The sequence below is a fragment of the Telopea speciosissima genome, chromosome 9 (assembly GCF_018873765.1).
Source record: "Telopea speciosissima isolate NSW1024214 ecotype Mountain lineage chromosome 9, Tspe_v1, whole genome shotgun sequence".
Lineage (NCBI taxonomy): Eukaryota > Viridiplantae > Streptophyta > Magnoliopsida > Proteales > Proteaceae > Telopea > Telopea speciosissima.
In genome coordinates, this window is record NC_057924.1 from 33,489,562 (window position 1) to 33,561,650 (window position 72,089).

The following is a 72,089-nucleotide window of genomic DNA, read 5'->3' on the forward strand; positions in this document are numbered from 1 at the left end:
CTTGCTGCTGAGGGGACGCTTCCCTGACAGATGACCGTCTGTCCTCCGTTGGTGACCGGTCTTTAAATAGTCGCCTACAATGAGTGTAGACTCCCCACTAGAAGCCGTGGGCCTCCTTTTGTGATGGGCGAGGGGGGCCGCTGCTCCACTCTTTGAACGGGCTGAATGGCTCTGGCTGTGGGGCACCTTTGTCTCCACCTGTTAGTTGATCCTCCTTCTCGCACTCAGTGGGCCACCTGCCTTGCCTGGACCATTTATTAGCTATTCGAAGTACCCCCATTGTTGGCTTGTGCCCCCCGGCCGCCTTTGCGGCTTCTTCCAGAGCTGACGTGACTGGGATAGGAAATGGGTCAACCAGGAAAGGCATAACTCGTGGGCTGAGGCTGCTTCCTTGGACCATCTTCACTTGTGTCGCGGGCCCCGATTCTTTCGTTCTAGTGGGGCTTGCCAACACTTCGCTTGCAGGCCTGGCCATTTTGGACAGATCAGCGCTCAACATGTTGACAGGAAAAGGGTTTTCGTCGATCAGCATCACCCCTTTCTCCCTTTCAAGAAACTTGATTCAACCTTCTGTGATAGCCTTCTGCAAAGCATTACACAAAACAACATAGTTAATCATCATATGCGTACGAGTATTGTGCCACTTACAATATTTTTGGTCTTTCAAGTCTGCACTCACTAGGATCTGGTGTCCCGGTGGCAGTTTGATCTACTTGTCCTTTAGAACAAAAATAAGCTCGGCCTTCGAAATGTCGAAGGAATACTTTACCCCGGCGTCGAAAGTCCACTGGGGGGCCGATTTAGTTTGTTCGGTCTGTTGGTCATTTCTGACCTGCTTTGCTAAGGCCTTGCAGACGTAGGGTTTCCCCTCACCTATTTCTACCACATCAACCTCATAATCCAAGAAGCTAACTGCTTTGGGCTCCCCATCCCCTAGGAACGGGTAGCTGCTCGAGGCGGCATCCTTGTAATAAGTCCCAATGGAGGACAATTTGCGTTGCTCCTCCTCCTTTAGCAGGGCCTCGTAAGGCGCCGCCTGGACTACTAACTGGCCAAGATCCACGAAGTTCTGACTGGCGAACCTTTTCCTGAGCTCGAGGTTCAGTCCGCCAAGGGCCATTTTTGCGTATTTGCCCTAATGTAAGAGGGTCGGGCACTTATACTTGGCCAGCTTGATACGGTTGAAAAATTTGTCCACTGTTTCTCCTGGTTCTTGGCGCATTCGTGCCAAGTCCCCAATGGTGATCTCGGGCTCGATCTTATAGAACTGCATATGGAACTGCTCCTCCATTTCCTGCCAATTCTGCACCAAATTGGCCGGCAGGTGAAAGTACGATGTGAAAGCCGATCCAGTCAACGAGTTAGGGAAGAGCCTAAATTTTATGGCATCATTTGCCCCCAAGTTCCCACACTGTACGATAAACCGGGCAATGTGCTCGATGGTAGACACGTTGTCTTCTCCTGAGAACTTGGTGAACTCGGGTATCTTCCAATTTCTCCCTAGATCAATATTATCCACGTAATCCGGATATGGTTTTTGGTAGACCGGCTGAGCGACCGATCTGTAAGCAGGGTCTATACTATTTTGTATCAGGCGCGCCAGCTCCTCATAATCGAGCACTAGCCTGTTCCCCATGATCAATTCTGGGTTTAAGGCCGGTCTGGGTCCTACTGCCCATGGACCTGCTGTAGGCCACACCGTGGCGTATCCTGCCCCTCTCCCATCTGGCACTCCTGCCGAAGTCCGGTATTGGTACCCTCCGACGGGAATGGCATTCGCCCCTGTTGCCACAGGGGACGGTCGTGCGTTTGCCCCTAAGGGACCGGCGTCAGCCTTGAGGCCTGGCTGTATCCCTATGGTTCCACACGACTCCACAGCCTCCAGGGAGGCCACGTTGTTTACTGGACCAGTAAAGGCTGCAGGCCGATAGGCGGTGCTTACCCCTGGCAAGGCCATATAGGCCAATCCGACCAGGGTTCCATTCGTAGTTGTGGGGTTGGAGAATGAGAAGGTAGGGCCAACGACCGTCCCAATCCCTACTTGGTAAAGTGGATTCCCATAAGTCACGGGCTGGTCCCCCGACACAAGCACCTGGCTGGAGCTCCCCACGAACGTTGATTGCTACTTGCGCCCTGCTTTACCTGTGTCCAATTCAGGCCCGACGGTTTGGGATGTCGCAGCCTCTGGCAAGGCAAACCCTAATGGCTAGACCAATCCTGGCTGTGCGGTCTGCCTTTGAGTAGTCAGGACCGTGATAAGCTAGTCAAGATGGGAATCCTAACCGCTGATAAAGCAATCAAAGCGGGCCTGCTGGCTCTCAGCGGCCTGGTTCTGTGTTTGGATCAAATTATGGATATCTTCAGCAATCGGTCTGATAGCGGTCACCAAGTGTCTCATATCCGCGATCATGGGCTCGGAGTGCATAGCCACCGTAAATTGGTGCAACAACTCCTCGCTGTTGCCCGTGTCATGAGAGTCAGAGCCCTCGGTCTCTTGGCCGTCTCTTGCGGCCAAAGGGTTAACCATGTCGTCAACCACCTCTCTCCTATTGTGGGACTTGGTTGCTTTCTTCTTTGGTCCCATTGCGAATCCTAAGTTGGTGAGGAAACGTCCAACACTCTCACAAAATGGCTTGGGCTGAGATGGATGCAGGGCGTGCCAGAACCTTTGACGCAGGTTCAAACGGACTAGGGTTGCGGCCCATCTGACTGCCAACCAGGGAGTATAGGGTTCCCTCGTGCCTGAGTTATCTCTAAGGACCTTTAGGTTAGACTTTATGGATAACGGTCTCAATGGGGTCTACCAAAAGCGTGTAAGACTGATCAAGAAGGAAATTGACTCACATGTAAGATAAAATGACTAAATTAATAATTAAAAAAGTACACCAACCGATTACAAGTAAGACCAAACCTCTGGGGCGAGCAAACTTCCTGATTCTCTCTCCCAATGATTAGCCTACTGATGTGGCAAGTATACCCTCCCAAGAAACTGAGAAATAAACTAAAGTACGGATCTAGCAAACAAAACAAAAACTTTAAAGATAAATGCCAAGAGTTGAGATTGTGTGTGTTCCTCTTTTCTAAGACAGTTCCTGGTCCTTTTATAATAGTCCTTATCTGGGTAGTAGCGGCTACACCTCTTTGTAGTGACCTTCAAACCCTACTCCCTATCTCCCACGTGGCCCCCTCTTACAGCAGATTCTGTTATTCCTTCTTGGGCCCACGCTGAGGTGGTGGTGGTGGCCTCCATTTCCTCCTCCTTGGAAGCAGGAGACGCTACCTTTATAGGAGTGATTTTCTCAACAACCCTTGACGGGGTCCACCTTATCCCCTTCAAGGCTACTGATGTGGCCCTTCACGCAACGGTCCCTCTAACGGCGCATGGTCCCACTAATGACATGGGACCCACCAAAAAAAGGCTCTAACAATACTGTGATAGCACGGCAGCGCTTGCATTTGCAAAGGACCCCATGTTCCATGGTAGAGCCAAGCACATTGACATACGGTATCATTACATTCGAGACATGGTAGCGCGAGGTGAAGTGGTTCTGCAGCATATCTCCACTGGCAATATGTTGGCTGATCCATTGACTAAGTCCATTGCCAGAGATGTTTTCCTAGTTCACGTTAGGAACTTGGGACTCAGACGGATCTGATATGTATTTGCTTTGGGAACACTTTGTTTGTGATGGACATTTATCTGTATTGCTCTTACATTTATTGATGAGCATATATTTATTTGAGTAACCTTGTGTGTATACATTCATTGTTTGTAAAGATGTCACCAGGCTTAGGATCGACCCACTCACACGGATGATTCGCCTCGACGCTGGGGTGTAGCGAGCGAGATGAGCCCATGAGCATGTGTGCTCTATGGCGCCTTAGTTAGAGCTAAGATGAGACCCTTACTTGGTCCAACGTGGAAGACACCACACTTCCATGTAGCCTGTTAGAAGCCAGATGTGAGGTTCTAGGCAGAAACCATGAGGGTGACTACGCTAGAGACTCAGGTTAGGCGCTTAGAGTAGCGACTAGACTAAGATCTGTATGGCGTTTATTTATTGTGAGTGACATGCCCACCCTAGTGAGAGTTACGCCATAGCATGCATATCATACTGCATGTGCTCATGACGATCGATTGTGAGAGTGACCGAATGGATCCCTGCTTCGTCACTATGTGAGCCACGTGGATTATATTAATCCCACAATACCCTTATTACCTGAGACAATGTCATGAAAAAGACACCCAATGACGCTACTTTGACGTTCTCCTTAGGACCATGGATGATGCGGTCTAACGAGAAGCGATTGCGAAAGCTGTTGGGGATATTTGGATTGACATGAGGGGCTCAAGGAAAACCATTGGACGTTACACCTTTGTTATGTGACTCATTGCCAGGGTGACATGTCGTATTTTTGATCGATGCAGTCATGAGTACATTGTATACCAAGGATTAACACTACTCATCATAAGGGAACGAGAGTGTTAGATCGGGTGTATGTAGATCGGTTGGGGTATTCCGAGGCTTCTGAGAGTGATGCACTATGTTGGCTAGATGGAAGTTTGATATAGTACTCCTACCTTGTATCATCTCGACAGGTCGCACGCCCCATTACCTGTATGGAGGATAACGCGGAATGAGAGAAACTTAAATGCATAATGTATGCGCCTTGTGTGGACTAGTGGGAGATGTAAATCGTTAATGGGTCTGAGGCCCAGCTGGTCCGCCCACATGGGGCAAGCCGGCTGAGCCGAAAATGAGAGAGAGAGAGGAACGGTCACTTAAGTGACCGATCCTTCCTTTGGCTGGCTAGGTGTAGCCTATAAATATACTTATTAGGCTTAACCCTAAATAAGGATTAATTGATTAGATCTTTCCCTCTTTCAAGTCCTGTGTTATCCTAGGGTTTCCATTCAGCCGCCTAGGATTTTGTGGTGTGGAGTTCTCTGAGAAAAACCTGTAGAGATCGCGTAGTGCTCGTAACTGCAAGCCACATTCGATCATCCCTTCTGCTGCAATTCCATTTGGTTTAGGTAATCCCTAAATCTCTATGATTAATGGAATGCTAATATCCTAACAATCAATTAAGAACCGTTGGAAAAATGTTGAAAGAGACCCAGTGGTAAGCTTAATCATACATAACTCAAGATTTGTAGAGAAAGATCAAAAAAAGGTGAATTGGGAAGAGAAGTTGCTTTATAGATCAAGAGCCAAAGAGGTGATAATTATGCGAAGATAAGTCTCGTGTTTGCTTTACCAAAAAATTTGCGACGACTGTTTTTTGGGACTATTCTCTAACATTAAATGAGAAAAAGAAAAATCAAGATTTGGCTATTGAGGGCTCAAGGTGCTAATTTAAATATTTCAGAACTAAGCTTTAACAAAAATCACCTCATTGAACCTAAAATTTGAAGCTTCCGTCTTAAGAGCTGTTTGGAAGCCAAGAAAACAAAACATCGATTTTGAGGGGAGATGGACCCGAAAATCAATGATTCTGTCATCAAATTTTAAACATGACCTTAAACTGTGACGGTCCGTCCATACTATACTTCTGAAGCGCTATGTTGTCTGTAAAATCTATATAATCCATGATTGTAGTACACAACCATGGGATTATGGAAAGAATTAAGAATCGCCTGAATCGGATCGGTAGAGGGTGATCTCGATTATTGGCCAATACCATACTTATGAATCGGTCCAACCCAGGATTAAGCAAATTCGCAGAATACCCAGAGAAATTAATTAGTCATTCAAACCATTGAGCAGATTGAAACCGAAAACCACAGATTTCAATCGTCCACCACTTTCCTCGGAAGATCGAGTCCGTACTACACCTAATGCACGATTTAGCCTTACCTAGCTCTGTTCTCGATCGCTCCCGATTTTGCAGTTAAGGTTTATAGGAGAATTAGTTTTGCAGTTAGGATTTATAAGAGAATATGAGGAAGAGGGAAAAATTAGAACGATTTTAACAAGAAACAAATATTACAGCTTCCTAATACAGAAAATAAAAAAAAGGGAAACACGAACATAGTTAAAAACAAAGCCATGAAAATATATTAACTTGAGAACCCATTTACACCAAGAAGAAGAAACCCAAAATTTCAACAACAACCCTAACCCCCAAATCCATAGAGAGTCCTGCCTTGTCTCTTGAGAGCATAAACCACATCCATGGCAGTCACCGTCTTCCTCCGAGCATGCTCAGTGTAGGTAACCGCATCACGAATAACGTTTTCAAGGAAGATCTTGAGAACACCTCGTGTCTCTTCATAGATCAAGCCACTAATACGTTTGACACCTCCACGCCTCGCGAGACGACGAATTGCAGGCTTCGTGATACCTTGAATGTTATCTCTCAGCACTTTACGATGCCTCTTCGCTCCACCTTTTCCCAATCCCTTTCCTCCCTTGCCTCTTCCTGACATTTTCTCCCCCTTCGAACCGTAACCCTTGAAGCTTGGATAGCTTTCTCTTCTTCGGACCTACCCTGCGACTCAAATTTTTTTTGGTTTTGGTTTCCAAGTTCGATAAGTTTTGGATTTTTATAGATGAGTCAGTAATGTTGTGACCGTTGGATTAGTAAGCGATCTTTGTGTTCAATTCGTTTTGGTGTTTTAACCGTTGGATATGAATGTATGAGTTTTGATTGGTTGAAATAAAGTTGTTGGGATCGAGGGAATGAGGCGAGCTTCGCCGTAATGGATTGAGAAATAACAAATACACATCCATCAAGGCTAAGGCTCTTTTTAGTATAGTTTTTATTTTTAATTTTTGTCGATTTATCATAAATCATTAACGAAAATCATTTTTGATTAAAACATAAAATTGGTTTGATAACCAACAGACATAAAATGGATTTTGTGAAGAAATGGGTTTGATATCCCTATGTGCAAAATGGTTTTTTGAAAAAATGGATTAAGAGATGTTTTCTTCATCCACCTTCCTTATTACTCTCTCAGCTCTCCTTAAAATCAAGAAGATCTTAAAGTAAAATCAGGAAGTGGAATCCTAGGATTTCCCTTTTACTTAAGGCGAGATTTTCTTTTTCAACAGCAAAGCAAATCAGAGTAGAGTCCACTTGAAATTTTGAATTACATTTTTTATTCACTTTCAAATTTCAAATGTTCTTTGTTTGTTCTTGTTTGCAAGCTTTAATGGAGAAAAGAATCTACAAATTTTGTCTTTAAACAATTAATCTTTGTATCCAGAGGACGTAAATTTCAAAACCCAATTAAAAATCCGAAAGAAATGGTAAAGAACAGAAGAAGATAAATTAACCGTGATCTGAAATTCCGATCAGCACTAAACTTACAACTAAACACAGGTTGTCTTATATTCCCCTGGATCTGAAACATTATAGGGCTGCATTTGGGTTCGCCGCCGAATTGGAAGATGAATCGTGGATCTGGTTCTGCCTTGACCACCAAGAACAACCGAGCCGATGGCTTGTCCGGCTCTTTGCCTAGTTTCAACCAACCGTTCTGGAACACAGAAGCTCTAAATTCAGTCCCTTTCATGTCGATACAGGCGAACTCGGGTGGGGTCGCATGAAGAAGATGAAGAAGAGGAGGAAATGCGGGTGGGGTCATGAAGAAGAAGATGAAGGGGCGGGTGGAGTGCAGGAAAAATAAGATGAAGGGTAAGTGGCGGATGGTGTTGCAACAGGAGGAGGAAGAAGAAGGAACAAAAAAAATGAGGGTCGATCTTCTAATTAAATGAGAACTGACATTCTTACCCTTTGATTTTTAGATTTATGAGGGCATACTTTTTAAAGTCCTTGAAAAAATGATCAAAAGTGATTTTTTGCCAAAACACATAAATGGGTCAGGACTTTACCAAAAAAAAAAAATAAATGGGTCAGGACCTATTTTTGGTTTTTGATTTTTTTCAATTTTTTTCTTAATAGAAACAGGCTCCATAAATATTACCAAACACAACCAAAAATGTTTTTTAAGGAAAAAAAAAAAACCATATCAAAGATGGCCTAAGGAAGTACCGGGTAACAGAAACGTGCTACTTATTGTGGGATTAAAATTTGTCACGTGTATCTTATATACAGGGACCCACATTGAGAGAAATATGAGTTATAATTTCTAATCTCAACCGTTAGATTTGTTGACAGGATACATCCAATGGAATTCATGATTTGAGAATGGATAAAATTTATTTCAAATGAACCTCAAGGGGCAGCGCAGTTGGCAAGGGACAAGGCCTAAGGGAGCTGAAAGTCTTGAGTTCGACTCCACCTCCCCCCTTGGGGCCACCTGCCTGAGAGGAAACTCCCTGGTGAACATGGGGGCCCCAATGTCCCTATCTTAGCTTCAAATCCCAATTCTCTAAGGGTTGTTTTGGATTGATTTCTATTTCAATTTCAAGGGGTGATGTCTATTTCAAAATTGTTTGGTTTGATTTTTGAATCTTATTTTAGTGAAATAGAAATCCGTTGGAATAGAAATCCTGAAATAGGAGACGAGTTCTTTCAATTTCAAAATTAAAATCACATTTCAGCCTGTTTTGCGCTGCTCTTTAATGAGCACATGGTAAAGAACCATTATTTTATGGGCAAAGTAGTCATTTCCATAAACTTTATAAAACAACGGTGTAAATAAGGGTCTTTTACTCTCTCGCTCTCTCTAATTATAACCAAGGTTCTACAACTCGGGTTTCGACTAGGTTTCGACCAGCCAGAAAATGAGTTCATCTCGATTTCAACCATATCTCCGTCGAAACTTGGGACTTTCTCCAGGCTAACTCGAACCTTGGTTTCGAGGTGCCCTGATTCTTGTTGTGCTGCCTATTTTTGACATTTTAAATTCAATCCATGCATTAGTTTCACATAGAGAACACTAAAAATATTACTTGTGGTTTTTATCCAAGTTTGGTACCTTATATTATTCTTGGACATGGTATCAAATAAGGTACGTTTGACCGTGTTAGCATCGCAAGTGCGATCCATGCGGAAGCGAAAATAAGATCACAATATCGATGGAGAAGTCATTCAATAACTGAACGAAGTAGGGACCGATTATTACCTAAGTCTCACAGATGCAAGACCCCCAATCGATGATAGCCCTTTCTCAATAGTTCCACGCACTACGCAAGCTTTGCGTTCCCCACACGGTCAAACTGTATATCTCCTCCACACCACCAAGGAACACACCACCTTGGATTTCTTCTAGGATCAAAACACCAAAGAAGAGAGAGGGAGAGAACGGTTTTTGGAGGGAGAGGTAGAGCTCCATGGTTTTGGGGTTTTGTGTATCTTGTGTGTGATTTTGCAATCCCACTAATATTATATATTAGCATCTCACACAATCCCAAAGGCTAGCTCACATGGGTGTGATATATTGAGTTTCCAATTATGACTCAATTATGTACCCGTTCAATCTTTTTCAATAAGAAAAGATCTGCATTGCTAGAGGAATCCAATACTGAGTGGAATATCCAATATTCCCCCAATAAGTTTCCTTTTCTAACAATCTCCTCCATCCTACTTTAAGATCCAATCTTACAAGAGGATCATCAAAATGAAGCCATGATCAACCATTACAGCATAAATGAATGGAACTGAAAGGAAGGGATAGGATCGCAATGGGATTCCACTCAGCTTCTAAGATGTGCAACATCGAAGATGCTAAGCAGATGTAATAACCAACACCCAAGGTAAGTAGTTAAAATACGCATCAGTCCCCCCACAAAACAATGTTGCATGGTTCAATATAAGGCATGTGTATGAGACTGTCAAACCTCAATGAACCAATACATCGATCGAGAGATTCAATTACCTTGATTGGACCGAGAGAAAACATTTCAACCAAAAATGTTCAAGAAAATAAATAATGCTTTATATATATATATTCAAAAACATTTCAAAAATATTTTGAAAAATGCTATCTAAACCGGATTTGTGTCCAATCCTGTATAGAATACTCTCCTCAACATACTCCCAACGTATGGGTTGTGGGTTCCATGTTGGGCATCTCTTTCGAATACAGTCAGACATTGAGAATCCAGTGCACCGATATATAATCAGAGAGAGATATCAACCGTTGGTACACCAAAACTCTCAACATATGAATGCATCGAGAAGGACCCCTCAGGTCAAGGAACCAATCGTGAACTACTTAAGAGAGTATCATTTTCTTTATAAACTGGCAGTACACCACATGTGAAATTCTCAAGTGATCCAGTCCAATGTACACACCAAATGTTCACTCACATTTGTGTCATTGGAAAAATATCCTCCCTAAGCACATACAATGTGACCACCATACCGGATGAGATGTCCAGTCCCATCCCCAGTGGTGAACAGTTTTAGGTATGAGTACCTATGAACAACAATTGAGCTTAATAACTGATTGTGCTAATCAAAATCAAAATTTATTAATTCAAAAAGAAGGAGTTTTGTACATCAGTGCCAATTACCCATGGACTTCACCCCCATATTTCCAACATGTTTATCAAAAACACCAGGAGACAATGCCTTAGTCATGGGGTCAGATAAGTTATCTGCAGTGTCAATTTTAGCTATGGCTATGTCACCACGCTGAATAATCTCACGAATCAAGTGATATTTTTGCTCCACATGTTTGTTCCTCTGATGAGCTCTTGGTTCCTTCGCTTATGCTATAGCTCCCCTGTTGTCACAAAATAATTATATGGGTCGCTCCACTAGCTCAAGTACCACCCCTAGGTCTGTCAAGAATTTCTTGAGCCAAACACCTTCCTTGGCTGCTTCACTGACTGCCAAGTACTCAGCTTCTATTGTGGAATCAGCTGTTGACTTCTGTTTGGCACTCCTCCAAATCACTATACCCCCACCAATCATAAAGGCCATCCCTGAGGTAAATTTTCTATCATCCTTGTCAGTTTGGAAATCGAAATCCGTATATCCAACTACTGACAACTGATCACAACCGTATACAAGGTAGTAATCTTTGGTCCTCCTTAGATACTTGAGGATCCCCTTGACAGCTGTCCAATGTTCTTGTTCTGGATTGGATTGATATCGACTTACAATCCCTACAGCATGATAAATATCTTGTCTGATACACAACATGGCATACATCAGACTTCCTACTGCTGAAGCATAAGGAACTCTCTTCATAGTCTCAATTTCCTCATGAATTTGAGGACATTGTGACTTGGATAAACCGATTCCATGTCTGAGAGGCACATTACCTCTCTTCGAATCCTATATGTTGAATCTCTTAAGCACTTTGTCAATGTAGGTGGATTGTGACAATCCCAACATCCTCTTCTTGCGATCTCTCACAAGCTTAATTCCTAGGATGTAGCTGGCTTCACCCAGATCTTTCATTGAGAATGTTTTGGATAACCACATCTTTATCGATGAAAGCAACTCTACATCATTCCCAATGAGTAGTATATCATCCACATATAGGACAAGAAAACAAACGGCACCCCCATAAATTTTCTTATACACACATGGTTCATCAATGTTTTGTTCAAACTCAAATTCCTGTTCCATGATTTGGAAGCTTGTTTTAGTCCATAAATAGACCTCAACAACCTGCTTACCTTGTTTTCCTCCTCTGGGAAAACAAAACCCTCTGGCTGATTCATGTATATGACCTCATCAAGATAACCATTAAGGAAAGCAATCTATACATCCATCTGCCAAATCTCGTAATCATGGTATGCAACAATCGAAAATGGAATCCGAATGGATTTAATCATCGCTACTGGTGAGCAGGTTTCATCATAGTCAATACCCTCTTTCTGAGTGTATCCCTTCGCCACCAGTCTTACCTTGAAACGTTCCACCTTTCCATCCACACCTCTTTTCCTCTTATAGATCCATTTACAGCCAATGGGTTTTACCCCTTGTGGCAGATCTTCAAGAGTCCAGACATGGTTAGAATCCATGGAATCTATTTCACTGCACATAGCTTCCTGCCATTTCACTGAGTCAATATCCTTAAGAGCCTCAGCGTAAGTATAAGGATCTGTGTCTGAACAATCAGACACCATGTGGAATTCTTCCACCTTTTGATCCTCCTCAATGAGAAGGTTCAAATGAGTTGGTGGTCTGATAGACCTCCCACTCCTCCTAGGCTCTTGAGGTTGTTGCTCAACTGTGGGTACATCAATTGAAATTTTTGTCGGCGCAGAGGGTACTTGGTCATTAATTATTTCTTCAATGACAACTGGATCTGATCTTGGTGAGATCATGTCATCCTCAAGAAATGTTGCATGCTTACTAACTATGACTTTCTGATTAATAGGGTCATAGAAGTAGTAGCCTATTGTAGTCTTAGGGTATCCCAAGAAATAGCATCTATCTTTTCGGGGTTCCAACTTATCTGTCTGTTGTTTCCTTACATGTGTTATGCAATCCCACACCTTAAGATGTTGAAGACTAGGCTTACGCCGATACCACAACTCAAAAGGTGTTTTGGTCACAGACTTTGTTGGTACCCTGTTCAGTATATAGATGGTAGTTTCAGTGCAAAACCCCAAAAACTCAATGGCAGTTCTGAATAACTTAACATTAACCGAACCATGTCCAACAAGGTTCGGTTCCTCCTTTCTAAAACTCCGTTCTGTTGAGGTGTTCCTGGGGCAGTCAACTGAGTTATAATCCCAGTTTCCTTCAGATAGTCCCTGAACTCATCTGATAAGTACTCTCCTCCTCGATCAGATCGGAGGCACTTGATGCTATTACCCAACTATTTTTCAACTTCTGCTCGAAATTCCTTGAATTTGTCAAAGGTTTTCGATTTGCGGTGCATCAAGTATATATAACCATAGCGAGAGTAGTCATCAGTGAAGATTACGAAGTATTCATAATCATACCTCGCCTGAACGTTGATGGGTCCACACACATCAGAGTGTATTAATCCGAACACAGCTTCGGCTCTTCTTCCCTTGTTAGAGAAGGGTTTCTTGGTCATCTTTCCTTGTAGACACGACTCACAGGTTGGATAAGGTTCTACCTTCAATGATTCCAAAGATCCGTCCTTCACCAACCTGTTTATCTTTTCTACTCCAATATGACCTAACCTTAAGTGCCAAAGATATGTTGAATTATCTTGGGCTGATTTTCTTTTTAAAGAATTATTGGAGATTTCATTTACCTCTAGTACCAGTTTTAAGAGATATAATCCGTTATCCAATAGGCCAGAAGCAATAAAAGAATTATTAAACCGAATAGTTAACTTATTACCAAAAAGGAAAGTGTAACCATCCTTAACAAGCCTACTAACAGAAACAATGTTCATCCTAAAATGAGGAACATTAAAACAATCTCTTAAAATTAAAGTACTATTATAAAAAACTAAAGTGAAATCTCCAACGGCCTCAGCAATGGTCTCAGCACCCGTACCTATTCTCAAACAAACTTCATCCTTACTCAGTCTTCTTGTCAGCTTGAACCCCTGCAACAAGTTACAAATATGGGCGATAGACCCCGAGTCCACCAACCATGTGTTAATAGGTTCCTCTGACAAATTAGACTCATAAAGGACCAAGGTTTCAGAAATACCTTCTTCCTGTTTCTCCTGCTTCTTTTTCTGAGCAGCCAGGAAAGCACGACATTCCTTCTTCCAATGTCCATCCTTCTTACAATAGAAATAAGTCACCTTGCCTTTATTCTTCTGAATTCCCTTGTTGCCAACCTTAAGGTTTTTGCCCTTGCCGGAAGAAGACTTGTCCTCTGTAGTCAAGACCTCCAATTTCTGCTTCTTGGATGCAGCTTCCACTTCTTGCAACATGTTGTCTAGCTCAGGGAGTTCCACGAAGAGTTTGTTCATGTTATAATTAACAATAAATGATCCGTAGATCTCCTGAGGCAAAGAGTAGAAGATGACATCCGTCTTATAATTCAACTTGAAGGATGTCCCAAGGTTCTCCAGTTCTTGGAACAAGTTTCGCATTTTCATGACATGATCAATAACCGAAGTACCTTGAGCAGTCTTTGTGCTATGGAGGAGTGTCACCAGTTGATGATGGGCATGTCTTTCTTCTCTCCCATACATCGCCTTCAACTCCTCCATCATGTCCTTGGTCAAGTATAGATCCTTGACCAAATCAGCGATGGTCTTTTCCAGAGAACTCAACACGAGGAGTTTTGCCTTAGAGTTTTTCTGTCGAAACAACTCATAGGCCAACTTAGATTCAGGGTTTTCTTCATTAGGTAATTCAGGCTCTTCTTCATCCAGGACAGACATTAGACCTTCTGCAGACAGGAGTAACTTGATGTTCCTCCTCCAGTCAACATAGTTTGGGCCGATCAAAATATGGTCTTTAATAAGGGCAGCATAGTTGATTTGGATTGACATTTTTAAATCTACATGATGCACAAAAATTAACAATTAGCATGATCTACAACCATTGAAATAACTGGGGTAAGAACAATCAATGGTTAATCACACCCTAAGCTTCCCTCTAGTTTATAGGGCATGAATTGGAAACCATCAACCCTTATGCTCCTGACTTAGCCTATCAGAGTTCATTATTCACATCTTGGTTGGGTAGACTATTCTGTCTATCGCTTAGACTTCCAATGTGATTTGGCCACTTGAGTGTCATGTTCATTCCTATCGGCTGACACACACTCAAGTCAAGTGCTTACCCTTAATTTTGGAGGGAACTATGGTGTTTGTGGGTTAATACCTATTATCATAGTACATATACCATTGACCACATTCTCTACCTATCATATGTGAGATGAGTGCAGACAATTTCACCAATTTACCCAAATATTATTCTATCAGCATCTATAAGGATAGATCGATGAAATTTCTACACTCACCAACTAAGGGAGGCCATGAGAATCCCACCAACCAGGGTTTTTTCATATCACACTTGTATTAAAATTGAGGGGCAATAGGAACGCATAAAAACCACAATCATACATCCAATGTATAAACATAATAGCACATCTATCCAAAGAAAAATATAAACATATAAACACCAATGGTTATGGGATAACATATTTAATCAATATGAGTTCATATCCATGATAAACTCACTTTGATTAAAAGATGGATGGGAACAATCACAGCCTCATATGTTACTCCTATACATGGCAATAATAGTGTGATAATGCATATGCAACTAACTATTACAGGAAAAAATTTCAAAAACTATAATAAACTTGGACACTTCAAGTGAGCAAGTCCTTCCTTCAATCTTCTCTCCACCGAACTGACAAGATCCTCGATCCACGATCTAAAACACGATCCTGATCTCAATGCGATCTCTAAGCGGTTACAATGAATAATTTTAAACTAATTCAAAAATTATTACAATCCTTTCCAAATAAATAAAATTACATAACAGGAAACCAGTCCACCAAAATTGGACTGCCTGGAGGATAAAAAGGAAATTACATATAAAACTAGATCCATGCCATGCCTAGCACACATATACATCTAACGCATGTAATTTTTAAATCCCATAACCATGGTCCTCATTATATATATGATGCTAAAAAATAATATTCTAATATTTTATGTGAAAATTGCCCAAAAACACATAAAATTATCATTACCATGACAATCCAAGTCATTATGATCATGTGCATCCAATGCATCCATCATAGAACCATTACCATGACAATCTATGTCATAATGGTTATGTGCATCATATGATCATTACCATGACAATCCAATGTCACAATGATCATGTGGATCACATAGCCATTACCATGACAACTTATGCCACAATGGTTATGACACATACCCCCACAATGCAATCACATACATGCTTAAAATAAAATTAATAAACCATAAAATTACAATAAGCTATTATGCCTATTGGGAAAGGTGGGTGAAGAGAGGAATCTCTCCACCCATCTTCTCCAATGAAATTCCCTTCCATAAGCAAACCAGAAATTTTTTTTTCTTTGATAGAAAAACTGCTACACAAAATAGCCGAAGGGAAAAAGCATAGAGAAGGGAAGACCATAAGCAAGGTGCACAAAGGCACACAGGTAGCATCGCACGCATGCGGCAGCCAGCCACAGCGCACGCGGCAGGCAGCCAGGCATGCGACAAGAGGGGGCATGGTCGCGACATGGGGTTGGGGTGCGTGTGGCACGTGGGGCGTGCGCAGGCAGTAAGCTCGCGGCCCCTTGGTCGCATGCATCTCATCCCAATTTTTTTTTTTTTTAAATAAAAAACTGAATACAATTTTAAGAGCATCACATAAATAATGGAAAAGCGAAAACAACCCCATCGATAAAGAGGCTCTGATGCCACTGTTAGCATCACAAGTGCGATCCATGTGGAAGCGAAAACAAGATCACAATATCGATGGAGAAGTCATTCAATAACTGAACGAAGTAGGGATCGATTATTACCTAAGTCTCACAGATGCAAGACCTCCAATTGATGATAGCCATTTCTCGATCGTTCCATGTACCACGCAAGCTTTGGGTTCTCCACACAGTCAAGCTGTTTATCTCCTCCACACCACCAAGGAACACACCACCTTGGATTTCTTCTAGGATCAAAACACCAAAGAAGAGACAGGGAGAGAACGGTTTTTGGAGGGAGAGGTAGAGCTCCACGGTTTTGGCGTTTTGTGTATCTTGTGTATGATTTTGCAATCTCACTAATATTATATATTAGCATCTCACACAATCCCAAAGGCTAGCTCACATGGGTGTGATATATTGAGTTTCCAATTATGACTCAATTATCTACACGTCCAATCTTTCTCAATAAGAAAAGATCTACATTGCTAGAGGAATCCAATTTTGAGTGGAATATCCAATATTCCCCCAATGAGTTTCCTTTTCTAATAGACCGAAACATAACTCTTTCAATATAAATGAGATTGAAGCAATCTTAGATTTGTTAGAAAGCTTTGTTTTGATAGCTTTCCAATAAGTCCGCAATCAATCATTTATCGTTGAAGTTCTTCCCGCTTCGGGTTTTTGAAGCCTCAAGCTCTTTTCCCTTTATGATGAGCTTAACTGGGCACAACTCTCCATCTGTCAAGTCACTTTTAGTTATTACAAGGGTTCCCACCATGGGACTCCTCTTTCTTGGGCTACTGACTTCGCATTCTGCTTCCAAGGCAGCAATGGTCTTTCGGGTTTTCTGTAGGATTTTGGATAAGGCTTCTTACTATTCATAGAGGTGCTTGATGAGCTGGTCATGGTCCGGCCTTCACGGTCCTACTAGCATCATTTATTGGATCATTTCAAAGACCTTACTGGTTGATTTTTGGAATCTCATTGCTTCAGATAAAGATCTGTTCCTCTTCTTCTGATGAGCCCTCTCATCATTGGATATGACCGGATAAATGTTTTCCATGGGATCTTTCATTGGCTCCTCCACATTGATGTTATAGAGGTAGACCTTATCGTGTGCTCGTTCCCATTTGTGAAACTCCTTACTTCAACGGTCTGGAGATGGTGGAGGACTTCCACACAAATCTTTTGTCAGGGCAAACACGAGTGTGACAGCATCTTCCAATTCCTTCATGACTTGAGGCAATTGCCATTTTTCATTTATTGATTGTTGTTGCTGTAGTTCTTTTTGGTACCTTTTGTATCATACCCCACTCTACCCCCTAGGAGGATTGGGAAAATGACTCGAAATGTTTAATAACATCCACCAAATCCCAAGGATCCAGAAGCAGTTAATATAACTTACAACACACACCCCCATAACAACAAATAATAAAAGAGATACAGAGTGCTATGGAAGCTAAAGCTTATCTTAAACATTCAAATATATATAGTACATTGTTCATTGTTCCATTTCATAACTTGATCATGCAGTCAATACTTTTCTAACCAATAGCTTTACAAAAATACAAAAGAGGGCTACAACATCAAGAGCCCAAGTAGCTATACAAAAGAAGGGGGTTAGTAGATCCTGTCTACCCAAAAAGAGTCCCTACAAGGTTAGATTAGTATGCTGCCCATTCCTCAAGGATCCTCCTTAAGGGCCACCTTGGTCACCCGCACAAGAGGGATAACCTCACTTGGGCTCCAAATCCAAATGGTCATAATCACCATCATACTCCACGGCGAAATGAGTCTCCCAGCCATTGAGATGTCCACCTGCAGTATTATATAAAAGAAAATATGTTCGAGTGTGAGCTCCATCGAGCCCGTGAATGAAGTATATACCATGCATGCACATGCAAGCACAACTATGATTCTATATGCATGAGATTCATTTATATTTATTAATCCACCTAACAATAGAACTAAGGCAGATGAAATGCTACAACAATCCCCAATACGTGTATCGCTGGTGCGAGCTTCTAACTCCTCCCCGCGATACACCCATTGAGTTGTCGGAGAAAATCAGTCGGCTCCAGCATCTCTTCCCAAGGTCAGCCCAACCGGCCCTCTAGGTTACCACTGTGCTACCACCACTCCTATTGATGATAGAACAACCAACATCTCCTATCCTAATGACCAGATGAGTCTACTGAACGACCAATGCCCCTTCGGGACATTGACATCACATAATTGTGGTGTCCAACACCTTAACCCCTGTTGGCAAGGGTTTGTAACACGGGGGATGATACCCTAACCATATCCATTCTATATGACATAGTATGAGTCGGGTAGTGCCCCGCATCCCATTCTACGGGCCACCACCAACCTCGTTTCCAAGCCGGCTACGGCATCTAGACTAGCAATTTTAGACAAGTATTCCATCAACAGTTATCAATATAATTCTAATAAGAAATAAGAATTTATAAAGAAAACAATATAAATTACCCTTCATGTAATTGCAACAAGACATAAGAAGTTAAATAAGAAAAAGTAAAGTAGATTATTCTTCTTGCCATACACCCATAGCTATGTTACACCTACACTATGGTATAATTCCACTCACCTTGTCTAGTATCTTGTTGTTCAACTGGTTGTTGGTTCTCGATCGTACTCTAATACTCCTTGTCGAGCAAAGTGTTATTTCCTACGATTGATTGCATCAAAAGCAAGTATTAATTAGTGTTTAAATGGATATGGAGTCCAAGGGTACCCTTGGTCTAAGTTTTAAACCAAGCCAGACTCAATTCTGTTATGACAGCAACAATGGTCAATCCAACTGGTCGATCAAATTGACCAGTAGTGTTGGTAGCATCCAAAATGAAAGGGATTTATGGAATTTTACATGTTTTCCCATGACAGGGCTTTCAGGTGATGTTCCAAAGATTCCCACATAGTTTGGTCAGGTTTTCATTCAAGGATCTGTACTGGTTGATTGGACTAGTTGATCCAATCAACCTGTCACCTAAAGGTAGCAACAGGGCATGGTTTTCTATTTGATTTACATAAATGGCCTCCCATATGATGTTTCAGACCATGGGGTTGATCAGGTTTAGATTTTGTTCAAGTTTCTGGTAGTGGTCGATTGGTACTGGTCCATCCAATTGACTAGTGGCAATCGACCAGTGACTATACAACTCGAGAAATTTAAAAGTTTTCACTGTATAGGCTTAATCTACTAATCTATGGCTAATAAGGATTATCAGGGAGCATGGGTAGGTTACTTCTATGGTAAACATCATGTTTCAAAGGAAAAATCAAATATGCATGGGGGGGGGGTTTAGGATCTATGGCCCACATGGCAACATGCATGGGTTTCATACACATAAATCTGCAGAGGACTAGAAGGGTTTGGTTAGCTCCAAATCAGTACTGTTGTACATGTTTGGTCATGGAATTGACATGCATTCAAAGAAAACATGTCATACATCATAAAGCTTCAATCTAAACTTACCATAGGGCATGGAGATTGTCATTCCTAGGCTAGAATGATAACTATGACAAATCTGGACCCAAGAGGAAATAGAGAAGGGGTGTAGAGGGGCAGATCTTCACATTCATGTAAGAATCTCCTAGCATCTAAGCAAGAAATCCATGGAATCTCATATATAGGCATGATGGATCAAGAGTGCATATCAAGACCATGAAGTCGGCTATATGTAGGAGTTAAGAACAACACAGAGGTTAAGGAAACAGAGCTGGAGATCGATACCTTAAGGTTGCTAAGCTTGAAGAAAGGATCCAAGCTCCTCTTCTTCTCTTCTCTTTCTCTCCTTCTTTCTCTTCTCTTTCTCTCCTTCTCCTCTCAACGAAATGAACAGGGTGTATTCTGAAATGGGGTGGGCTTTATATAGGGTCTGAATTAAGGCTTGTTTGGATAGGATCATTTTGGCTAAAAACACATTCTATAGCCCATTCTAATGCACTTAGGCCTATAGGTGGGCCCCACATGATCACATTGTCGGGGCACTATTTCCACAGGTTGGTTGAAGTGCCAGGAGATGATTCGGGGTATGAGACATTGGGCCCCACACATCAGAGTTAAAAAAATTACACACAACAGTAGCACATGTTGATCGGATTGGTTGATCCGGATCGACCAGAGACAGCAACAGCAGGAAAGTTTGGGTTTGAATTAGAATTTTAGCTCACTTGGAGGGAGAATTGGAAAATGGTTTATTCTAACAAAATGAAATCCTATGAGTCTTGTTTCTAACAAATCAAGAATCAAGACAATCGAGGTTCAAATGATTGAGTTATGTCATTTTAACTAAACAGGAGTCAATCTGCCCAATAGAAGAATTCAATCCATGACAGCAACTTGAAGTGAAATTCTAGATCATCTGGGATAGAATTGGACAATGGTTTCTTCTAATAAAATTAATCTCTATGGATATAGTTTCTAACAAAATTGGAATCAAAGAAAATAATGTTTGGATGATAAAGTTATACCATTTTAATTAAACAAGGGTCAATCTGCCAGAGTAGCAGAATTTGACCTTCGAGTTGGGATTTAACATGCATGTATGGAATTGAGTTCTCATCATGACACGCGACGGTTTGGATGATCCAAACTCAACCTAGACTAGAACTTGTTAATAATCCTAGTAAGATCTCAAACCCAAAATAGGCTAAAAGCACTCTGCTATTTTGTGTCAGATCATCCATAGGCTAAGGCCTTGGCGTGACCACTCACCTACATGCTTCTTAGACCTAATGAATCATGTATTCGGGTAGGGCCTTAGAAATCAAGGGGTGATACCTACATTAGGTTGTACATTTGGTGGTGAATTGTATAGTTGCAAGGAGTTGGTGTTTGCCTTCTTAATGGTATGTAGGTTCTCACCAACGGGCTTACATCCTTTATCTCGACCACTCGATCAATGCTCAACAAGCTACTGGTAGCTATGACCTCAGGTTTTGGATTCATAACCAAAAATTCAAATTATCCCGTATTTTTGGGCACGGGTTTAATATTCCTCCAACCTTATAAGAAGTTCATCCTCAAAATTTGACGTGTCTGGAGATTTGAGTAGGTGGGGATACTTCGACTACCTTTCCTCTTCTCATTTACCAGACGTTCCTCAATCAGGTTAATTACTCCACAATACCTTTACAACAAGATCGTACAGTTGTGGTGGCAGTGCTCTTTATATCCCAAAATCTCTTCAGGTTTCCTTCTCACAAGTTTCTATTGGACAAGGTACATATACCTTATTTAATTTCACAACATTTTTAGTAGGAGTGCTAAATACAAATTTGTGTTCCAAGTTCTTCAAGTGTACATTCATCTTATTACAAAACAGTGGAAATGAAAGAGTGATGCAATAGAATCAATTAATACTCGATCAGGTGAGGATGATATGGATAAAGTACCTGTCATCATATTTGGATTTGCCTCAGCTTCCCCTATGTCCAAGGCATATACTTGTTCTTGGACTCCATTGCTTTGGGACTAGGAAAGCTGAGTAATAGGTGGACCTCATCGTGGTGCACAAAATCTGTAATGAGGACAATCTCTAGACATGTGTCCGGGCAGTTTGCACGTATAACAGTGACTAGGTCCAGCAGGCGGATAGGTAAGTGCAGGACAGATAGGCTGAGAAGAAGTCTGGCCTTCTAGACTTGATGCCGGGCAAGGTGGTAGAGTAGACTAGTTTGAGGCATGGCGATAATACTGTGTAGGCTGGTTGAGTGTTGGGCGAATGGGTTGATAAGCTTGACCCATTTTAGGCCTATAGTATTTTGTCAGGCTAGAGCTTAAGATTGATCCTCGGAAGGTCTTGTTGGGCCATTCTAAATTTTGGAAGGCGTTAGGCCGCTTGGCTAGCCCCGATGACACTATGGTCTTCTCCTTCAATCTATCTTCCATAGTCTTGGCCTTATCGACCATCTGTGCATAGGTCTGAATATCCATGATTGACAGGATGGACCCGATCTCAGGCTTGAGTGGCTTTTCAAATTTCTTTGTCTTGCTAGCCTCCTCACTCATATGTTCTAGTGCAAAATGGAATAGGTCCTCAAACTGCTGTTGGTAATCCAGCTACGACATTAATCCTTGTACGAGGGCATAGAACTCACCTTCCTTTCTATCGCTGAAAATTTCTTGAAAGTAATTCTTAAAGAAGACTTCCTTGAACTGATCCCAAGTAGGGTTGGGATGAGTCACCTTTAGATTAGGTCGTGTCGACTTCCACCATGCTTCAGCCTCATTCTACAACTGGTACCCGACGCATATCAACTTTTGGCATCGGTATAGTCCAATACGGCAATGGCTTTTTCCAAAGCACTAATCCATCTCTTCGGTTGCATTGCCTCCGAGTGAATCTTAGAAAAAGAGAGCAGCTAAAGTTTCTTGAACCTCTCCATTACCCTAGCAGTAAATTTGTCTACGGCATGTTGAGGGACGGGAGGTGGAAATTTTGGAGGACGATTGGGTGGTGGCACTAATTGCTGTTGCATCATGGTCGTGAACTGATCGTCATATGGGCCAGCAATTCCTATTGTTGCTGCATAATCCACATAATGTTTACCATGATGGTATTCATTTCATTGGCGGCCATAGCCGGAGGTGGTATGGTGTCAGGAGTTGGAGGGGTCGTAGGCATCGGGTTTGGAAGGTCCCCGAGCATCCTTGCCGAAGTGATTGACACTTCAAAGTTTTGAGCTTCGGCTCCGTTCGACAGTCCAACTTCTAGAACAAATTGAGGGCCTCTTCCATGATGACCACCCTGGTTGGATCTTGTGTTAACCATGGTTGTTTCTCTAAAAAGGAACCTTAGGCATAAATAAATCTAAATTTCCTAACTAAGGAAGATTCTAATTTGTACATATATGTACACGGTAGCATTTGCTATGGTACGACATAATAGTAAAACATCGCACGTATAGAGATGTGTAGCTAAAAACATGGGAATCATAAATAATACAATAGAAGTAAGCCCTAAGATAGGACGAGATGTGTTTTGTACCTATAACTAGAAGGCAAACTGTTCAAGTCTTTTTCTTGTTATTAGTTGAACTTTCCTTTCTTAAAATTGTAGTTTGGAAGTAGTACTTCCAATCTCAAACAAGGTGTAATGGCTTATGCTCTTTTGGTTTATAAAATCTTTTTATCTTTACGTTATGTTAGTTCCTATGGTGTTTTATCCACAAGTTTATCTCATGTTTGTTTATCTATTTGTTCTCTTAGTTCTATGCTACTAGTTGTCCTATCTTCGCTGTTTGTGATTATAGAAAGAGCTTCTCACTCTGATACCACTCTGTCACACCCCACTCCACCCCTAGGAGGATTGATTGGGCAAGTGACCCAGAATGTATAACAACATCCGCCAAATCCCCAGGATCCAGAAGTAATTAATATAACTCACAAAACACACACCCATAACAATGGATAATAAAAGAGATACAGAGTGCTGCGGAAGCTAAAGCTTATCATTAAACATTATACAATACATCGTTCATTGTTTCATTTCACCGCTTGATCATGCAGTCAATACTTTTCTAACCAATAGCTTTACAAAAATACAAAAAGGGCTACAACATCAAGAGCCCAAGTAGCTATATAAAAGAAGGGGGTTAGTAGATCCTATCTACCCAAAAAGAGTCCCTAAAAGGTTAGATCAGTATGCTGACCATACCTCAAGGATCATCCTCAAGGGCCACCTTGGTCACCCGCACAAGAGGGATAACCTCCCTTGGGGTCCAAACCCAAATGGTCATAATCACCATCATACTCCGCAGTGAAATGAGTCTCCCAGCCATTGAGATGTCCACCTGGAGTACTATCTAAAAGAAAATATGTTCGAGTGTGAGCTCCACCGAGCCCATGAATGAAATATATACTATGCATGCACATGCAAACACAACTATTAGTCTATATGCATGAGATTCATTTATATATATTGATCCACCTAACAACAAAACTAAGGTAGGTGAAATGCTACTACAATCCCCAATACGTGTATCCCTGGTGCGGGCTTCTAACCCCTTCGCGCGATACACCCATTAAGTTGTCAAAGAAAACTAGTTGGCTCTAGCATCTCTTCCCAAGGTCAGCCCAACCAGCCCTCTAGGTTACCACTATGCTAACACCAGCCCTATTGACTGATGGAACAACCGACATCACCTGTCCTAATGACTCGATAAGTCCACTGAACGACCAATGCCCATTCGGGGCGTTGACCCCACACAATTGTGGTGTCCAACACCTTAACCCCTGTTGGTAAGGGTGCATAGCACGGGGAATGATACCCTAACCATATGCATTCTATATGACATAGTACGGGTCGGGTAGTGCCCCGCATCCCATTCTACGGGCCACCACCAGCCTCGTTTCCATGCCGGCTACGACATCCAAACTAGCAATTTTATACATGTATTCCATCAACAATTCTCAATATAATTCCAATAAGAAATAAGATTTTATAGAGAAAACAATGTAAATTACCCTTCATGTAATTCCAATAAGACATAAGGATTTAAATAAGAAAAATTAAAGTAGGTTATTCTTCTTGCCATACACCCATAGCTATGTTACATCTACACGTATGGTGTAATTCCACTCACCTTGTTTAGTATCTTGTTGTTCAATTGGTTGTTGGTTCTCGATCGTACTCCAATACTCCTTGTCAAGCAAAGTGTTATTTCCTAAGATTGATTGCATCAAAAGCAAGTATTAATTAGTGTTTAAATGGATATGGAGTCACAGGGTACCCTTGGTCTAAGTTTTAAACCAAGGCCAAACTCAATTCTAGAATGACAGCAGCAGTGGTCGATCCAAGTGGTCGATTAAATCAACTAGTAGTGCTAGCAGCAACAAAACTGAAAGGGATTTATGGAATTTTACATGGTTTTCCACAATAGGGCTTTCAAGTGATGCTCTAAGGATTCCCACATAGTTTAGTTAGGTTTTCATTCAAGGATCTGTACTAGTTTATTGGACTGGTTGATCAAATCAACCCGAGTGAATCAACCTGTCACCTAAATAGCAACAGGGCATGGTTTTCTATTTGGTTTACATAAATGGCCTCCCATATGATGTTTCAGACCATGGGGTTGATCAGGTTCAGATCTGGTTCAAGTTTCTGGTAGTGGACAATTGGTACTGGTCCATCTAATTGACCAGTGACTGTACAACTCGAAAAATCTGAAAGTTTTCACTATATAGGCTTGGTTCTACTGATCTATGGCTAATAAGGATGATTAGGGAGCAAGGGTAGGTTAGTTCTATGGCAAACATCATGTTTCAAAGGAAAAATCAAACATGCATGGGTGGGGTTTGGGATCTATGGCCCACATGGCAACATGCATGGGTTTCATACACATAAATCTGTAGAAGACTAGAAGGGTTTGGTTAGCTCCAAATCAGTACTGTTGTACATGTTTGATCATGGAATTGACATGCATTCAAAGAAAACATGTCATATATCATAAAGCTTCAATCTAAACTTACCATAGGGCATAGAGATTGTCATTCCTAGGCTAGAATGATAACTATGACAAATCTGGACCCAAGAGAAAACAGAGAAGGGGTGTAGAGGGGTAGATCTTCACATGCATGTAAAAATGTCCTAGCATCTAAGCAAGAAATCCATGGAATATCATATATAGGAATGATGGATGAAGAGTGCATATCAAGACCATGAAGTTGGCTATATGTAGGAGTTAAGAACAGCACAGAAGATTAAGGAAACAGAGCTGGAGACCGACACCTTAAGGTTGCTAAGCTTGAAGAATCGATCCAAGCTCCTCTTCTTCTCTTCTCTTTCTCTCCTTCTCCTCTCAACAAAATGAATAGGGTGAATTCTAAAACGGGGGAGGGGGAGATAGGGGCTGACTTTAGGCTTGTTTGGTTGGGGTCATTTTGGCTAAAAACACATTCTATAGTCCATTCTAATGCACTTAGGTCTATCGGTGGACCACTCATGGTCACATTGTTGGGGCAATATTTCCATAGGTTGGTTGAAGTGCCGAGAGATGATTTGGGGTGCGAGACACCAGGCCCCACACATCAGAGGTGAAAAATATACACAACAGCAACACTAGTTGATCGGACTAGTTGATCCGGATCGACCAGTGTGGATCGACCAGAGACAGCAACAATAGGAAAGTTTGGGTTTTAAGTGGAATTTCAGCTCACTTGGAGGGAGAATTGGAAAATGGTTTATTCTAAAAAATGAAGTCCTATGAGTCTAGTTTCTGACAAATTAAGAATCAAGGAAATTGAGGTTCACATGGTTGAGTTATGTCATTTTAACTGAACAGGGGTCAATCTTCTCGAATAGAAGAACTCAATCCATTACAGCAACTTGAAGTGAAATTCCAGATCATCTGGAGATAGAATTGGACAATGGTTCCTTCTAATAAAATTAAGCTCTATTCGGATGATGAAGTTATACCATTTTAATTAAACAGGGGTCAATCTGCCAGAGTAGCAGAATTTGACCTTCGAGTTAGGATTTAACATGCATGTATGGAATTGAGTTCTCATCATGACATGCGACAATTTGGATGATCCAAACTCAACCTAGACTAAAACTTATTCATAACCCTAGTCAGATCTCAAACCCAAAATAGGCTAAAAGCACTTTGCTGTTTTGTGTCAGATCATCCATAGGCCAAGGCCTTCACGTGACCACTCACCTACATGCTTCTTAGACCTAATGAATCATGTATTCGAGTAGGGCCTTAGAAATCAAGGGGTGATACCTACCTTAGGTTGTACATTTGGTGGTGAATTGTATAGTTGCAAGGAGTTAGTATTTGCCTTCTTAACGGTATGTAGGCCTTCACCAATGGGCTTACATCCTTTATCTTGACTACTCGGTCAATGCTCCACAAGGTATTGGTAGCTATGACCTCGGGTTTCAGACTCACAACCAAAAATTCAAATTAGCCCATATTTTTGGGCACGGGTTTAACATTTTGTCTGGAGGCACTACTTCAAAAAGCATTTGATGAATCTTGTCGACCATTCTGAGGATCCCTCTGGAGAAAGTCTTCTTCCGTTAGCAACTCTATCTTCTCGCATTGGGCCGCGAAGTGTTCGCACACCATGTTTGGGAAGTGGGAAGCAGCCTTATATAGGATGCATTAAGTTGTGGACATTAGCTCAAGGATGTCTTGCACTTGATAGAAGATGCTAATATTCCATTTGTTAAAGTCTTCCCCTTTGATGTACCACACCCTTATTCGATTTACTGGAGACCTTACTACTTCGTCGCCACTTCTTCCTTCGTCTTCTTGAGGGATAGGCTGAATGAAGTCTATTGGGTTTGCCTCATAATCATCAACTTTGATGCTATTTATCCACTGTAGGATTCCAACAGAGAACTCATCTTCAGATTGTGGCTCAAATCCTTCTTCTTCACTATCATCGGTACCTCCTACCATCTGGATAAGATAGAGTTTCACCAATGGCTAGAGCAAATACAGCTTAGATTAGACTCGGTGTGACCTCTTCAATTGTTCTCATGCTGTCTTCAGATGGCCCTTCCTCAATGGGTTGAATGTGAACCATGAAATCATCTTCATCTCCCAAATTCTCCACATATGCCAGGTAACTGATCTCATAGTCGGTGAACCCGAATGCTCTCAGTTGCACATTGGGTCCAAGGCTATCAAGTCCATTCTCTAGAAACTCAAACTTCATCATCCAATGGTCCAAGGCTAGGCCTTTTCCCTCAGTCACAGCCTTGTCCACCTCCTCTGAACTTTTCATTGCAGTTTGTCCTTGCACAGTAAACACATACCATCATTCTCTTCACCCTCCTTTTTTGAGCGTGCATGCTCCGACCACGAAATGGCATTGGCCGACTTTTGATTATCTCTTCTTTGTACATTTACTTTAGGAAATTGCTGATATTGGTCCTTGCTTCTGCAGGGAGGTCAATCTGCCACATGAGATGGACTTTGTCCCTCCATACTAATCTCAATTCCCTCAAAGATGCTTTTACAGGCAGGATTAGAGTGGTTGAGTCCAAACCCGTTGTCCCTTCTTCCAAAGCATTCACAGATCCCATAGACAACCTTGGGGGGTCGAGTTCATCTTCATCAAGCGAATCATTCAGGGTGGCAAATGTTTCCATTATCTCACGCCGCTGAGGGTATAGATACTCATGGTATACTCTATGTAGATTCTTTAGGATTATCTCTATTTGCTCTTCCTCTGTTAGAGGGGGTTGCATCCTTTTGGCTTCTTTGCAGAACCTCCTGATCAATTCAAAAAATCCTTCATTCGGCTCTTGCTTTAGCACCACCGATTCTTTTCTTTTCTTCTTACTCTCCTCAGTTTGGGCTGATAGCCCTATAGATTCGAGGGTCCATCAGCTTTCGCTCTTACTTCACAGGTTGAATTAGGACCGTCGGGTCCTTAAAGGGAACATCCTCTTGTAACATGTTCACTCCATGATCTGGTAGAGGGTTGGTAGTCACATTGGGCTATTGACCTGTCTTTAGTTCAATTTTCCCTACATTTATCAAGTCTTGGATTGCATGTTTGAGGTGTATGCATCTATCTGTTTGATGACCCTTCTGATTGTGGTAATAACGTTGCCACTCTGACTTATATCCTTGAGGTGGATTGGCCATGTTCACGGGTCGTGATGGTACGACATCCAACATCCCTTCCCTCTTGAGTTTGAAGAAAAGGTGAGTAGGTGTCATATTGTTGAAGGTAAACTATCTGGGAGGGGTTAACTGTTCAGTTTGGATTACCAAAGGAGGAGCAACTATTGGTGAAATTTTCTTCTCAGTGTACTGAACGGTAGTAACTACATTCACTTCGGGACCTTCCCCTCTTCTGCCTTTGTTGTTCTTGCCAGAATAAGATCCAGAAACTTCTTTAGTTGAAGTCTGGGCTTATTTTCCTTTGAAGAGATTGTCCTCAATGCGCTTCCCAATGACTATGAGTGCTTCGAAGGTCTTGATGTGCTAATAGTAGAGGCGATCATGGTACTCTCCATGTAGGTTTTCTAATATGATTTCCACTTGTTGTAATTCATTCGGGCGATTCCACATCTTGGATGCCTTTTCATGGAACCTCATGATGATGTTAAAAAATCCCTCGTCAGTTCCTTGCCTTAGGGTTTCCAACTCACACCCAGTGATCTCCACTTCGGTGTTGTAAGAGTACTGTTTGGTGAATGCCTTCACAATTGCCGACCAAGTTTGAGTCTGAGTTTGGTCCAATTGGGTCAGCCACCTTAGAGCTGATCCTACTAACAAGTAGAGGAATGGTTATCCCATTTGATTTTCTGTGAGATTCCACGACTTGGCTACTGTAATAAAAAACTTCAAGTGCGCTCGGGGATCTCCTATCCCGTCGAACTTGTCGAGTTTCCATTTGAAATCTTTGGGTATTCTTTCTCTAGCGAAACTGACCATGTCTTCTTCTGGTTTTTCAACAGCCTTTCCTTTCATTGCCACTTTGAGCTTCTCAACTTTCTCCCTCATCTACTCTTCCCTTTCCATTTTTGGTGGGTCCTGGTGAGCATTGATGGCTATATCCTCTTCTTCTATTATGATCCTGGGGTGTGCCCTAGACATCGTTGGGGTCACCCGTGGCTCTCTAGGGGTTGGTGCATTATCTGCTCGAGATTGACCTTGCATTAACTGGACCAACTGCGTAACTAGTTGTTTCATCTCAGTCATGTCCCTCCGCATGCTAACCATTTGCTGACTTAGTACTTCTTTTGAAGAATTGGCCTCTGGCAGATCCATGGTGCTTGTAATAGGGGGTGACCTTGTTGGACTTTGTGTCGAGGGACTAGAAGTCAAGGGAGGTGAACTAGAATTTTCAACTAGCTTAAAAGGTGAGAATTGGTGGAGAATGGCCTGGTTCAATCAACCGCCACGACGGTTCCACACGGGTAACGAGGATTTTCTTTGTCGTGGAATTGTACCTTGTAATGATAAAAGGGGACCAATTTAAGACTCAAGTGATTCATTTTTTATCTTGTTTTAATATTTTATATTTTTTTTGTATACAAACAAAGTGACAATGTGCTTTCACTCTCCTGATTCTATTTTATCGGGGTAGTCAATGGTAAGGTTTGCATCTACGTTTAAGACTGCTCGGGAATAACCCTTGCGATCTTGTGATATGATGCAAGCTTGTCATAGATCCTTCCTCATTTAATAGTTCTCAGAAATCAAATTTGAATCATCACAAGGAGATCTAATCGAGGACTTCTCAATGACCTACCTTTTCCTAATACAGAGCACCCCTCATCAGAATTCTATCATTGTCGCATTATTTAGACAGTGTATCTTTTTCCATGGGACAATCGAGGCTATATTTTTGGATACACTGATCTAAATTGATATACAATGTGCATCGAGGGACATTCGAGGGATAATCGAGGGACAAATAGAATTCTTCCCTTGATTGGTATTCTGCATTAAGAGAAAGTATGCTGATGGGATTTCCACTTTTAACCTCAAAAAGCTACGAGGTTAGTTTGTGGCATATTCTAGTCATATATGATCTAATTTCCTACATGATGCATGCAATAGGTAGGCTGATAGGATAGAACATAGTCAGCCTTAACAGGACCGACATACCTATTGCTCGTGATAGCGAATTACGAGTACATGGTTGTTTTAATATACCTGGGGAATAGATCATGTGATCTCAGAGTAATCAAACTAGTGCCCTTTTTGAGTAGTGGAGTACCCCATGGCACATTAGCAAATACACTTATTGGTGATTCTAGACCCGTATAGTAAATATCAAGGGCTGTGGCTTCGATCGCGAATTACCCATGATTACACATGGGCTTCAATGACTAACCACGGGGCTGTGTGTTCCCATGAAGTGTTCTGTGTGCAAGATAATGGTGCAAGAAGCGGGTATCATCCGATCTTAGAGTACTTATTATGATGTACCCCACCTCCTCGGGGGTAGAGGCACAACAGGGAATACCCTCGTCGTTTGATTTCACTTCGAACACGATGCATGATGCAGTTAGTACAACAAAAGGGGTTAGCCAAACATGTTTGAATCAATTAATGCAGAAGGGAGAAAGTTCTTGCATTCAATGGTAGCATCTATTGAAAGCTTGACCATCAATCTCCAGCGGAGTTGCCACTGTGAGAATCCGTCCCCCCTGGCGCTAGGCGTGCACAGAGGGTTTTTAATTGCTCCTCTTTGTTTTGGGAAGGAGAGAAGGGAATTCATTTTCTCATAGAGTATGGTGTTAATTTATCAGGGGATGGGGGGCATATAATAAAATGAAATGGAGTCGACACCTAGGGTTAGGGCCTAGGACCCATTGGTGGAGCTCTAGAAGGGCTACGAGACTTCGATTGGTCTGGTCAGAGATTCGGGGTAAGTGGTTAGGTTACGAGAGTGGGAAGGTGTTAGGCACCCATCTCGCCCGGATGAACCGGTCTTTCTACTAGATGTTTGTTTTCGAATATTCTCCCTTCATGAATGCCCTGTTTCCACATATATGGCTAAATAATGATGCACAAACTATTTAATTAAATTAAACTATGTTATACTAACTACTGTACACTACACAGGAGCACTTGAAAGGACTACATTGTACTTAAATTAAAAGTTAACGAAAGAAATGTATACCTGTATGCTTTAAATAAATGTAACTATACAAAATAGACGACGTCCCCCAACTCAGGTGGAGGCAAAAGACTGACTTTGTCCCTTTGTCAGACAGAGTAATGGCTTACGGGTGTCGAATCTTACGATCTCGGACAGAATAATGGCATTCCAAGGCTTTGGAAAGTAGAGGCTCAAAGGCTAGACAAAGTGGCTATGCCACGGGAGGTTTCCCAGATTTGGGCAAGAAAGGGTTGAGGAAGCCAGACTCGGATAGCCCGGACTTCGGAAAGAGGGGAGAGACTTAAAGGCTCAAAATCGGATTGGGGAAGAGCCCCGAAACATGGAAAATAAGGAAAAACTTGAAAATTGGAGCTTTGGGGGTGTCCCCTCTCCCAAAAACTTCTCTTTTTCAAATGAGGTGGGTGACCCCCTTTTATAGGCAGAATTTGGGTTCAGCGGCGCTGCGGAAAACATACGGGACTGCATGGTGGGGTCGCGGTAGAGCAAATATGGAGAAAAAAATTCAGATTTGGGGAGCCATGAGGCCGCATGGCAGGACAACGCAGGCCGCGACTCCACCCTACGGGGCTGCGACTGTGATACTGCCTCGTGGGGTTGTGTGGGCCGTCTGGGACTATCTGGGGGGGGTCGCGTGCACGATGTACACTTTAGGGACTGAAGGAGATGTTCTCTGATATTGTGTTTGGTTTTTGGGGACATTATCAGTCTTCTATGTCCGATTGTCGTCATCGCTGGGGGGCTGACAGAATTTAGCGTCTACAATTCACACACCATGGTTAATTGAGAAATGAACTGACTGATGTATTGTATTCTTCCAAGAAATCCTCTTATTTCTTTTTCGATTTTGGGTGATGGCATGTCCATAATCGCCTTAATTTTGGTGGTCGCTGTGGCTGACTATGAATCCTAAGAGTTTTCCAGCCGTTTGTCCCAAATACACACTTCTGGGGGTTTAACCTTAGCTTGTATGTCTTAATTCTTTCAAAGAATTTTCTTAAGGCTTCTACATGTCCCTCATGTTCTTTTGACTTAACGATCATGTCGTCGACATAGACCTCGGCCTCTTTATGCATTAGGTTATATAAAATTGTGTCTGCCACTCTTTGATAGGTCACTCTGGCATTCTTTAGCCCAAATGGTATCACTTTGTAATAATGTGTTCCTCATTGAGTTATGAAGGATGTCTTTTTCATATCTTCAGGTGCCATTTTGATCTGATTGTATCCTGAGAACCCGTCCATAAAGGATAGAAGGGCGTTCTTGGCCGTATTATCTATGAGTATTTCAATGTGTGGTAGAGGAAAGTCATCCTTTGGGCTTGCTTTTATCAGGTCCCTAAAGTCTACACACATTCGGACTCGTCTGTCTTTCTTGGGTACTGGCACAATGTTGGCCAACCATTCAGTGTATTCAGTCACTTCTAAGAATCCTGCTTCAAGTTGTTTAGTGACTTCCTCCTTGATCTTCAAGATCCATTCCGGTCTCATCCATATAAGTTTTTGCTTTACTGGTTTCATCCCAGGATATAAGGGTAAATGGTGTGTGACAATGTTGGTGTCAATTCCGGGTCTGTCATCGTATGACCATGCAAACACTTCCATGTATTCCTTTAAAAGTTCAATTAGAGGTTGGACCTCTTGTTCATTCAAAGTTGAGCCAATTTTTATTTCTCTTGGCAATTTTGATGATCCTAAATTGATGATTTTAAAGCTCTCAGGGATTGGTTGAGCTCTTTTCTCTTTATTTTGTTGGATTATTTTTAGGAGATCGGGTGGAGGATCATTGAACATTTCATCCTCATTTATGTAAGCAAGAAGAGACACAATGTAACTGGAAGAAAGTGTTGGATAACCTAGAGGGAAGGTGAATAGGTTACCTTAGTGGAATTTTTGTTCTTTTAAAATTATACTAGAGTTTCAAGACAATGTAATTTAAAGTAAATTAAAACAAGAGAAACACAAGCATTTATAGTGGTTCGACTCAACCTTGAGTCTACGTCCCCTCCTCTCAATGTTGAGAAAATTCCACTAATCTTTTCCCTTTCAGTACAATAGGTGGGGAAAACACCTTTACAAATATTTTTATCAGGATAAGAGGATCTTACAATCTTTTAAGGATAAGAGAATCCCACAATCTGTAAAGGATAAGAGAATCCCTTACAAAACTTAAGTACAGTCTAAGAAAATGTAAGCACGCATTACCCAGCTAGAGTCAACCTAATTCAAGAGTAAGTACATAATTAATAAGAGAGATGAAAAGAAAAAAGTTACCTAAGAGAAAGTGTTCCAACATACTTCACGCTATGCAGTTGTGAATATGCAATGATAAGTATGGAGATGCTTGTGCTTTGAGCTTTAAACTAGAAGAAGATAAATCTTCGAGTAATGATGTCAAGCTTGAATAACTAAGCTTTCTTCTTGACTTCAAATACTAGCATTAAGAACCTGAATTGACCTTTTCACTTCCCAGTAAAGTATTCTTTTGGACTATAGTGATGGTCGAAGGGTCTGACATGATTGGTATTTATAGGCATCATTTAATGCTCAAAAATCATGTGTCAAAATTACTCTAACGGCTATAAGATGGCTAGTTTTTATCTCAACCAGTTGACCGCTTGGTTTTGACGGTCGATCGCTAGATATAGCCGTTGGGGAAAATAGAGCTGGTAGGACTCATAAGTTCAAGTGGTCGATAGCCGATCGACCGGTAGGGGTTTATAGGTATTTTGCCAGCCTGTCTCTGACAGTCTTTGGTCCAGTCTTTTCCTAACTAATGCTAAGGACTTCTAGGGTCTTTAAGTACCTTCCTAGAGTCTCTATATGATGCAAATGCAATTTTATTTATACGTATGCAATTACAATTATGCTAGTGTGTGAATGTGCATAGGAGCATCTTCAACTTGATTATTCTTTACAAGTTGTTCTTCGATCTTCAAATAGTCTTTTCTTCAAGAGATATTTATCTTGGAAATTCTTTACAGGCTTGATCTCTTCAGGCTTTGTCTTGAGCTTCCTTGTGAATTAAGCCTTGACTTGTTCCTTTATTATTGTATTAAACCTGTTGACATAATAGAATACAATGGCTTGCCAACTTGTTTGTTATCATCAAAACTTTTATAGAGGGAGGGAAGAATTTTCCCAACAATCTCTCCCTTTTTGATGATGACAACAATATGATTTGGAAATAATAAATACAACATGTAACTCATGCATCATCATTATAAACATAACTATGAGCAATAATACAAACAACTCACGCATCATCATTATAAATAAATATAAGCATAAGTTGCAAGTAAATTCAAATCATAAATATCATGATTCTTCTCCCCCTTTGTCAACAGAAAAAAGAAATAACTTCAGAGAAGCTCCCCCCGCATATAAGATCTGCATATCCATAAGCATACTCCCCCTAAGCATATGCATTAAAATGTAAGAAGAATACAAGAGATATAGGTACTTAAGTAAGAATAAAATATATCATCCATATAAAAAACTACTTAAAGTTATGGGGGGGGGGGTGTATTGCAAACTGAAGGAAAAGTAAAGAGTTCAAATCTAAGGTTATTACAACCCAAATAAAAATTGTTCTGAGTTATCAAAAGATGGAATAAAAACTAAGGAGCAGGAGAAGGAGGCATGTTGAAGTAGCTTGTGATGTGGGCAAGATCAAACACAATGGAGACAAGCGTCTTGTCCATCTCATCGAGCCTCCCAGTTGTCTTCTCCATGTAGTCCATCACAACTTTCCTGTCACCAGATGCACTAGAGGATCCTTCACCTGTCTCAGGATTGTAATCCTCATCCTTCTCATCGCTTTCATCATAGTCCTCATCTTCAGTGTTGAAGGCATTGTTTTGGGTAGCCCTCTTTGAGCTTAAGAGGTATCGACAAAGGAAGGAACCACCAAAAGGTTCATTTTCTTGATGGCGGTGGCATCAATATCACATGGCTTGTAATAAGGAATTTCACCAGAAAAATCAACTTGAAAATAATGAAAGATAGTGGTGAGAGATCGACCATACAACAGATTATCCTTCGTAGTCCTTCGAGATGCAATCTCCATAACTCGCATCATGAGAGAAGGTAGACTAATTTGGTTCCCAGTAACAAGACACCAGGCAAGAAAGGCCTCAAAAGGCTTGCCAGCATTCCTATGACCTCCTTTGGGAAGAGTGTTGTAGGAGTTAATCAAACATATGATCCTAGGAGTGTCATGAAGTTGGACAGCCTTGAGGTTATGTGAATCCCCATTGTAATTAATCATAATTTTTCCATACACTTCAGCCTCATTCATAAAGTCATCAAAATCTTGTTTGGTCTTGAGAAACTTCTTCTCACCAAAAGCCCTAATATTGAGGATGTCTTCAAGATCATCCAAGGTAAAGGAGATGGGAGTGCCCTTGACAAGAGAATTGATTCTAATGTCATTGTCTTCTTGAACAACTTGTAGATTGCAATAAAAATACTTGACAAGATTGGGATAGCAAAGATTATTGGATAAAGAGTGGCATCCCAACCTAGGAAGGAGTAATACTCAGAGATGTTACTAGTTTGGAGTTTCGAAGTCCTCACATGGCGTTCTTGAATGACTTTCCTCTCCAAGTACTTAGGCCAAAAGATTGAAGCCTCCAAGGATGAAAAAAGCATGATTGAAGGAGGTTTACCATTGTTGGCAAGAGTCTTTCTCTTCTTGCTTGGAGCGCCTTCTTCAAAACCCCGGATGGAGAAAAGGAGGGTTTTGATTGAGTGTGGTGAGATTTGATGGAATAGGGACAAGGAATCAAGGGGTTTTGGAGAGTATTTGGCCTAGTTTATTTGCCCTAGGATTTTAGAAAAGAAGAGGTCAAACAATAAGAAAAGACAAGTGAGCCAATGGACCCATGGATTGGCTTTAAATAGAGATTTTCACGATCCGATCGACCGGTTTGAGTGAAAAACTTAAAATTTTCAGATTTTGGACCTAGGTTTTGTTCTAGGGTTTTCTTAGGAAAATATTACAGAGATTTATTCAAATGGATTCAAATCCCTAATTCTCTCCTAAGAGTATAAAATCTATCTTCTGGCAAGGGTTTTGTGAAGATATCGGCTAGTTGTTTTTTGGTTTCTATGTAGATAAGAGTCACTTCACCTTTTTGAATTGTATCCCTTAGAAAATGGTGTCTGATATCGATGTGTTTTGCTCAGGAGTGAAGAATGGGATTCTTGCTGAGATTTATAGCACTTGTGTTATGACATTGAATTATTGATGGCGGGAAGGATATTCCATAGTCCATAAGAGTTTGTCACATCTAAAGGACTTGGGCACAGCACCTTCCAGCAGTGATGTATTCAGCTTTAGTGGTGGAGAGGGCAACAAAATCTTGTTTCTTGCTAAATCAGGAAATGACACATACCGCTAGTGCTTTTTCGATCAACGTGACAACCAGTGAAATCAATGTCAGAGAAGCTTATAAGATCAAAATCATTATGCATAGGATACTATAATCCAATGTCAATCATGCCTTTCAAGTACTTGAAAATTTGCTTTACGGCACTAACATGTGATTGCATGAGATTTGCCTGAAATCTAGCACAAGCACAGACACTAAACATGATATCAGGTCTGCTAGCAGTTAAATATAATAATTATCCAATCATTCCTCTATATTGAGTTGCATAAGTTGATATACCATTTTCATCCTTTCATAGTTTTAGGGATGTGCTCATTGGAATGTTAGATGATTTTTATGAGTTGATATCAAATTTCTTTAATAATTCTTTCACATATTTGAATTGATTAAAAAATATTCTTTTAAAAGTTTATTTTATTTGGAGTCCTAAAAAAGAATTGAACTCACCCATCAGACTCATTTCAAATTTATTGCTCATACAAGTACCAAATTCAACACATAATTAGTCATTTGTAGCACCGAAAATTATATCATCCATATAAATCTGAACTATGATTAAATCAGAATTCTTGTGCTTAACAAATAATGTAGTATCTACTTTTCCCATAAAAAAATTATTTTCAAACAAGAATTTACTTCATCTATCATACTATGCTTGAGGAGCCTATTTAAGATCATATAATGCTTTGTTTAATCTAAAAACATGAGATGGAAATTTTGAATATTCAAATCCAAGAGGTTGTGCAACAAAAACTTCTTCCATTATGAATCCATTCAAGAATGCACTTTTGACATCCATTTAAAATAATTTGAAGTTTTTGTGGCATGCAATAACATTCTAATAGATTCAAGTCTAGCAATAAGGGCATAGGTTTCATCGAAATATATTCCCTCTTGTTGATTATATCCTTGGGCAACCCACCTTGCTTTATTCCTTATTATTATTCCATCCTCGTCAAGTTTATTTCTAAAAATCCACTTAGTGCCAATAATTATTTTATTTTTGAGTTTAGATACAAGTTCTCAAACATCATTTCTTTCGAATTGATATAGTTCTTCTTGCATAGTAATAATCCAATCATTATCACTAAGTGCTTTTTTTATGTTTTTTGGGTTCTATTTTGGATAGAAAAGCAGCACAGTTGCAAGTGTTCTAGATTTTAGATCTTGTTTGTACACCTATATCAAGATTTCCAATAATTTGTTCCAAAGTGTGGTCTTTTACAAAAATAATTTATGTAGGCATTTCTTAAGTTTGGTCTTGTGGCTTTTCAAGATATGTATCTTCAGTTTTCTTATTGATTTCTACCAGGAAGTCTTCATCATCGTCATCCAAGGGTCTATATTTTTCCTTTGGTAGAGAAATATCAAATTTAACATTCATGGACTCTTCAACCACCAAGCTTCTCTTATTAAATACCCTATAAGCACGATTATTTAAGGAGTATCCAAGAAAGATGCCTTTGTCTGACTTTTCATCAAAATTTTCATGCTTCTCTTTAGTATTTAATATACTACATTTGCATCCGAAGATTTAAAAATAGTCAACTTTGGGGATTTTTTCATGATACAACTCATATGGTGTCTTTGAGTATTTTTCTAATAGAGACTTGATTTAGTATATAACAAGCTGTGCTTACAGCTTCAGCCCAAAAACATTTGGGTAAAGAGTATTCATTCAACATAGTTCTAGCAGTCTCTTGAAGAGATCTATTTTTCCTTTCAACTACTCCATTAGACTGGGGAGTTCTAGGGGCAGAAAAGTTATGTGTGATCCCTTGATCATCACAAAATTTTTCGAATTGATTCTGGTTGTTGAATTCTCCTCCATGGTCGCTTTGAATGGTTGAAATCATATAGCCTTTCTTATTTAAATCTTCTTGCATAGAGATGAAAATTCATTAAAGGCATTGTTTTTATGACTAAAAAATAGAGTCCATGTAAATCCTGAATAGTTATCAACTATCACAAAGGTATAGTGTTTTCCACCATGACTAGGTGTTGTGATTGGTCCAAATAAGTGTAGATGTAATAGTTTTAAAGGTCTATCGGTTGACACAATATTTTTGGTCTTATGTGATACCTTGGTCTGTTTACCCCTTTGACATGTATCACAAAAATGATCTTTGTCAAAATTCAGTTTTGGAAGATTTCTAACTAAATTTTTGGAAGCAATAGTTTTGATTAGCTTTACATTTATATGACCAAGCTTCCTATGCCATACACTAGATTCAGTGTTGGAAATAAAGCAAGTGTTCTTAAGGTTAGATTCACCAATCAAGCATGTATAAATATTATTTCTTCTAATCCTTTTCAACATTACTTGATTTTCAGAATTAACTACCAAGCAGTGTGACACATCAAAGTTTACTTTATATCCCACACTACATAGTTGATTAACACTAAGCAAATTGTATGTTAATTTAGTTACTAAACATACATTTGAAATTATTGTACCTCCGATTTCAATATTTTCAATACCAATAATTTTTTTTCATTGTCTCCAAAAGTCACCCATCCACCATCTTGCTTCTTTAGTTCTATAAATAATTTGAAGTTTGCTGTCATATGCTTGGAGCAGCCACTGTCGATGTACCATTCAGTTTTGTTTTTGCTCTTCAAACATACCTATAAAACAGAGTCAATTATAACTTGGTCCCCATACCTTCATGGGTCTATTGGTGTTAGGATCAAATCTTCCTTTAGGTACCCAAACCTTTTTATGGTTATTGTTCTTATCTGAAACATAACCTTTAGGTCGTTGATACCTAGGATCACAGATGTCAAATGGAAAAGGTGCATTTACTGGTTTTTGTGGCTTTTGATGATCAAAATATTTTTGAGGCCTCCTTTCTCTTTGAGTTCTTTGGTATGCATTTGATCTATAATAGCCATATGGTTCAGGATGATAAGTTATATACGACTTATGAGTATATTAAGGTCTAGGCCTTCTTTCCATCATGTATGGAGCCTGAGGTTGATGGTATTGCCTTTAGATTCTTTGAGGTGCAAAGTTTCTTTGGGGTCTACCCCTTCTTTGAGATGCATATTGAAAGGCATAATTGTTTTATTTTTCATATCTTTGACTTCTTTCTCTACTTCTTGAATGAGAAGCATGAGAAGTTGATTGAACCTTTTGCCTTCTTGATACACAACTTTTTCTTTGTCTTTGACTTAATATGAGATTTTCCATTATAGCCTAATTCCTCTTTGTCCAGAGGTCCTTTTTGTGGTGTACCAAGAAGAGTATCTAAGGATTTTTATCCTTTGGTAAAGGTATGTAGAGTAGTCGTCAATTTTCATTCTCCTCTTCAAGCTTTGCAATATAAGAATGTAAGTCATCTATTTTATTATGTAATAAAATCACTTTTTTTTCAAGATTAGTTTTGGTTATTTCTAGTCGTTGACTAGTTTTATATAGTGTTTCAAAGCCTTTCTCAATGTCATTTTCATCAATGTTATTAGTATCTATATCATCACATAGATCACTATATTTAGATGCTGTAATATATCCAAAATTTACCTCATCATTGTCTTTCTCTTGAGTAAGTGTCATAAGTGCTAGATTGCTTTGTTCATCATCGGACTCCTCTTCTTGTTCTTCTTCACTAGAGTCCCAAGAAATTTTTGCAGCATAGGCTTTCTTCTTCTCTCTAGATTTTGGACATTCGGTTCTGAAATGTCCTGGCTTTCTATATTCAAAGCAAATAATATCCTTTTTGTTAGTAGATACAGTTTTATCTTTGGATGAAAATTTACCTTGGTTCCTTGGAAGAGCTTTCTTTGTTGGATGATCTTCCTCTTCTTTTGAGAAGCTTTTGAAATTTTCTAGTTATCAAGGATATTTCTTTATCAGAGAAGGTGATGTTGTCCTCCTCACTCTCATCATCAGATATATTAGACATTTTGAGTGCAATGACTTTCTTCTTAGGTTTCTTTGTCTCAGCATATTTTTTATCTTCATTCAACTCAATTTCATGAGTTAGTAAAGAGCCCAATAATTCATCCATACTTATGTTTTCAAGATCTTTGGCTTCTTTGATTATAGTTACCTTTGATCTCCACTTTGGGGGTAGTGATCTGAAGATCTTTCAAACATTCTCTGATTTGGTGTAGGTTTTTTCAAGACCCTTCAGCTTATTGATAATGTTAGTAAATCTTAAAAGTATACTAGCAATGTTCTCATTTTCTAATATCTTAAACAGTTCATATTCATGAACAAGTTTATCTATTTTAGATTCTTTTACTTATGAGGTTGCTTCATATGAAATTACAAGTGTATCCCAAATTTCTTTAGCTATCTCACACATAGCTATCTTATTAAATTCTTAGTCACTCAATGCATATTGTAAAAAGATGATAACTTTATAATTATATTAAACTTTTTCCTTTTCCAAGGGAGTTAGTTCAGATGTGTCCTTTAGTACGGTTTCACCATCTATTATTTTAGAGTATAGGTGTGATCCATTTTCAATCACATGCCACACATTAAGATTGTGGGCACATGTGAAAAACCTGAATCTAATTTTCCAATAAGAAAAGTTGTTTCCATTAAACAATGGTGGTCTTGATACATTCAACCCTTCAAGTGCAGTAGGGTGATGTAATCTCATTGATCTTTTAGACTCATAAAGTGAGCTCCCGCTCTGATACCAAGTGTTGAATAACCTAGATGGGCGTGAATAGCTTATCTTAGTGGAATTTTTGTTCTTTTAAAATTATACTAGAGTTTTAAGACAATGTAATTTAAAGAAAATTAAAACAATAGAAACACAAGCATTTATAGTGGTTCGACTCAACCTTGAGTCTACGTTCACTCTTCTCAACCTTGAGAGAATTTCACTAATCTTTTTCCTTTTAGTACAATAGGTGGGGAAAACACCTTTACAAATCTTTTTACCAGGATAAGAGAATCCCACAATCTTTTCAGGATAAGAGAATCCCTTACAAAACCTAATTACAGTCTAGGAAAATGTAAGCACGCCTTACCCGTCTAAAGTCAATCGGACTCAAGAGTAAGAAAATAATTAATAAGAGAGATGAAAAGGAAAAAGTTACCTAAGCGAAAGTGTTCCAATTTACTTCACACAATGCAATTGTGAATATGCAATAACAAGTATGAAGATGCTTGAGCTTTGAGCTTTAAACTAAAACAAGATAAATCTTCAAGTGATGATATCAAAGCTTGAGTAACTAAGCTTTCTTCTTAACTTCAATTACTAGTATCAAGAACATGAATTGACCTTTTCACTTTCTAGTAAAGTATTCTTTTGGACTGTAGTGATGGTCAAGAGGTTTGATACAATTAGTATTTATAGGCATCATTTAATGCTAAAAACCATGTGTTAAAATTGCTCTAATAGCTATAAAACAGCTAGTTTTGAGCTCAACCGATTAACCGCTTTGTTCTGCCAGTTGATCGCTAGATATAATCGTTGGGGAAAATAGAGCCTTTAGGACTCATAAGTCCAAGTGGTTGATAGCCGATTGACCGATTGAGCTACCGGTAGGTGTTGGGCGACCGTTTGGGAGAACCGGTTAAAACCGGTTGCTCACTGTTTCCAACGGTGGACAGATTATCCGATCGGTAGGGGTTTTTAGGCATTTTACTAGCCTGTCTTTGACAGTCTTTGGTCCAGTCTTTTCCCAACTAGTACTAAGGACTTTTAGGGTCTTTAAGTACCTTCCTAGAGTCTCTATATGATGCAAATGTAATTTTATTTATTCATATGCAATTACAATTATGCAAGTGTGTGAATATGCAGAGGAGCATCTTCAACTTGATTTCTTCTTTACAAAATATTCTTTAATCTTCAAATAGTCTTTTCTTCAAGAGCTATTTATCTTAGAAATTTGTTATAGGCTTGATCTCTTCAGGCTTTGTCTTGAGCTTCCTTGTGAATTAAGCCTTGACTCGTTCTTCTTTATTGTTATATTAGACCTATTGACATAATAGAACATAATGTCTTGCCAACTTGTTTGTTATCATCAAAACTTTTGTAGAGGGAGGGAAGAATTTTCCCAATAGAAAGTAATTCATTAAAATGAAACTCAAGGTCTACATCAGACTCAGACATGGACTCAGAAGAACTAGAAGAAGAACTGGACTCGGACTTGGAACTAGAAGAGCTGAAATGTTAACTAGGACTAGGACTAAAACTATTGACGCCTTCGTAGAAGCGGTATTCCAAAAAATTGGGTCCATTTGGGTATAGCTCTTTCAGCTGGGTAGATCATTGCTTGCAGGTTTGGATTCCAATCTTCAGGGCCGTCTAGTGCAGCGATCACTCCTTCGAATAGGCCTTTAATGTGGAAGGAAGCTTCTTCATCTTACCAGTCTTTGTTGGAGTCCACACGTTCTTCTTGAAGGATCTCCAACCAGTCCATTTGATCTATAAAGAAGATTTCAAGATCTGGCATTAGTTGTTGAGAAATTTTATCGTACCATGGTTCATTAAATCCACAATAAGGGAGGGTATCCCCTTCTTTGATGAAATATCCATAGAGAGTTATAGAGTAAAATTTAGTGACATTTACCTCCGCATTTGGGCTCTTTGACTTCTTTACCATCTTGTACTTCTCGAGGTCTTCTTTGTACTATTTTTTCATGTAGACTTCACTCCTCTTCTGTTTCTCTTTTTGGACCCATTTAGAGAGATCCTCTTTGGTTGGGGCATAGCCTACACCATTGTACTCTTTGTTATGAGAGGGTAAGGTGAGCTCTGAGATTCCTTAGTGTGACTTTCCAAGGCCCATACCTGGAAAATACCCATTTTTTAAAGCATGTTTAGGACTGCTACGTTGTGACTATTCAGATGAGTAAGGGGAGCTTTTCCCTTAGGGGTTGTGACAGGTATTGTGGTGCACACAGTGTCGAACTGAAAACCGGCTAGTTGAGAATCTGATTCTTTGCTAGCCTCTACATTAGCAAGCATGCTTATCACTTCAGGATCAGCCAAGATGGTGACAACCTTATCATTGACTATGAACTTGAGCTTCTAGTGGAGAGAGGATGGCACTATCCTGGCTGCATGGAGACATGGCCTTCGAAGGAGCATATTGAAAGTGAAGGGATGTCGATGACTTGGAACTCAACTTGGAACTTAGTCGGGCCCATGTTGATTTTGGTGCTTAGAATTCCAATGACATCCCTTCTAGTGTTGTCATAGGCTCTTACTCATTGTGTGGAGGGTTGTAGCTTTGGTTGGTCGATCCCTATGTGTTGGATGGGTCATAGTGGGTAGACATTCAGAGTTGAACCATTATCCACTAAGACTTGAGGGATTCGACTGCCATTGCAATTGATGGTAACATAGAGCGCCTTTATGTGATTTGATGTTCGAGCAGAAGATCCTTGTTTGAAAATATGACGGCTTTGACTGCATAGAGGGCTCCTACTATGTTGGCTAGCTGGGTTGGTTCTGTCTCAATTGGCGCATATACACTGACCAATGCTTTTAGGACTACCTCTCTATGAATTTGAGAACCGGTTAGCAATCCCCAGATTGTTATGTTGGCTTGTGTTTTCTTGAGTTGCTTAAGAACCTCATTTTTTGGTTCAACGGAAGCATAGTTCTAATTCTGGTTCTGTGTTATACCCGCACCCCGGATCGTAATTAATAGTTATTTCTTCTCCGTGACGTGTAGTTATCACTGCCACGTATGCTAGTGAGCTGTTCTCACTGGTGGTTAAACCCAGCAACAAAATTATTGACCATAGTGCGGGTTTACCTGTGGAGGAAACTATTCGGGGTCATGGGTGACGAACCATGACAAGGAAATAGTAAGTTCTAGCCCTTAATTTTATTTATTTACCCTTTCCCTCGATGCCCTAAAAGTGCGGGTCAAGATTTGGACCGCCCGGGCTATTTTAGTTGAGTTGGGAATATTCTATTTATGGGTCCCACTTGCCCTGGGGAAACACGTGAAGAGCAATTATACCCATATCATGTGGGCTCATCTTTTAATTAGGTTCTTTCCTAATTATAACTAGTGGGCAGGCCCATTAGCTTAAGCGGCCATTGGGCTTAAGTGGCAATTTAACCTAAGGGTCCATCTAACTCTATTTGACCCAAGGTTGGGTATTCCTTGTTCTAACCCAAGTAAAACTAATGGGTCAACCCATTAAGCCTTCTTGACCCATTTAACGTTGAGTACCCATTTAACTTGGGTGACCCATTTAACTTGGATCGATCCATTCAATCTATTTGACCCATTTGACATGTGGGATCAAAAACTGGGTTTTATTCTATTTCTTGTCAAATCAATTGGACCCATCCTTATTGGGTTCTTTTCTAATTAAAACCAACGGGTCGACCCATTTAGCTATTGATCCATTTAACTTAAAGGACCCAAGACCCATTTTCTATAAATAAGACAAAGGGGGGGGAGAAGCATTCATTTTCATTTCTTCTCCCATCTAACCTAAATCGTGGAGGAGAGAAAGAGGAGAGAAAGGAGAAAGAAGAAAGAAGAAAGAAGGAAAGAAGAAAGAAGGAAGGAGAAAAGGAGAAAGAGGAATGGAAAAGCTTGGTTGAAGGCTTGGAACCTCACCTTGTGGAGCCCTCTACGTGGAGCTTTTCTACATTGGGGAAGGTAAGCCATTGAAACCCACATCTCTTCATCTATTTTGAGTTTTGAGGTTTGGGAAATGGGAGAGATTCGACCTAGGGTTCTCTTGGAACCCAAGGAATCGATGGAACCTCTAAACCTAGACTATGGTGGAGTTATTTCACTCCATTACAAGCTCTAAGCCTAAGCAATCTCTTTCCATTTGAGAAATTTAAGGTTTCTACCCTATTATGTCATAAATTAGGTTATTTTTGCTTTTCCTCTTGAATCATTGGGATTATATGGACCTAATGAGGTCTTAGAACCCTAATGGACCTAGGAGGAAGCTTGCTTGAAGCCTCCCTACCTTTAAACCCCTTGGAAAATGAATCCCTAGTGAGAAACCTTTTAATTTTTGGTTCTGCTGGTATGTGGTTTTACATGTGGTTTCAGACCTGAGAAACCACACCTGCAACCACCCTTGGCAGAGACCTTCCTAAGCCCCTGGTTAGCTAGGATTTACATGTGGTTTCAGACCTGAGAAACCACACCTGCAACCACCCTTGGCAGAGACCTTCCTAAGCCCCTGTTTAGGTAGGATTTACATGTGGTTTCAGACCTGAGAAACCACACCTGCAACCACCCTTGGCAGAGACCTTCCTAAGCCCCTGGTTAGCTAGGATTTACATGTGGTTTCAGACCTGCAAGAAACCACCCTGAAATTACCACCCTGAGAAGGCCCCTGGAAAGCTCGGATTTATGGGCGGTTTCATTTCCTGAGAAACCACACCTGCAACCGCCCTTGACTGAGACTGTCCTGAGCCCCTGGTTTCCTAGGATTTACCTGTGGTTGCAGAATTTGGGCATGAAACCACTCCTACAACCACTCTGTCCCTAAAACCTTATACTTAAATGATTTATGGGAGACCTTTTGGGGATCCGTCCCTTTACTTAATTAACCCTATTTTCACTCTTTATTTAGGTTTAAAGTTTTCATCTTGTGACGTGTTACTTGATTTCGGCGACAACTCATAACACCGGGACATAACACATATTGTGAGTGGGTTTGGTTGTTTGGGCTTGATATTATTATTGCATTGTATATTATGTCATCATTATAAATTATTAAGCATGCTTGCGCATATTGCATACTTTTATATATGAATGTTATGATGTTAATTGGAGATGCTTTACTTTGATGGGTCTCGATGCCAGTGGGTGCCGATGCCGGAACCCCGGATACTATATATATTTATGAAGAAATTATGTTGAATGTCATGTTGAACTGTATGCGCCGTGCCGTGCTGGTAACCGGGCACTAAACCAGATGAAAATTTGATGCGCCCGGATTACCTCTCGGGACGATAGGACTTGCATGTAGCTGTGGCTAGGATTTTACACCCTTATGCTACGACCCTTACCAACAGGGGTTTAGGTGTTGGGTAATTAGTACACCGGATTCTGTGGAGGTGGGAGAGGCCAGTCATGGTAGTATTGGTTATCAGGGGTCTGCCATTGAGTGGTCTTGGAGGCTTCGATCGGCGTAGGTCCCAGGTGACAATTGAGGTTTCATTGTGGCGATAAGTTAAGTGACCCACAGTGTCTCCCGAGTTGTCACAGTAGCATATACCTCTGACTTAGTTGTGATGTTAGGTGAAAAATTTACTTAACATATGCATGCATCATTGGACTATGTGAATTATGTGTTTGTGCATCCCCATCCCCTCACTGGCTCAGTGGAGAGCTAACCCCCTCGTGTACACAATTTTTAGATTATGATGCAGGTACGGAGGAGCCGGAAGCTGTGTTAGATGAACATGGCAACGGGTGTCCTTGTGACGATTGCGCCTACGGGCCGTGAGAATTCTAGGGACTTGTTCCCCTTTTGTTTATTTTAGGGCGTAGGCCCATGTATAAACATTTACTGTTATACCCTTGTTGATCATTATTAGATGGTAATGAAAAATGGATTAACTACAGTATTTATCATCTAGGCTTTGATCATCTTGTAACTATTGATTTTATACGCTTACGCAAAACTATTGATCATTTGGAATGTGATATTTCACTTTCTGCACTCTGATATTATATTGTTTTAATATTAGTTATGACTGTGCATTGGGACACTGTGTCAGTGATCCTGGCAGCTTAGTAGGATGACAAGCATCGTCCTAGTCATCCCTTATAATGTATTTTATCCCTTGTTGGGATGGGGGCGTGACAGAGTGGTATCAGAGCAATGATGCTCTGCACCAACCACAGTCTCGCGGACTCTTGATTTACTCTCCACAATTAGGTTCTAAACTAAAAATCTTCAAGAACATAAATGATTGTGTGCAGACATAGGAGAAGACTGGTTGTGGTGAAACAAAAACTTAGAAGATAATAGGCAACATGGCACTTAGGACTTGAACCATAGGCTATTAAGCTACAACTTTGAAATTGCTTGGTTGAGCCTTAAGTAGGTCATAAATGAATAACTATATGTTAAAATTCATAAACAATAATGAACCAATTATAACCAAGTATAATTATCAACAATGATTTTAACAAGAAAGAAGTAAGCAAATACATAGAGATACATATAAGATTAATTACAAATATTCAATTATTCCAAATCTTCTTGGGAGGCAATCATATCCTTCCCATTTCAACATTTATGATTTCATCTATTCCAACAAAGACATATGATTCTATCCTGCCCAATCAAAAGATACTAATCTAAACACCATAATTGTTCCAGATTCTCTGCTTCGGCATAGCTGTGCCTTTCCCAACTCAAAATGCAAGATCTCATCTGTTTCAACTCAAAACATTTGATTCTGTTCATCTCAGATTAAATATACAAGTCTACCATTTCTAAAAGTCCCCAGTTGTTCATCCTAAGATAAGAACTAGAAGAACTGATCCGGGATAACTTCAATTTATTGAGAGAAAGCGGAGCTAGACGTTGCACCACCGCCACCACCATGACCAAGAAAGGTGTTGATGTCATCTACCCCTCTCTCGATTCCCTCTAAGCGCCGAGTTTGGTCGAAGAGTTGCTTCATGACCTCATCGAAGCCATCCACCACTCGTAGGTTCAGCTGCCTTATGGTCGTCAGAATGTCAATACCTCCCACTTGATTAAGGTATAGGGATTCCTTCTAAGTGAACAATAGGTCCTTGCTCCTCCAATGGACACGTTGATAACGCCGACCAACTGTGCTGCAATGAAGGCTATAGGAATCCCCTTGACACATGAAACAACCCGATAATTCTGTATGCCCGGGTTCTCGGTGTCCAGATTTGTATAGAATGGCAAATGAGTTGCAGGTAGTATGGTTCAGGAAGGTTGGGAATGTTGGTCCACCCCAATGCCTCGAATCTCTGCCCCACCATGTAAGCTTTGAGATCATCCAACACTACATCCCGCCCTTCCACTATATTTTTGAATCGGAAGTAGTCTTGGTAAAGCTCTTGGTCCTCTATCTTTTGAAACCATAGTGGATCTAGGACAATTGGTGCAACTTGTTCCACGTATGCACGCTGTGTTCTTGGAGCCATTGATTGTTTTAACCTGCGGCCAAAAGCCAAGATTGATAGCAAATTAGTACCTTGAATGCTAAGGCCTAAGTAGATGATCAATGTAAGGTTGTAAAGTTCAAAGCCTAGCCCTTGATTTTCCTTTCAAAGCAAATTAAATTACAGCAGGATTCTTAGGCTAGAAAATTCTGATTTTATCCAATTGTGATCTAAGAAGTTGGGAAAAAGGGAAGGCATGGCCATTATGTGAATGACATGATAAGTAATGAAGATTCATGGTCATAATATGCTTAGAAAATAATGCTTTATGCAAAGTAGTAAGTTCAAACAAGAAGTAGACTTGTTCGATCATAGAGCATGCCTTGGGCTTCAAAAAAAAAAAATTTCAGATTTTGTGATTGGAAGTTTGAATCTTGAGAAATAAGTAAAGTTGGCTTGTGACAACTCAAAGGATGTAAACTAAGCCCTATCTAGTAAGACCGATTCATACATGGCAAAAGAGAAGAGGAAAATTCGAGTAGGTTTTGGTTTTTCCAAAATCCAACCTAAATCCTTGAGTTAGATGCCAAGATTGTATGCAAGCCTTTGTATAGGTTGCTTATGGTGAGAAAATGGTTAAGATTAGGTTGTGAGTAGCCTACCGAGCAAAAGGAAACAAAAACCCCAAGTTTTATAAACATGAAATCGAGTTTGGGGTTTCTCCTTGAGAGAAATCGATGGGAGAGAGAGAGATCTTACCTGAATGCGATTGGATGTAGTTAAGGAGTAAATTGGAGCACTAAAATCCACCGAGGAGGGAAGAGAGAGCAAGAACGATCACGGCTTTTGGTTCTTCAAATGTTTTAGGATTGTGTTTCGAAGGAGGGAAATAAACCCCTAAGTTGCGGGTTTTAAAATTTTAATTTTTGGGCCATGCGGTTTCACCCGCGGATTCAATTTTGTGAAACCCATTGAGAATCCACGAATTTCTGAGAATAAAATTTGGTTCTGTAAAAGCCCGGATTTACCTGTGGTTGCAACTTACTGAAACCACACTTAAAATCGCCCAAGCCAGAAAGGGTTTTCTTGCCCTGTCTTGATGAACCAACCTATGTTAGGCTTTTATTTCCTCCATTTGATGTTTTCCTCGCCCCTCTTGTGGCATATCTTACCCCGGTAATTTAAGCTTTATGCTTGACAAATAAAAGTATAGAAGTGGAATGTCTACAAGATGTGGAAATTGTATTGTGACAAGAGCATATAAGGGAAATGAGACATGATAACCATAGGAAGATGTTTGAGTGAAGAGAAATGAATAAGATCAATGCACATGTAAAATCCATGTGAGATTCCTAATGCGTGGATGTGAATAATGAGATCAATGTGAACAACATATACTTTTGGCTACTTTACATCCCAACCAATATCAAACAAGCAAGTTATTGGATGAAAATACCCCAACAAGAGACAAGAATTATTTATTTAAGGAAAAGAGGAAAGATTCTAAGGATTTTTATCAACAATCATGTATACAAGAGAATATGCTTGAAGATAAGACAATATGATAATTTTCTATGAGATTTTATGGCATGTAAAAGAATTAGATTTGAACTTGGAGAGTTTTTCCAAAATATTGTGAATTGAGGATTTTACTATAACTAAAACCTGAACATAATCCAAGTAAAATTCAACTAGACATAACGAACATAGCAATAATCCCTAAAATATTTCCAAAGACTTGAAAATTTATAAAAGATGCAATAATCAAACAAGGATCCAACAACATAGTGCCATCGATCGAATAGGACTTAATTTACACCCAAAAACCCTAGTTCCAAACGGTTTGGCATGGATTTGGTGTACATAGCCATGGGATTATAAGCAAAGTCAAGACATGATCACACCTTGAAATGATTCATCCCAAATCTAAGAAAGGAAGAAGTAGAAATGAGAAGAAAGCCATATCTTGAACAACTGAGAGTTGAACCTTGAGATTACAAGAAAAACCACCCAAGGGAAGCTTGAACGGAAGTCCCTGTAGAGATTTTCTCCCTGCGGTTATGTCCCTTTCTTTGGAGCCAAAAGTGAGTTTTAAAACTCGCGGCTCTGTTTTGTTAAAATTCTACGAACAGACGAACGAACGGATCCACTTGTCGTGAATCCGCCCCCCCAAAAAAAAAAAAAAAAAAAAAAAAAAACACTTGGAATTATCATTTTAAAGTTGTGCTGATCACGAACGGATCCACACTCATGCGTCCGTCCGTAGATCCGTTTGACTTACACTCTCTCAGCCATTGAGACTTCTGAGATCGGATGAACGGACGGATTTGCATTCCACATCCGCCCGTTAGTCCACTCTCCCTATTTTCGCGGAGGGGCCATGAACGCACCCGGAGTGCTGATGTCGCTCGTGAGTCCACCCAATTTCTTTTAGGATTTTGAGCTCAGATTTTTGGAGACCTTTGACCACACCTACATGTGATGATTATGTGCCTATACCCTAGACCGGATACCCCGTTATGTGACCCATTTATGGGGACCACTTAAGTCTAGTTAATACCTTGAATTGAAAGAGGTTAGGACTTGTACCTGATCGGACCAGCTAATAAGAAGTAGCAGGCATTGATAACCGTTGTGACTCCTCTCTTACATAAAGGAGAAGAGTTACCTTTGAGGATGAAGACCTTAGACCCTGTGAATTTAAAGACCCAAACCTTATGGATAGGAAAACCTAAACCTATGCGGGTAGAGACCCTCAATGGGGTGTGTAGGAAAGGAAAGTAATAGACTGGTTTATTTGAGTAAGCCATGAAGGTCACGTGTATTTGGAAGTTATTCATAACACCTTAAGCTAGTGACGACTCTATTTGAACTTTACTTAGTTTATCCAAACCTTGTTTAGACTCATAGAGAAAGTCCTACACCGTGATTTGACTTTCCAAAAAAAAGACTTAGTGAACCGTACCTGAGAACTTCTTGTTCTTGTAGATTGACCTAGATGACAGATATGTCCATAGGGATGTGAATGTAATTATTGAATTTATGCATACGTATTGGTGTGATAAATATATATAGATATCCCTTAGAACCTTGGACTTGTGTGACTAGAGTGATTCTCCAGTACTACAAGTATGACCTTACCTCGACCTTGATGTGTAACTAGTTGGTGCCCTGACCTTGGTTGACCAAACCTTAGGGTAATGAAGAATGAATTTAATGACCGAATAGGTTAAATTATGGAGACCTGCTTGAAGAGTTAACTTGGACAAAAGCTAGTAAAGGTTGTTGGTTCTCGAAAGAGGACTGATGGGGACTCTTTCCTGTGGGATAACTGTGTTATAGGTTTAAAGATTGTGAAAGCTGAAACTGAAGGATTTAACAAGACCTTCTCCAACGACAGATATGAATGGGGTAATGGATCACCAAATGCGTCCCCTCCGTACTGGGAGTGAACAATAGGAGATTCCATCAATATTCCAAATCATTCTAAAGTTGGGTTAGGTAATGAGACAACCAGATATGAAAGCCTTCAGAATGTGAACCCTATGTTGGGACATGGACAGGTTAAATCCTGTAACCCAAGAATGACCAGAGTAGTGAAGGCTAGAATGGTATCACCTGATCTGGAAGATTTAGGGAACTCTGTTCCTTGAGACTTAACTTAGTAGTTGGAACCCTGTTTTTCTAAGGTTATTATGAACCACACCCCTGTGGTAATGTGACCCTGTAAGGAAAAGAGAATTGTGGAACCTGACTTGCTGTGCCACGTAGGCACTGCCTCATCTTGACCCGACCTTTGACTTAGTTCAAGATGTGGGTGACCTGGGATGTTGTTATCCAACAACCCTTCTCACTTAAGACCCTAGTTGCCTCAAATTTCGGGGATGAAATTTCTTGTAAGGTGGGGAGGATGTTATACCCGCACCCCGGATCGTAATTAATTGTTATTTCTTCCCCGTGACGTGTAGTTATCACTGCCACGTATGCTAGTGAGCTGTTCTCACTGGTGGTTAAACCCAGCTACAAAATTATTGACCATAGTGCGGGTTTACCTGTGGAGGAAACTATTCGGGGTCATGGGTGACGAACCATGACAAGGAAATAGTAAGTTCTAGCCCTTAATTTTATTTATTTACCCTTTCCCTCGATGCCCTAAAAGTGCGGGTCAAGATTTGGACCGCCCGGGCTATTTTAGTTGAGTTGAGAATATTCTATTTGTGGGTCCCACTTGCCCTGGGGAAACGCGTGAAGAGCAATTATACCCATATCATGTGGGCTCATCTTTTAATTAGGTTCTTTCCTAATTATAACTAGTGGGCAGGCCCATTAGCTTAAGAGGCCATTGGGCTTAAGTGGCAATTTAACCTAAGGGTCCATCTAACTCTATTTGACCCAAGGTTGGGTATTCCTTGTTCTAACCCAAGTAGAACTAATGGGTCAACCCATTAAGCCCTCTTGACCCATTTAACGTTGAGTACCCATTTAACTTGGGTGACCCATTTAACTTGGATAGATCCATTCAATCTATTTGACCCATTTGACATGTGGGATCAAAAAATGGGTTTTATTCTATTTCTTGCCCAACCAATTGGACCCATCCTTATTGGGTTCTTTTCTAATTAAAACCAATGGGTCGACCCATTTAGCTATTGATCCATTTAACTTAAAGGACCCAAGACCCATTTTCTATAAATAAGACAAAGGGGGGGGGGGGAGAAGCATTCATTTTCATTTCTTCTCCCATCTAACCTAAATCGTGGATGAGAGAAAGAGGAGAGAAAGGAGAAAGAAGAAAGAAGAAAGAAGGAAAGAAGAAAGAAGGAAGGAGAAAAGGAGAAAGAGGAATGGAAAAGCTTGGTTGAAGGCTTGGAACCTCACCTTGTGGAGCCCTCTACGTGGAGCTTTTCTACATTGGGGAAGGTAAGCCATTGAAACCCACATCTCTTCATCTATTTTGAGTTTTGAGGTTTGGGAAATGGGAGAGATTCGACCTAGGGTTCTCTTGGAACCCAAGGAATCGATGGAACCTCTAAACCTAGACTATGGTGGAGTTATTTCACTCCATTACAAGCTCTAAGCCTAAGCAATCTCTTTCCATTTGAGAAATTTAAGGTTTCTACCCTATTATGTCATAAATTAGATTATTTTTGCTTTTCCTCTTGAATCATTGGGATTATATGGACCTAATGAGGTCTTAGAACCCTAATGGACCTAGGAGGAAGCTTTCTTGAAGCCTCCCTACCTTTAAACCCCTTGAAAAATGAATCCCTAGTGAGAAACCTTTCAATTTTTGGTTCTGCAGGTATGTGGTTTTACATGTGGTTTCAGACCTGAGAAACCACACCTGCAACCACCCTTGGCAGAGACCTTCCTAAGCCCCTGGTTAGCTAGGATTTACATGTGGTTTCAGACCTGAGAAACCACACCTGCAACCACCCTTGGCAGAGACCTTCCTAAGCCCTTGGTTAGCTAGGATTTACATGTGGTTTCAGACCTGAGAAACCACACCTGCAACCACCCTTGGCAGAGACCTTCCTAAGCCCCTGGTTAGCTAGGATTTACATGTGGTTTCAGCACTGCAAGAAACCACCCAAATTACCCCCGAGAAGGCCCCCTGGAAAGCTCGGATTTATGGGCGGTTTCATTTCCGAGAAACCACACCGCAACCGCCTGATCGAGACGTCCGAGCCCCGGTTTCCTAGGATTTACCTGTGGTTGCAGAATTTGGGCATGAAACCACTCCTGCAACCACTCTGTCTCTGAAACCTTATACTTAAATGATTTATGGGAGACCTTTTGGGGATCCGTCCCTTTACTTAATTAACCCTATTTTCACTCTTTATTTAGGTTTAAAGTTTTCATCTTGTGACGTGTTACTTGATTTCGGCGACAACTCATAACATCGGGACATAACACATATTGTGAGTGGGTTTGGTTGTTTGGGCTTGATATTATTATTGCATTGTATATTATGTCATCATTATAAATTATTAAGCATGCTTGCGCATATTGCATACTTTTATATATGAATGTTATGATGTTAATTGGAGATGCTTTACTTTGATGGGTCTCGGTGCCGGTGGGTGCCGGTGCCGGAACCCCGGATACTATATATATTTATGAAGAAATTATGTTGAATGTCATGTTGAATCAGTATGCGCCATGTCGTGCCTTGGTAACCGGCACTAAACCGGATGAAAAGTTGATGCGCCGGATTACCTCTCGGGACGATAGGACTTGCATGTAGCTGTGGCTAGGATTTTACACCCTTATGCTACGACCCTTACCAACAGGGGTTTAGGTGTTGGGTAATCAGTACACCGGATTTTGTGGAGGTGGGAGAGGCCAGTCATAGTAGTATTGATTAGCAGGGGTCTTCCACTGAGTGGTCTTGGAGGCTTCGATCGGCGTAGGTCCCAGGTGACAATTGAGGTTTCATTGTGGCGATAAGTTAAGTGACCCACAGTGTCTCCCGAGTTGTCACATGAGCATATACCTCGACTTAGTTGTGATGTTAGGTGAAAAATTTACTTAACATATGCATGCATCATTGGACTATGTGAATTATGTGTTTGTGCATCCCCATCCCCTCACGGCTCGTGGAGAGCTAACCCCTCGTGTACACAATTTTTAGATTATGATGCAGTGCAGGAGGAGGAAGTCGTGTTAGATGAACATGGCAACGGGTGTCCTTGTGACGATTGCGCCTACGGGCCGTGAGAATTCTAGGGACTTGTTCCCCTTTTGTTTATTTTAGGGCGTAGGCCCATGTATAAACATTTACTGTTATACCCTTGTTGATCATTATTAGATGGTAATGAAAAATGGATTAACTACAGTATTTATCATCTAGGCTTTGATCATGTTGTAACTATTGATTTTATACGCTTTCGCAAAACTATTGATCATTTGGAATGTAATATTTTTCTTTCCGCACTCTGATATTATATTGTTTTAATATTAGTTATGACTGTGCGTTGGGACACTGTGTCAGTGATCCTGGCAGCTTAGTAGGATGACAAGCGTCGTCCTAGTCACCCCTTATAATGTATTTTATCCCTTGTTGGGATGGGGGCGTGACATTCTGGTTCCTGGCCAACTTAGCTGGTGTCTACATTGAGTTAGGCCGGCTTGAAGTTCTTCCTGCTTCTTGTGTTTGCATTGTTACACTCTTCATCCGATGGGAAGCACAACTTAGAATCAAATTGGGCTAGGAGGTGATTGACATCCTGGTCTGACTCATCCAATTCCCCATCACTTATGATGATCATATTGATTTCGGGTTCATCGGTGGTCATTGTGAGTTCTTGAAGCTCATCATATAGGGCCCATACCATGGCTTTGATGGTTTGGGTCTCCTCATCTAGTTCCTTAAGGTGGTCAAAAATCTCATCTTCATGTCAAGGAAAGGGCAAGCTAGTCTGTCGCCTCGAGCTCATATTGAGCCCTCCGGGCACGTTTCTATGAATATAGCATTGGACCCTTGGATTAGTCTATTGATAGCATTGACCTGATCTCGGACACTGTTCCAAAGGTCTGTGTGCTTGTCCCACATCTGCCAATATTGCTCATCTGATCTTTGAAGCTTGTTTCGCAGAGTCTCAACTTGTTCTTTCTAGGTTGCTATTATCTCCTGAATAGAACGAATTAGTTCTTGATCTTGATCTTAGCGCTCTTAGAGAAACATTTACATACCTCAGTGATGGTCGGCCCTATCTCTAGTATGCCCTTGAATGAATTGGGCCAGGTTCTTGAGCTCTTGGCTATCCTTGGTAATGATCTTATGTCTTCATACCATTTGTATTGCCAATACGCTCTTTGACTATGGTGCCAAAACGGATGAGGGCCTCTTGCTACATGAGCCCTAAGGTACGAGTCAGCTTCCTTTATGATGTGGTAGACTGTTGGGGAATTCTATTCCCACCTCCATAAGTGTTTTGATGATAACAAACATGTTCGAAATGGTCTTGTGTGTCAACAGGGCGATAAGTCACAAAAGTAAGAAGGCACAAAGTAAAAGTCATTCAAGAATAAACCATTGAAGTTTGAGACCTTGAAGACACGTCAAGTAAAGAAGATCTCAAAAGGATCTTTTGAAGATTGAAGAACATCATGTGGAAAAAGAAAGACAAGATGCTCGTGTGCACACACTTAGACACTGAACTGCATACTTGTAATTGCATTTGCATAAAAATTAATCAAATATGCATGTGCATCATTTAGGGACCTTAGGAGGTTTTAAATGAACCCCCGATGACCTTAGAATTTGATAAAAATTGTTGGAGAAAGTCCCGCACCAATCCCTGCAGTCAAACTACTGAAATCATGCCTTGACTGGGATCCAGTATGAGAATCCGGTCTACCGGATCTCAGGGTACACATCGATCGGATCTCACAGTGGGCTTTCGGGTACGTTCCCATAAATGATTTGGTCGACTAGATCAAGTGGGACGATGATCCGGTCGACTGGACATTGATCGGATGCCCTAATTGCCATCAAACGACTAGTTTTTAACGGCTAGTTTTTACAACGGCTAGGATCCCATCGACTGGATCAATCTTCAGGTCGACCAGATTTGTGAAAAATAGATCCGTTAGAGCACATTATGCACATGTTCTAAAGGCCATTAATGAGCCTATAAATAGAGAACATATCAGTCCTTTTCACCTATCCACTACAGTCCAAAATCTAACTTTTGAGAAAGGCGAAAAGTGATTAATTGCTCTCATCGTTGAAGTCTTGTCCACAGCTACTTTAATCAAGGTTTAACTTCAAAGTTTAAAAGACCTTCCCAAGCTTACTCACCAAGGCAAAGTTCTTAAAGAAGATCTTCATTGTGCAAGCATACATTCGCATCATTTGGTACTTGTAAGGAGTACACATCACACTCCTTGCCTAGGTAATTTTACCTTTATTTTCTTTGTAACTAGTTTATGCTTTTAAGTTTATAAAGCATTGTTGCATTAGCCTAGACTGTACTTAGGCATTGCAAGGATCCTCTTATCCTTAAAAGATTTGGATTCTCTTATCCTTAAAAGATTGGGATCCTCTTATCCCGTGGAAAAATATTGTAAAGGTGTTCTTCCCACCTACTGTACTGAAAAGAAGAAACTAGTGAATTCTCTCAAAGTTGAGAGGAGTGGACGTAGGCTAAGTTTAGTTGAACTACTATAAATTTGGTGTCTTTCATTTGTGCAATTTTCTTTCTCTCTATCTTGTTAAATTCAAGAAAAATTTAAAAATGATAAAAATTCACTAGTGATAACCTATTCACCCCCCTCTAGGTTATCCAACACGTGGTATCAAAGCGGGAGCTCATTTTATTTGAGACTTAAAGATCTATGAGATCACATTACACCAATCCTCTTGAGGGACTAAATGTCTCTAGACCTCCCTTGTTCAATGAAAATAATTTTTCTTATTGAAAAATTAGATTTCGAAACTTCACATGTGCTCATAATCTTGAAGTTTGGCATGCTATTGAACACGGACCTTACTCTTTCAATAAGATTGTAGATGGTAAAAGTGTGCCTAAGGAAACCTCTGAATTAACTCCTACTGAAAAGGAAAAAATTCAGTATAATTACAAGACTATTACCTTCCTACAATATGCCTTGATCGATTTTGAATTTAATAAGATAACCATATGTGAAATAGCTAAAGAGATTTGGGATACATTTGTGGTCTCATATGAAGGAACCTCACAAGTGAAGGAATCTAAAATTGATAAACTTGTGCATGAGTATGAATTATTTAAATTATTAGAAAATGAGAGTATTTTAAGTATGTTTTTGCGTTTTACTAACATCACCAACAAGTTGAAGGGCTTAGGTAAAACATATACCAAGTCCAAAAATGTAAGAAAAATTCTCAAGTCACTTCACCCCAAGTGGAGACCGAAAGTAACAGCCATTAAGGAAGCAAAGGACCTCGACAAAGTGAGCCTGGACGAACTGCTTGGATCTCTTCATACTCACGAAGTCGAATTGAATGAAGATGAAAGATGGTCTGAAGTAAAAGAACCAAAGAAGAAGACCATAGCTCTCAAGACCACTAATGCATCTGATGAAGAGAGCAATGAAGAAGAGGATGTCACATTTTCAGAAAAAGAAATGTCCCTTATTACAAAGAAATTTCAAAAATTCCACAAAAAGAAAGGAGGCAAATACTTCAATAAGGGCCAAGCAAGCAAAGGTAAGAATCCTACCAAAGACAAAACTCTTCCTTCTAAGAAAGATATTATTTGCTATGAGTGCAGAAACCCCAGACACTTCAGAACTGAGTGCCCAGAAGGACAAGTTAAGAAGAAAGCGTATGCCGCTGAAATTTTATGGGCCTCAAGTGAAGAAGAAGTAGTCGGAGATTCTGATAAGAAGTCACAAATCTAGCTCTCATGGTAACAGAAGAGGATATTGAGATAAGTTCAGCCTATCTCACTTCCAATTCTAAATATAGTGATTCTATTGAAGAAATAGATACGGATGATATTGATGAAAATGATATTGAAAAGGGATTTGAAGCTCTCTATGAGGCAAGCCGTAAACTTGAAGTTTCGAACTCCTTTTTAGAGAAAGAAGTGATAGAGCTAAATAATAAAATAGATGACCTACGCATTTACATTTCCCAACTTGAAAGAGAGAAGGAGGAATTGACGTTGGCCTTGCTTACTGTTTGAGTTAAAATAAAACCGCAAGTGTACAGGTCAATCGTAGCTACGGGTCGAACACGAGGAGATATACGCCACTCTATTTAATTAACTTAAAAGTAATGCAAAGTGAACCAAATTAAAGTGTAAAATTAAACTAATTAAACTAACGAAAATCAATGCATCCTAACTCATAAGCATCTAACAAAATTAAGGGATTAAATCGGCGTCCTAACACATGAGCATCTAACCTATCAAACTAAAGCGTATTGAAAGGAATAAAAATACAACCACACATACTAACCATATAAAAAAAAATAAGGGAATAAAAATGCATCCATAAACCACAACCATATAAAATTAAAATAAAAAAAATAGAGGGGGAAGAAGAAGAAGATAGAGAGAGATAGAGGAGATGGAGAATGAGATTGAGAGTTTAGATAGTAAAACCTGGACGTGCTTGCATGAATGTAATTGAAAAGCTTGAATACTTGCATAAACTTACCATGGCCTCCTCTTCTAAATCTTCAAGTCTTTTCATCAACTTAAGAACTTAGACTAGAAGGCTTAGAACCTAAACTAGAATTAAGAAATTACAACCCAATTGAAGACTTAAATTGAAATTAAAGCATAAATTAAACCTATTATAACCATTAACTAAAAATCATAAAAGCAAACTAGAACTTAGAAAAGCCAAAAATCACAAATTAGAAGGAGAAGAAGACAAGAAATTTCACTAAGTGAATGAGCCATTTTTACAAGAGAGGTAGGGGGTATTTATAGGTGGAAGAGAGGAGAAGAGAGAAGATGGAAGTGTAGGAGAAATATTCCCTAAGAAAAGAGAATATTCTTTTCTCTTTCCTCTTTTACAATGCCTTGAATCCTAAGAAAAAAGAAAAAAAAAGAAAGAAGAAGAAGAGAAGATTGTTTACATAGACCTATTTCTAGAAAAATAAACTTTCAATTCTAACAAGTGCTTCCTTTTCTTTGTAGATATCTTCTCCAAGCAATAAAATCAAAGCATCTTTGATTTTTCAACCTTCCATAGATGAGAAAATATAAACCTATCCTAAGTAGAATTCCAGAAGTGCCCTTGAGAAGTTGGAGGAGAGAGAGAGTAAGGGTGATGACTAGGATTCCTTCAAGAATAAATAAAATACCCATTCTGTCCTTCAGAAAATGTGGAGTATGGGGTGCTTATATAGGCCTCACCATTGTGTTCCTTGCGAAAAATCACCCAAAATAGACCCAAATTTTGTCCAATTCGGAGTTGGGGAGCCCAAGATATCTCAAGTTGAAGTTGGACTGTCCAGAGCCTTCCAAATGGAATCTTTCGGGTACACTAAAGTAACTTCTGATAATTGTGTTAAGGCCTCTGGAATCAGAACTTCCGCTTCACTTTGTCCCCGTCCGACTGTCAATAATTATAAATAAACCCCTATACACCATTTTCGCGCGTCGTTACGGAAACGGTCATAACTTCTTCGTTTCAACTCGAAATCAAGTGTCGTTTGAATCGTTGCGAAGCTGACTCGATGGGCTATGCATCCATACTATTAACACCTCGAAAAAGCTTAAAAACATCTCCTTAGCATCATCTCCTCCATTTTCACAATAATTCACCTAAACCCTGAAAAGCACAAGAAAGCACCAAGTAACTCTGTCCAATGTGGTAAAATGTATGCTTTATGCCCTAAGATTTCACATATAAATGTGCTCATCAGATTCCCCCACACTTAAATGTTACTTGTTCTCAAGTAAAGCAAAAGATAAACTAACCTAGAATGCAAAAAAAATCCTAACTCACTTTCGTAGGAATCACGGTTGCACTTAGCATGTGCAACAAGCCTTTCAACCCCTAGGTTACCCCTAGTGGACGAGTTGTGTCTCGTGGGTGTTTGCAGTGAATATACACCCAAAATTCAATAAATCAAAAAGAATGATATAAATTTTTCTCATGGCATAATTAAGATAGGGCACACAATCTCAAAGAAATACTCAACTAAAGATTAAGGAGCCAAAGGTTCCCCCACACTTGAATTTTATCACCCCACATCAATTCAAGTAACAAGCATGCATCAAGGTCAAGGGATCTCCTCATATTTTCTAAACACTACTCACCTTCAAGTAAACCACTCATAGCACTGATGGAACCAAAGACTTAGGCATTGAGTATTTTTGACCATACTTTCTTTTCCAGGCATTAAGGCAAAAGTTTTTTTTTTTTTTTTTTTTCTTTCTCAACAACAAACTCTTTTTCTACTCTACTACTGTTCTCTGAATGACATGGTGGAGCATACACCAGACACCCAAATACTTGGTAGTTTTGCTTTTTGCATGTATCCATAAGACATTGAGACATTGATGCAAGAGTTTTGTTTTTTTTTTTGAGTTTCCTTCCAAGGAATTTCGATCAAGTCACCCTGCTTCATGAGGCACAGTGCCCTGTCTAGTCCCAAGGAATTCCACTTTTCTTTCTGTTTCTCTCTCTTTTTTCTTTTCTTTTTTTTCATTCACTTTCACTTTCATGCCTTGCCACAAACAAATTGGTCTCAACTACTAGCCAAAAGATCAAAGGGGTCCATAAACACATAGAGAAATCTAACCATCACATAAAGTAGCACTCATATTTTCAAACTCAATCCCCATCACCGGATACAAACCAACTACCATCCTTGAAAAGGGATTTTTTTATTATTTTGCATGCTAGGAGGGCACCTAATTCCCTATCACTCTCGCTTTGCAAATCGAAGAGACTTATGCACATAACCAAAAACTATCGCCACAATCAAAATTCACAAAATTCACAATTAAAGTCCAACACACCCCCCACACTTAATTCATGCAGTGTCCTCAATGCATGCAGAAAAGAAAGAATAAGGACAAGGGAGGGAATACATACCAGGATATCAGGGGTCAAGGTAAAGAGGCTCATGGAGATCCATGACCTCTTCTTCAACTGGAGTAGGCATCTCTATGTACGGCTTCAATATTTGGCCATTGACCTTGAAAGTAGCTCCTGTACTTGGATTGAGGACTTCAATAGCCCCATGAGGATAAGCTTTTTGAACAATATAGGGGCCATCCCATCTAGAGCGTAGCTTACCTGGAAAGATATGCAAATGAGAATTGTACAACAAAACTTTCTGGCCTACCTCAAAAGATTTTCTCAAAATGTGCCTATCGTGGAAAGCCTTGGTTTTTTCTTTGTAAATTTGGACATTCTCATATGCCTCATTCCTAAGCTCTTCCAACTCAGATAGTTGGAGTTTCCTATGGGCACCTGCAGTGGGTAGGTCAAAGTTAAGCTTCTTGATAGCCCAAAAGACCTTGTGCTCAATCTCTACAGATAAGTGACATGCCTTTCCATACACCAGACGGTACGGAGATTGACCAAGATCAGTCTTGAAGGCTGTCCTATGGGCCCACAACGCATCTACCAACCGGTTAGACCAATCCTTGCGGTTTGGGTTGATGGTTTTCTCAAGAATTTGCTTGATCTGCCTATTTGAAACCTTAACCTGGCCACTGGTCTGGGGATGGTAGGGTGTGGCTAACTTATGGATGACACCATACTTTCTCATGAGGACCTCAAAAGGCCGAATACAAAAATGCTTGCCCCGATCACTAATGATAGCCCGGGGAGTACCAAAACGGGAGAAGATGTTCTCCTTCAAAAATTTCACAACCACCTTGTGGTCATTGGTCTTACAAGCAACTGCCTCAATCCATTTGGACACATAGTCCACAGCAAGTAATATGTATAGGTTACCAAAAGAGTTAGGGAAAGGCCCTATGAAATCAATACCCCATACATCAAACACCTCAACCACCAAAATTGGGTTGAGGGGCATCATATTTCTCTTAGTAAGACGCCCTAAGGATTGGCATGAAGAACATGCCTTGCAATAAGTAAAAACGTCTTTAAACAGACTAGGCCAATAAAATCCACACTGTAAAACTTTGGCCGTAGTCTTATTAAGCCCAAAATGGCCTCCACAAGCCTGATCATGGCAAAAAGATAAGACAGATTGTTGCTCATGATCAGGGACACATCTCCGGATTACTTGATCAGGGCAGGTCTTAAAAAGATAAGGATCATCCCAAAAGAAATACTTAACTTGTGAAAAGAAACGATTCTTATCTTGGGTGGACCAATGTGCAGGTGTCACACCTGTAACCAGATAATTAACAATGTCAGTAAACCAAGGTTCACTAGACACTGCCATTAGATATTCATCAGGAAAATTCTCGTTGACTGGAGAATCAACAGTCAAGGAATTAGGCAGCCGAGATAGATGGTCTGCAACCAAATTTTTACATCCTTTCTTATCCCTAATTTCAAGATCAAATTCTTGCAACAAAAAGACCCACCTAATGAGGCGAGCCTTGGCATCTTTCTTCTGCACAAGATATTTGATAGCTGCATGGTCAGTATAAACAATCAAATGTGATCCAACCAAGTAGGGCCTAAACTTCTCTAAAGCAAACACAACAGCTAAAAATTCTTTCTCAGTAGTGGTATAATTAAGCTGTGCATCATTAAGAGTCCTACTTGCATAATAAATCACATAGGATAATTTATTGATTCTTTGCCCAAGAACAACCACTATAGCAAAATCAGAGGCATCACACATAAGCTCAAATGAAACTGTCCAAATTGGAGCTTGAATAATGGGGGCTGAAGTCAACGCTCTTTTCAATTGCTCAAAACTATCATGACACTCAGAAGAGAAATTAAATGGGCAGTCCTTTGCCAAAAGAAAGGTGAGAGGTCTAGCTATCTGGCTAAAATCCTTGATGAATCTTTTATAAAAACCTGCATGGCCAAGAAAAGATCTAATGTCCTTCACACTCTTGGGTGGTGGTAAATTGGCTATAAGGTCCACTTTAGATCTATCAACCTTTATCCCTTCTTTGGACACAATGTGACTAAGAACTATGCCTTGCTTCACCAGGAAGTGGCACTTCTCCCAATTCAGGACCAAGTTCTTTTCTATGCATCTTTTAAGAACCAAAGAGAGATGATGCAAGCAATGAGAAAAGGTAGAGCCGTGAATAGAGAAATCATCCATAAACACCTCTAGGAAGTGCTCTATCATATCAGAAAAGATACGCATCATGCACCTTTGGAATGTAGCAGAGGCATTACAAAGCCCAAAAGGCATACGTCGATAAGCAAAGGTTCCATAAGGGCATGTGAAAGTGGTTTTGTGTTGGTCCTCTAGAGCAATAGGGATTTGGTTATAGCCTGCATAACCATCAAGAAAATAATAATATTCATGGCCAGCTAATCTCTCTAACATCTGATCAATAAAAGGCAAGGGGAAGTGGTCCTTCCAAGTTGTCGCATTCAATTTTCTATAGTCAATGTACACTCTCCATCCTGTTTGGATACGAGTTGGAATCAACTCATTATTGACATTCGCAACTACAGTGACTCCTCCTTTCTTAGGCATAACCTGCACAGGACTCACCCATTGGCTATCAGAAATAGGATAAATGATGCCATGATCCAAGCATTTTAGGATCTCTTTCTTGATTGCTTCTTTCATCATAGGATTAGCCCTCCTTTGGGGTTCCCTAGAAGGTTTGGAACCCTCCATCAGATGTATATGATGTTGAATAATGGAGGGGCTAACACCTTTGATGTCAGACATGGTCCAACCTATGGCTTCCTTATGATCCTTTAGAAGCTTAATCAACTCTTCTTCCTGAATAGAAGTCAAATCTGAAGCAATAATAACAGGAAGAGTATGATCATGTCTTAAGAAGGCATACTTGAGGTTGGAGGGCAATGCCTTCAACTCTAATGTGGGGGGCTCAATAATAGAGGATTTGGGAATGGAAGTGGATAGGGGTCCAAGGGGCTCCAAAGGTGGTTGGATGCTCCAGACCTCAGATAAGGGGGTATCATCAACACCCTCCAATTCCTGCATACATTCTTGAAATCCCGAATCAAAATCAATCTCAAAGAACGTATCAATATCATCGAGAAATCCTTGAAGCATATGCACCTCGTCATCCATATCAGGCTGCTTGCCCAACCTAAACACATTGAAGTCAACAAAAGTATTGCCAAAAGATAATTTTATGAGACCATTCCTGCAATTGATTAAAGCATTACTGGTAGCTAGGAATGGTCTACCCAATATGATTGAGATTTGGTCCTTAAAGTTGACAGTGGGTTGGGTATCTAAAACAATAAAATCCACAGGAAAAATAAATTCCCCAACCTTTAATAGGACATCCTCAATCATTCCTTTAGGAACTTTAACCGACCGATCTGCAAGTTGAAGAGTAATTTTGGTCGATTTCAGTTCTCCCAATCCCAGTTGTTGGTAGACATGAAAGGGTAAGAGGTTCACACTTGCACCAAGGTCCAATAAGGCATGATCAATAGTGGTATGAGCTATAGTGCAAGAGATGGTGGGGCTTCCAGGATCCTTATGCTTGGCTGCTACTGGCTGTGAGATTAGAGAACTAATGTTAACAGCCAAGAATGCATTTTTGGGCACATTGGTGATCCGCTTTTGGGTGCATAAGTCTTTGAGGACTTTAGCATAAGCGGGGATCTGAGCAATAGCATCCCACAAGGAGATATTCACCTGAACCTATTTGAACACATCCAATATCTTCTCCACAGAAGGAGACTTCTTACTAACCAACCTATTTGGCAAAGGGGCAGGTGGGGTATAAATTCTTTCAGGGTTGGTCTTTTTAACTTCCTCAACAGAATCCTCTTTGGTTTCCTCAACCAAATCATCTGGTATATCTTTAGGTTCATCAGACGAACCTGGAACAGTAGGCACTTCAATGGCCTCTTCAGAAGGGGGAGAGTTAACAGGAGTATGAAATGGTAAAGACTGAGGTGCACTAGCCTGTTGATACTCACGGCCACTCTTTAAAGCATAAACAACATTTACCTGTCTGGAGGGCCCTTGGTGCTGTTGGCCTTGTGCAACATTGGTTGGAGGAGCTTGGGTACCTTGCTGAATATGAACCTGATGCCTAGGATTTGGCTCAGGCTGGCTAGGTAACTTCCTTGTTTTCCTCTCATGCAGGATTGTGACAAGCTGGGTGAGTTATTTTTTCATGTTATTGTGGCTTGTCATGAGAAAAACTATCTTGTTGTCCATCTCATTCAGTCTTGTTGCCTCTCCTATATTGGTAAACCCTGGGGGTTGCTGATAAGGTGCAAGGAGAGGAGGCCTAGCAGAATTAATAGAAGGTCCTAGATGAGGACGAGGGGGAAAGGGGTTAGGAGACATTCCTTGGCTTAGTGGTGCATAGTTGGGCCTTTAGGCACCAACCTGGCCTTGATGGTTAAAGTTGGATGGGCCTGCTTGGTTCCCTTGATTCCATGAAAAATTGGGGTGATTTCTCCATCTTGGATTGTAAGTATTGCTATATGGGTTATTTTGGTAGAGAGCACTTACATTCTCAGTGCTAGAATTGGCCACCAAGGTGTTGGGGCATTCCTCAGAAAGGTGTCCAGGGGTTTGGCACCAACTGCATACTGACACATGGTTGACCTGGTTGACCGGATTAACTGGTATAGACTCTTTAAGAACTATGGACTCCAACCGTTTTATGAGGCTGTCAAGTTTGGCCTCCTTGGCTGGCATACCCTCAATGAGATACCCCTTAGTGGTCCTTTCAACCTCTTGGGAAGATTCTCATTCTCTAGTCTTATTAGCCAAGTTGGTTAAGAATGTCCATGCATCATTCTCCTCAGAAAAAGAAGTAAAGCCTGCTAGACACATAGACTCTACAAGTTGCTTGGTCCGATAATCAATACCCTCATAAATAATTTGGCATAGCTGCCATAAGTCAAAACCATGGTGAAGGCATTCTAAGAGGAGGTCCTTGAATCTTTCCATGAATTTAGAAAAGGACTCATGTGGTTTCTGCCTGAACTGGAGGATGTCACTTTTAAGCTTATTGGTCTTGTGAAGAGGGAAGAATTTTCTCAAAAAGATAATAGTGAACTCATCCCATGTATTAATGGAGTTTGTTGGCAGTCCATAGAGCCACTTCTTGGCCTAGTCTTTCAGGGCAAAGGGTATAAACGTAAGCCTAACTACATCATCAGTCAAATTCTGGATCTTAATTAGAACATAGACCTCCTCAAATTTCCTAAGGAAGAGATATGCATCCTCATTAGCCATCCCATGGAAATGGGGTAGCATGCTGATGAAGTTGACCTTGAGTTCATAGTTATTCCCTGTAACAACTGACAGACTAATGCATGAGGGCTGTGCAGTCCTGGTGGGGTAAAACCTATCCTTAAGAGTCTTGGGTTGTTGGTCACCCATGGTCAAAGGTGGTAGAGAAGGTGGTCTTCTAATAAGGCGATTACTTGAATCACGAGTCCACACCTTAGCCACCTAAACAGATATGATGTCTCCTTTAGAAAAATTAAAGAAAAATAAAACACTTAAAAAAAAAAACTAGAAACAAGAGGGAGCCCAAGGTAGATAGTGCATCTCTATCCCTCAAAAAGCGAAACAATGGTTCAAAAGCTGTAAGGATGCCATATAGGTTGACAGCAAGGGAATCCGTATAGTCTTCTATAGCCACCTACGTGCGACTCCAATATGGATTCTGATGTAGAATGGAGGTCTACTGTACGTTTATGTTTCCAATACTCTCACTATGTCGCTTTCTTGTTATCAAGAGTGGTCACCTCCAAAGATAAGTCACATGTCAATCCACCCAACCAAGTCAAGATGTAGCGTCATAGGTAACTTAATCCTATGAGGGACACAAAAAGATGGAGGTTGAAGCATATGAAGGACTTTAGATTGGGCGCACACTATTTGAAACAGAAGAGAAACAAGAAAAGGTTTTCAAAAATTGATTTTTTTTTTCCAAAAAAAAAGAAGAGAAAATAATAAACTAAAACACTTCGAACTACTTAAAAATCAGATAAATAAAATGGACAATAATCTCCCCGGCAACGGCGCCAAAAACTTGTTTGAGTTAAAATAAAACCGTAAGCGTACGGGTCAATCGTAGCTACGGGTCGAACACGAGGAGATATACGCCACTCTATTTAATTAACTTAAAAGTAATGCAAAGTGAACCAAATTAAAGTGTTAAATTAAACTAATTAAACTAACAAAAATCAATGCATCCTAACTCATAAGCATCTAACAAAATTAAGGGATTAAATCGGCGTCCTAACACATGAGCATCTAACCTATCAAACTGAAGCGAATTGAAAGGAATAAAAATACAGCCACACATACTAACCATATAAAAAGAAATAAGGGAATAAAAATGCATCCATAAACCACAACCATATAAAATTAAAATAAAAGAAATAGAGGGGGAAGAAGAAGAAGATAGAGAGAGATAGAGGAGATGGAGAATGAGATTGAGAGTTTAGATAGTAAAACCTGGATGAGCTTGCATGAATGTAATTGAAAAGCTTGAATACTTGCATAAACTTACCATGACCTCCTCTTCTAAATCTTCAAGTCTTTTCATCAACTTAAGAACTTAGACTAGAAGGCTTAAAACCTAAACTAGAATTAAGAAATTACAACCCAATTGAAGACTTAAATTGAAATTAAAGCATAAACTAAACCTATTATAATCATTAACTAAAAATCATAAAAGCAAACTAGAACTTAGAAAAGCCAAAAATCACAAATTAGAAGGAGAAGAAGAGAAGAAATTTCACTAAGTGAATGAGCCATTTTTACAAGAGAGGTAGGGGTATTTATAGGTGGAAGAGAGGAGAAGAGAGAAGATGGAAGTGTAGGAGAAATATGCCCTAAGAAAATAGAATATTCTCTTCTCTTTCCTCTTTTACAATGCCTTGAATCCTAAGAAAAAAGAAAAAAAAAGAAAGAAGAAGAAGAGAAGATTGTTTACATAGGCCTTCTATTTCTAGAAAAAATAAACTTTCAATTCTAACAAGTGCTTCCTTTTCTTTGTAGATATCTTCTCCAAGCAATAAAATCAAAGTATCTTTGATTTTTCAACCTTCCATAGATGAGAAAATATAAAATACCCATTCTGTCCTTCAGAAAACGTGGAGCATGGGGTGCTTATATAGGCTTCACCATTGTGTTCTTTTCGAAAAATCACCCAAAATAGACCCAAATTTCGTCCAATTCGGAGTTGGGGAGCCCAAGATATCTCAAGTTGAAGTTGGACTGTCCAGAGCCTTCCAAATGGAATCTTTCGGGTACACTAAAGTAACTTCTGATAATTGTGTTAAGGCCCCTGGAATCCGAACTTCCGCTTCACTTTGTCCCCGTCCGACTATCAATAATTATAAATAAACCCCTATACACCATTTTCGCGCGTCGTTACGAAAACGGCCATAACTTCTTCGTTTCAACTCGGAATTAAGTGTCGTTTGAATCGTTGCGAAGCTGACTCAATGGGCTATGCATCCATACTATTAACACCTCCAAAAAGCTTAAAAACATCTCCTTAGCATCATCTCCTCCATTTTCATAATAATTCACCTAAACCCTGAAAAGCACAAGAAAGCACCGAGTAACTCTGTCCAATGTGGTAAAATATATGCTTTATGCCCTAAGATTTCACACATAAATGTGCTCATCACTTACCTTCACCAAGGGCCAACAATCATTGGATACTCTTCTTGGTACACCTAAAAAATCACCACAAGACAAGGAGGGACTAGGCTATAATGGAAAAATCCCATACCATGCCAAAGGCAAAGAAAATGTGGTAGAGGAAAGAACATATCAAGGTCAAACGTCAACTTCTCATGCTCCCTCTTCAAGAAATCAAAGGTACAACAATCAAAGGTATAAAAATCAACGTCACCATGCATTTCAATATACCTCTCAAAGAAGGAAAAGACCCCAAAGGGTATATGTTCCTCAAAGACCTCAAAGACTCCAAAGGGAATATGTTCCTCAAAGACCCCATAGACCATATGTTCCATACTCAATGGAAAGAAGCTATAGACCTCAACCAAATCATAGGTCATATATGAAGTATAACTCATATAGACCTTATGACCATCAAAGATGTCACACCCCAAACCACCCCTGGGAGGATTAGGTAGGTGACCCGAATTGCATAACGGCAATCCACCAAATCCCACGGATCTAGAAGCAGTTAAAACATTCATGGTCCCACATTCATCACTTTACCACAAGCAAGATTAGAGTGCTGCAGATAAACTACAATCATAATAACAAAAGAGAAAGCATATCGATACGGGAATGATGATAATATAAACATACATATGTTTATTCTGATACATTCCCCCAAACAACCCACAAACTGAGAAGTAGAGCTGACAAGAATAAGAGCCAAAGAAAATACATACAAATATATACAGGATGAGATAACTCAACCCCAAAAAGAAAAGAAAACTAAAACTGCACCACAAGCAAGACGGGGATAAACTCCTAACAAAAACAAAAAGGAGTCCCTAAGACAAAAAGCATCAAGTGCACTCCTCAATGGTCTTCATTAATGACCACCGAGAATGCAAGCATCATCGGCACGACCTCCGTCGGGGTCCACACCAATATCATCATAATAACCAGGGCTCTCCTCCTCATAATGAGCCTCCATGCCACAACGACATCCACTTACAGAATCATCTAGAAGAAAAACATGTATAACAAAGTGTGAGCCCCACTGAGCTCGTGAGCGAAACATATCATCATGAATGCACATGCAACCACAATCCACATGATCCTACATGATATGCAAGTCTAGATTAGTTATTAGCCACCTAGCAATACAACTAAGTCAGGTTAGTGCTACTACAATCCCCAATACATGTATCCTTGGTGCGGGCTTGGTTACCCCTTCCCACGATACACCCATTGAGTTGTCGGAGAAGATCAGCTGGCTCCAGCATCTCCCTACCTAGGTCAGCCCGACCGATCCTTTGGATTAACTCCTGTGAGGTAACCGAATTAATATCAATTCACCCAAATCGGTGCATAATCATCATAAGTGGAATTCCGCCAAAAATTTACCTTTCGATGCTTCCCAAGCTTATAGCTCGAGGCTTCTAGGTAAATCTGCCCTGGGGCATCCCAGCTGTGCTGAGGCTTCCCAGCACAAATGCCTTTAGGGTTTTATGGTAGTCCTCACAGTTATCCAACACCTTAACCCTTGTTGGAAA

At 40.2% G+C, this 72,089-nt stretch overlaps 1 protein-coding gene across 3 annotated transcripts; it reads right to left on the minus strand.

Moving 5' to 3' along the window:
* Window positions 1-6,111: 6,111 nt before the first annotated feature.
* On the minus strand, window positions 6,112-27,504 carry LOC122639535 (histone H4). 3 transcript variants are annotated; one of them, XM_043832398.1, is made up of 4 exons: window positions 27,501-27,504; window positions 24,663-24,666; window positions 10,750-10,763; window positions 6,112-6,439 (listed from the first exon to the last, which is right to left on the minus strand). In XM_043832398.1, the coding sequence occupies exon 4, from the start codon at window positions 6,428-6,430 to the stop codon at window positions 6,119-6,121; it is 312 nt and encodes a 103-aa protein (XP_043688333.1). In that variant the 5' UTR covers window positions 6,431-6,439; window positions 10,750-10,763; window positions 24,663-24,666; window positions 27,501-27,504; the 3' UTR covers window positions 6,112-6,118. The 3 variants fall into 3 exon arrangements, with proteins under 3 accessions (XP_043688333.1, XP_043688335.1, XP_043688334.1); XM_043832400.1 differs by lacking the exons at window positions 24,663-24,666; window positions 27,501-27,504 and adding an exon at window positions 16,161-16,172; XM_043832399.1 differs by lacking the exons at window positions 24,663-24,666; window positions 27,501-27,504 and adding an exon at window positions 13,241-13,245.
* Between the last annotated feature and the right edge of the window lie 44,585 nt (window positions 27,505-72,089).

Excerpts from the sequence above, each read along its gene's own strand:
- LOC122639535 (XM_043832398.1), bottom strand. The coding sequence starts at position 6,430 with ATGTCAGGAAGAGGCAAGGGAGGAAAGGGATTGGGAAAAGGTGGAGCG.